This window comes from Passer domesticus, chromosome 7, assembly GCF_036417665.1.
Source record: "Passer domesticus isolate bPasDom1 chromosome 7, bPasDom1.hap1, whole genome shotgun sequence".
Lineage (NCBI taxonomy): Eukaryota > Metazoa > Chordata > Aves > Passeriformes > Passeridae > Passer > Passer domesticus.
Window position 1 is genome coordinate 37,386,899 of NC_087480.1, and position 72,089 is coordinate 37,458,987.

Sequence of the window (72,089 nt, forward strand, 5' to 3'; positions counted from 1 at the left end):
ATGCTGTTTTACATAATTTTCAAATCCTCATATAAACCCAGATGGCATTTAAGTCTAGATGGATATGTTTGTTATGTAGCTTTCAAAATAACAGGATTGCCTTCAAAATAAAATATTAAAAGGACACATTATGCACTTTTACTTGCAAATCCCAACTGGATCCTAGTTATATGTTCTCTTTTCCTTAAAAAACACTATTTCAATATTCTAAAAGAAATACCACCCTCATTTAGGGTTTTTTTTGCTACCTTAAAAAGTCTCTACTTGCGAGTCTCAATGAAGCTGCCAATTTTCCACAGATTTTTCTCAATCATTAATCTCAAGGCTATCAGAAGTTATGGTTGTACCCTAACACTGGATCAATGTCACATTCTCCTTGTAATTATATATAATTTTCCTATAAATATCCATCAGTTTTTGTTGTATGCTTGACTTTTGCAATTTTTTTTTTTTTTTTTTTTTTTTTGTAAACAAGCTTATTATTCTGAGCCTTTAAATTGATCTGGGTTTAAGTAATTGCTGTGCTACATTCCACCTTTAACCTCTTCGCTGCACAAAACCACTCATGAAATGTTTGTGAAAATAAAATTTTCAATGATTGACTATAAACAGTTAAATAATGTCATGCATAAGAAATATCTCAAAACTCTTTATGAGTACTTTTCTTTATTCTCAGCCAAAAGTGTGAGGTGATATTACCTGTTCATTACTTCAGTCCCAGAAGCTAAAAATCTTTTGTCACCTAAAATGTTGCCCCTTGCACTTTGTCTCAAGCCTTTTTTACAGCATTATAATTTTTAATTAGATGGAACATTTACACTGAGTCAAGAAGAGAAGAAAAAAGATGAAGTTGTGATAAATAGAGCAATAATCAGAACAAAAAACCTGACGCTGACTGAACAAATTAATACCAGAAAATACAAAGTTTGTAGCTTTGAAATAGTTTCTCAACAATTTAATTTATTCATGGTACTGTATGTTGTGATTATGTGCATGCTGAACAATTTTTATAATAAACCAGTGATACTGATACAAATATTAAATAGCAGCAGCAAACAATTACTGAAGTATGATATTTGTAAAAAAAATATATTTGAGATATTAGAATATAAAATATATTGTGTATATATAATATTATATATAATATATAGTTATAGTATATATAATTATTATATGATGTATAATATATATTATTTCTATATTAAGTATATCTATATTTTATTATTTTGCAGTGAACTGGCTATTATTTTGTAGTGAACTTTTCAAGATATATCTCTCACTACATTGTGGTAACTAAAAATGAGCTATATGATTACAAAGAGACAACTTGAAGGCTGTTTTTAAAAAAAGAGGCGACCAAGAATATGAGCAAAATGTGTTGGGAGAAGCCTTTAAAGTCCACAGACAGGGATATGCTTAATCCTCATGGGCTTGAACAAAAATCAGAATTTTCCAATCCTTGCAGTCACATAAATGTTACGGCTGGGTAGGAGCAGCTTCAGGGCACAGGGTGACAGGGTGTGTTTGCAGCCTCCTGGAGATGCCAAGATCAATAGCACAGGCAGCAAGAACACAAGAATTACTGTCTGATGGTTAAATTGAAATACACCTTCACTCACTGCACTTGATCTGCTCTAGTCAGATTTTTATTGTGCTCTGGAGGGTTGGCTCTGATCTGAATGCAGCATCTGTGGGAGCATCAAAATATTGAATCCATTTAATCAAGAGGGCTTTTGGAGCCTTACAGAAATCCAAAATAAATATCATCTCTGTGTTCAGTGTCGGTTCTCTGTGCTTCCTGCACTAAAACAGGCTTGGTTCTTGCCAAAAACATATTTCACATGGTGGTGGAGATTTAAACTTGCTGGGGAAATGTTCACAGAAAGAAAAGTATTGTGGCAGAAGGACCTAGAGAGTTCCCAGGCCTTCAGAAAATTTCTGTCACAGGTTTTAATGCTGGAAAGGAACATTAGGATCATCCATCACATTATGTGCCCCCATGGATTCTTGCAGCAAATCTCAAACCTCTCAAACAGACAATCATTCTCAATCACTGAGACTACTACAACCCTAAGTCCGTTTTTCAAATTTAAAGTTGTCGCTGTTTATTCACCTTTAGAAATTTTTGTCCAATTCCTCCAGCTAAGCTGAGCAATTCTAGTTTCTGGGCATTACATTTCATATAATTTCCCATCAAAAATCCCCTCTCTGAGCCAATAATTCCTAATAATACCTTTGATGCAGAAAATAAGTCTATATGGTCTGTTCCTTTTTCAGGTTCCAATTTTTAATTTTCTTAGGAGAATGGAAAAAATACTGGCCCCGTAACAGAGTGAATAATTAGGTTAATAATTAATAGACCAGTTAAAAGTTAGTAGAATAATACTTCACCAAATAGAATTTCCTAGATCATAGGTATTATTAAGAACAATTAGCAGAGGGTTTGCAATATTATTTAAACGGGATAGACCAACATAATTCCTAAGATGACTGCTCTCATCATGTGTACCCATGTATTGAACTCCAGGGCTAAATAACATTGGTGTTAGACTCCACTCTAAATATTAAGATTGTCTGATATTTGTCTTTCTCTGCGCTGTGCTCAGTGGAGAGAAGATTCAAATTGATCTCACCCATTTTCCATTTGTTTGTAACTTAGAGAATCTTGTTACTACAGGCAAAAGAATACCAATCTTTTCTTTGTAGGCTTTCATTTCTCTCCTCAGACCCACAGAAATACATTTGATTTGAAAGTCACTGAGAATACAGACACACTGTTCTCATGGCAATGAAATACTCATTTGCAGAAATAAAACTAATTCCTAGATGCTCCTTCATTCTTCAGTGCTCTCCTCTCTTATATTCTCATGCTGTTCACGGCTGAAGTGAATTGTCACACATACTACAGAGATTTAAATTGTAATTGAATTGTAATTTGTCAAAAAAACTTTTATTAGAAAGAAAAAAAAAATAAGATTAATTCTTTTTTTTTATAAACTATATGAATTTTTAGTGGTGTGCAATGACTGTAAACAAACTGTTAGTGGGGTCTACTGATTTACAGAAGGATTGACACAGAATTTTATCTGAACAGCATCTAAACAGTTAATACTGAGTGGATACTGAGGGCTCAGATTATAACCATGGCATGACCTCAGAATTTCTCTCACTTCCACATCAATTGGCATTATCTGCCAGTTAATGGAATTAATATACAAACAACCAAGGCGGGTGTAAATTTGGATTCAAAACTTTTGTTCTGTCTTTATTCTGCTTATAAAGAAGAAAAACCTTCATGGTTATCTTAAACAACTGCTTCCCCAAAAGTGGATCCCCATAGAATACAGGTCCTGAGTGATGGAACTGGTTTCATCCAGTGGGCTTAGGAGATTTCTGCTTTTCCTAAATGGTAGATTCTGCTTTGCTGAACTGGAGATCAATGCCAAGGCTTGAAGACAACATGCTCTGAGTGAGTGGTCATCACAGTTCCAACCCTTCTACAATAGGGATATCTTGTCCCTGGTGCTTGAAACTACAGCAGATCAGGGGAGCAGGACAGTAAAATCTCTGATCAGTGATGCTAAAGTACTTTTCTAAATTTTAGGTATTTGACCAAAACCACTGCAACTTGGCCATATGCCAGCTGGCTTTCAATCTTTTGTGTGTGTGGGTTCTTAGCCCTCTGAGTGAGGCCACACAGAAATCTCCTCTCCAGAAATTTAACAGAAGATAAAACCAGCACAGAAGACAAAAACTGCAAGACCACCCCAAATCTGGTTGAAAAATGGTGCCAGTGGAAATCCTACAGAATAAATTTCCCAAGTCCTCCAGAAACTGAGTTTTGAGATCGCAAGGCTGTTGTCTTCCTGTCCTTCAGAGTGCTATCAAAATGACAGCTGTGTGAATGGCATAACCATAGTTTTAACACTTTCAGAATGACCCTCCCTGTGTGCTGCTCTTATCACAAAGGTCTGGGCGTTAAGACAGGATTATTCTAAACACAGATCCGCTAAAAGAAAACTAAATTTGGTACTCTTTGGTCTCTTAACTTAAAGCAAGCTGTGCCTGGATCAAAACATGTTCCAGAACGCAAATAGAAGTGGAGAAGCTCAGTTATTCCAGGAAAGTGTCCCTGCCCATGGCAGGAGGTAGAAACCAGATGATCTTTAAGGTCTCTTCCAACTGAAACCACTCTGTGATTCCATAAAATACTGATGGAAAAGAAAGCTTACCTCCCACTGTGAAGACATGAAAGGACCGGAATTAGTGTGGAAGTAGGACCACTTAAAGGATTCTTCCTGTGGGATGGATCTTCTGGTTCAGGAGGCAGCTGAGGTCTCAGGTGTGTGAGGAGGAACTGCCACGGAATCCACGCTCAGAAGTGTGGATGTGCAGCGATAACTGTGCTGAGCTCTTTCTACTTCAACCTTTAGCCTCGAGCAAAGAAAGAGTCAAGAGGAGTCAGAGGTGCCTCCCCAATATCTGCAAAGATAAGTGAGGCCTTTGTGCCTCTTTCAAGGGCCCAAGGACACAGTGGCTCTTCCTCTTCAAGGAGGGCATTTCACAGATCTAACGGCGCTGCCGCAAAGCTCGGAGCCGAACCGAGGCTTTCTTTCTACCCCTGGCAACGATTAACCTTTTCCCTCAGATCTCCCAAGGTGAGATGAAAGATCCCTAAAGATCAGAACTCCAGCAAGAGAGTGTGACCCGCTCTATTAAGGGCTTTAAACATTAAGACCAAGACCCTGATCCCCATCAAAACACCAACAAGCAGCTTGTGCACACTAGAACAGCGGGAAGGATCAAAAAGGCCCTGCCCAAACTTTGTAGGAATTGCCCTGCTTTGTCCTGCATGAGCTGGAGGTAATTGCAGGGTATTTTAGCAGCACAGAACATGTTTGAAGTAGTTTGGTGTTGATCTGACAAAGACATGTAATAAATTTATGTCAAAGGAGCAGGAGTGCTGCAGGCCAGAGATGCTGTAAAGCTGGAAAGGAGACCAGGCTGAGTGGGGGCTTCCTCTGGATCCTTCTGTAGCCCAACAGCACCCCACACCTTCTGCTGGCAAACACAGGAGAGCTGCCTGTCTCCTCTGGGAATGGTTGCTAAATTCCCACATTAATTTGGCTGTGGTTGGTTACAACCATACTTTAGGTCCTTCACAGCTCCAATGTGATGAAAAGAATCACTGAGAATAAGTTATAGAGGAAGGAAACCACTGTTATCCTAAATAATCATTTATGGGGTGACAGTCTGAAGATGATGAGGGACAGGACCTGAGGGAATGGCTGAAGCTGTGCCAGAGAAAGTTTAGGTTGGCTGTTTGGGAAAGGTTCTTCCCCAGAGGGTGCTGGGCACTGCCCAGGCTCCCCAGGGAATGGGCACAGCCCCAAGGCTGCCAGAGCTCCAGGAGAGTTTGGACAACGCTCCCAGGGATGCACAGGGTGGGATTGTTGGCGTGTCAGGAGCTGGACTGAACGATCCTGGACAGGATATCCCATGATTCTATCTGTAAGCAAGTCAATGGATATTAAAGATCCAATCACAGGGAAACAATCCTGCAATGATAACTAAACTATTAAGAACAACAAAGATACCATGAAATAATGAATTATAACCTGTTCATTATAACTACTACATACTCAAGGTGATATAAACATTAAGTGAGTCCAACGGATTAAGAGCACCTCTAAAGTATGATGGTGTGAATCCCAGTGTGGTCCAAGTAAATTACTTATGGAAAAATATCCAGGTAACTGTCAAGCTGTGAACTTTTCCTCCTGGAGGTGTGCTGTGCTGTGACCACACCTGGGCAAGAAAAGTCTCCTTGGAGGATGTAGAATTGAGTTTCCATTGTTTAACATGTTGTCCCAGGGGAAATGCGTGCTGGAGCTGAGGTGTTTCTGTGTGACAAATACGATTCAGCTGAACATTATTCACAGCTTTGTCAACACTTCTCCCAAGTGTTTGAAGAAGTTATTTAAGAACTCCGGGAGTTGGAAAAAAAATGTTTATTTGAAACATAATGGATGTGTGGAGAAGAAAATCAAAAGTAGTGTAGATGACGGATTTTTTTTTATAGCTATGGAATGAATAATGTTTTAATCCCTTGCACAGGAGAACAGGTGAGGGAACAAAATAAATCTCTTAAAGGTCACAGGTGGTGCTTTGTCTTCATAATAAAAAAGTTGAGCTTCACAGTTTATAAAGAGACTTTTTTTCTGCTTTTTTCTGCTGCCTGTAATAAGACCTACAGGCTTATTACTCTCCTCATAGTATTATTTAAACAGGCCAGGAAACCATTTTCTTAGTCAGCTTTAAACATATTGAACTGTTTTGTGGCTGTTTTGTGGCTCCTGGCTTTGGAATAATGAATTTTTCAGCAGCAGTAATATCAATACCTTTGCAATAGTTTCTTTTGTTTGTCTGGAACAAAAGAAACCAACAAAAAAACAGAGAAAAACAAGAAAAAGTTTGTCTGTTGCTTAAAATATAAGTATTAAAGTCATCAGCTATAGGTGTTCAAATCAGTGAAATAAGGAAAAAATGATGAAGAAATGGCAGTGTCCAGGACACCAGGTGTTTAAAATGCTTGACAACATTGCAGTGGTTCATGACCAAAGGGAAAACAAAAGCCTAGAGAGAAAATACAGAATTGATGCCCCAAAACTACCACTGGAAAATGTGTACAGTAAGTCAGAGTTTCTAAGTGAGGCCATAAATTTCCTTGATTTTTCTGGTAGAGGAAAACACTGAAACAGTATTTAGAAAGTAAATATTACTTTTTTTTTGTTAAGTTAGAGTGAACAAATAAACAGATCCATCAAACAGGTGAGAATTGGCTTTTTCCCTAACTTACTGGTAACATTTCAAAATTTCAAACATTTGAATTTATATAACCTGCAATTCTAAACTGGGATGAATTATATCCCAAGATGTAATTTCAACTTGCTGGAAATTATTTGCAGGTGGGTGTAGTTTTGGAGTCTTCTTCAATGTTCTGTGCACTTTGACAGCATTAAAGTTTTAATTTTGACCCTCTAATTCAGGCTTTGAAGAGCTGCCTTTGAGTTAATAAATGGTATTTCCCATAAAGCCTCTCTCCACTTAGAAATATTATTTAATATGTTCTGTTGATTAGGCTGCAACAACTCATGTTTGATGCTTTTGAGGATTCAAGAATGAGTGGCTTGGTTGAGAGAGCATATCTGGGAAAGTTGCATTTACTAAAACCTCTATCAAGTCTCTGAATGCAAAAGAACATTTTAAATAAATAAATAAATAAATAAATAAATAAATAAATAAATAAAGATATATATATATATATAAAGAGGAAAGATGTAAATATTTAATTCTATTCTGTTGAGTATTGTCTGCTTATGGCAAAGTTCTTCTCCAACACTCTTGACAATAATAAGTCATTAAAAATTACCAGATTTCTGTTTTAACTTGGGGCAAGGAACATGGCAACTTGGGATATTCAGCAAAGGACTAAGTGGGCATTAATGGGATATAAGATTGAGCAATAAGTTTATTTACAGAGGTATCTAAAGCCCTGTTTTAAGCCCTGAGGCACTCCAGAGCTGGAAGAACCTTCCAGGCCTGCAGAGCACAACCAACTGTCTCTTCCAGGCCCATAAAAGCAGGGATTTTTCTTTCTTTTTTCGTTTTTCCTCCTGTCTTTTATAACCTAAGTGCTTTACTGTGTTACAAAGCCAGGTTCATTTGTAGTAAAACACCCACTTGACATTTGTAAGACTCTTGCCACTGATTTCCTGGGAACAAGGTTGATTTCCAAGCACTTTTATCATGAGAACATAGGCTGTAAAGCCCCAATAATTTTAGAAAGCTCCTTAAGTAACTAGTTTAAATTGCTACTAAATTCTTTAGATAAGAGTTTGTTTTGCAGGGAAAATTGGAATGCACTACTGAATTCAAGGGAACCGACCTCAGCTAGATTTTCCAAATAAAAGATATATATATACATTCTGTTCCAAGAATTTTGAGAACTCAGCTTTCAGTTTGCTTCCACATCTGTATTTCTAAGGATTTTCAAAATTGCTTTTTAAAAAGAAGGGCTTTGCCAACACTGGATTTAAGAGAAGATTTTTTTCAGTAATAAATTTTCTTCCTTAGATATTCATCACTGCATAGAATACCTCACCTGGAAGGACCTGTACTCCTGACTGAAGTTTATTATGGTGCCAAGGGGCAAAGAAAGAACAAACAAGTGAAAAAACAAGCAGTGAATTCCATTATTCCATCCTTCCTTAATATTTTTAAATATTTTTTTTTTCCATTTAAATTATTGCAGATCTCTACTGGCTTCCATTTACTATCTTGAAAAACTTTTTCAACTGGTCCCTGTTGACTAAAACTTGAATTTCACAATAAAACTCCATGAAATATGAAGATCCTGAGCAGCCCTTTTTTTTTTTTTTTTTTTTTTTTTCCCCAGAAGTAATGAATACAAGACACTGGGAATACAGGGAAACTGTATTACTCTTGATGCAGCCTTTTAACATTAATCCAGACCTGCTCAGACATTAGAAACAGACAATTGTGAGTGAAATGTTGGCTTGTTAAAGATGCATTTGAAAGTACATTTGAATGTACTGATTTAAGAGATATTGTCCTATTCCCATAGAACCATAGAACAACACAGGATGGAAAAGACCTCCAAGATCATCCAGTCCCAGATTTGGACACCATGGTGCCCACTAAACCCATCAAACCAGAAAACAGAATAGCCAAAATGAGACTTTACACACTGGACAAATGCTCCCAAGCAGTTTTAATGTTCTACTGCTTGCCTGGCTGTCACTGAACAAGTTCAACCTCAAAAAGAAAATTGCAAGAAGAAAATCAAAAACAGTAATAAAAGCCCTCCTTTCTTATTCAGAAGAACATCAATAAACAGCCAAAGAAGCTCTGTTGCTTTTAAGAACACAGAAAAGGAAGTTTCAGCTGAGTAAATGCATTGGAAATTAGGAGAGTGCATGAAGTTCCCTGTTTGAAAAACCAAAACATCCCAGCTAAAATGCTGCTGACAGATTCAAAGTCCTGGGAGTGATGAGCCCTTCACCAGTCTCCCTGTCAGGGGAGCACTGGCACACCAGTCAAACAACCAAAAGAGCAAACAGCTTCTGGGAACACATCCTTTCACTCTACTAAAACAAACTCATGGAAAACAAACAAAATCCAAAGTCCTTATGCATCTCCAAAGGTACATCCTGCTGGGAAAACATCAGCAGCAAAGGAAAAGCAAAGTGAGCACCAATGCAGCCTGCAGAAATCCTGACTCACACATTTCCACAGCATCACAGAGAGAGACAAGTTTCACTTTTGAAATGTTAAGAGGGTTGGTTTTTATTTTTAACCAGAGTTAAAAGAGGCTGAAACACTGAGCCAGCAGTGGTCCCACATGGAAGTGTTGTCACTGAGTGTGCCTTCAAGGGAGTGTCCAAAGCAGCCAATTTAAAGTCTGCTTTAAAATCCATCATCACTATCTGTCTTCGTTTTTGGGGGTGTTTTGAAATCTAACCCTGAACAAGTGATGGATCAGCTTCACTTCTTTCAGGGGACTGAGCTGTTCCCAGGTGGCTCAGAGCAGTGGAGCAGTGCTGAAGCAGGGACCTGTTTCCTGCAAAAAAGCAACAGCAGCCTAAGAAAAAGGCAGTGAATATTTGCCTTCCTTGCACCAAGGCATGAGCACACTGAAATAGTGCAGCTGGCAGCGATACAAAATGCCTTTAGCAACACTTTTTGTGAGAGGAAGGCACTCTGAACATAACTCTATATGTTTATATTAATATCTGCAGGCACAAAGGGGTCAGCAGAGATCTGTGGTACAGTTGCACAGAAAGAGCAGGGGAAAACACTTGGAAACAGTAGAATCAGCAAGATAAAAATAGGGAATTGAGAAACAGGAGCACTGTGTGCTGGGACCAGGTAATTCTACAGAATAAGCAAGAAAGGAGCCTGGTGAAACCAGAAAAAGTTCAGGTCTCGAAAAAAATTTAAACTCTGTCAAGGACAGATGAGATTATCCCCTTTTCTTTTGGGAGAAGGGTATAAAACACCAGCAATGGGAAAGGAAATCTGGGGAGGAAACAGGACTTTGATTCCAGCTCCTGCTCTGCAGCTGACTCTGCCACATTCAGGCATTCTGGCAATATCTTCTGCTGGGACAGAGCTCTCAAAACTGATGTCAAAATCTGCTGCTTTCCTGTCATTTGCCTTGTTCGTGGGTCTGTGTTTCATGTGTTTTATTGGCTGGTGTTGCTCAAGGCCAGGTTGGACATAGCTTGGAGCAACCTGGGAAGGTAGAAGGTCACCCTGCTCATGGAAAGGGGTGGGACTGGATGGGCTTTGGGGACCCTTCTAACCCAAATCAGTGTGAGATTGAAGTCACTGGTGCAGTCAATACCCAAAACATACCTGAAACAGCTGCAAGAGACTCATTCCACAGGGAGTTTATCCTTCTGCCAGCACTGTAACCACACCACAGCCCCAGGGGAGATGGTGCCACATTCCCCACCATGAGTGAGGCGTTCCCACAGACCCTCCTGCTCCCCGTGGCAGAGGAGGAACAACTGCAAAGGCATTTGCTTTTGGCTTCTTCTTCAGAGAGGGTGTGCAGCCCAGATTGCTCTTTTGGAAAACCCAGCAAGCATGGGATATGGCAAGATGCTCCAACAATTTATTAAACCCCAGAAAGACACCTCTTGTCAGACTATGCCCTTTTCTGACTCAGAGATGGGGCAACTGAGAGGAGCTTTAAAAACTTTTATTCCATTTTCAGTCTCATGAGCAGGGTGAGACAATACAGATGTTATAATTCACACCATCACAATCAGAAGCCAACTATTTCCTAATTGCAATACATTATAAATGTTTCTTAACCTATCAACTTTAACCACACCATACTATAAATACCTTAAAACCAATAATCTAAACTTACTTCTCAGAAATCTTACTACGATACATCTTTCATAGTTCTATTTCTCCAAAATATCTACTCTTTTTTACAAAACCATCCTTTACAACTTGTTTCTAATTCAATTTCTTGCTCAACAATATCTATCCTATTCCATCATATTTCTAAGTCAACATTTTTTATCTCAAAGTTTACATACAAATACACACTATGTAAACCTTCTATCAAACTTAAAAAATTTTCTATAAATCCATTTCCCACAGTCTCTCTCTCAAGCAAGTAGAGTGATACCTGCATTCAAGGAAAGCACTTGAAGATAAATTTTCACTTAATTTCTCCCAAGTGCCCAAGCCAGAAAAGACAGAAAGTGAACTGGCCTCAGGCAACCACGAGTCCCTTGGTTTACCTCTGCAGTCATCACATGGAAATCAGTCTTGTATTCTAGAAATGTAAAAATATTGCATTTGGATTAAATAAATAGTCCTGACAGTATAAGACAAATCATGCTTGTTTGGCCATGTAATTAGGACAGTGAGAAATGATCTATTTACACTGATAATCTCAGGCTGTTATCAGTAAGATTAATTTGTCTGCAGAGACATTCCCAGGTGACCCCAAGATCCTGTGCTGTACTGATGCTACACTTTGGAGATTTATGAATTGAGAGTTATGAAGAATATTGCAAACACTTTTAGATTCATTGGAACAAAAGAAGAGAACAGAAACTAAACTTCAGGATTTTGTTGTAAATGTGTTCCCTACAGTCCAATGTTAACTCTGGGAATTTGGCTCAGATCTGTGAATTGAAGTAGCATTCCCTGGATCTTACTGCAAATTTCCATTCAGCAGCTCCCCCTGAAATGCTGTTATTTAGTATTCCCAGAAAAGCCTCCAGAGCAGAACCAGGCCCAAGACTGCATTTAGCAGCAGATGCAATAATAGCAAATTTATTGCCCTGAGGAGGCAGCTCTAGTAGATTATATATATTTTTTTTGGACACTGACTTCTGAATTATTTGGTAATCACTTTATTTGTTGGTCTTACGAGACACAGAGAACGACTGGAACTGTTTACTGACTGTTTGCCTCCACTTTTCTTGCTGGCATTTCAAGACTTGGAGCATTTGCTCTGGGCTAATTGGCTAATGCTTGTCCAAACTGACTCTTGCTTTCAGTCCCTCCCAAAGAAGGAACTCAGGGCAGCTGTTAGAGAAATGATGCTGTTGGTTTTTTCTTCTACAGGATCCTCACAAGATTTCTTTGTCCTCCTTGCCCCCTTTCCTTCTCTTTGTGCACCTCAGAACACCCATCTTTAGTGGATGATGTCAGCATGTGTCCAGATGGAGAATTAAACTATTTAGTGAATCCTGCAAAGCTGCACAATATTTCATTCCAGTCTCACTGGAATGGGAGAAAATATTGTTGAGATTTGAGTATTATTAATGCAATGTTCTCACAGGAGCTACTGGTTTTCTCAGGACATTATGGAACACAATTGTGGCTGTAGAATGCCGAGTGACAAAATCTGACAATACTCTTTACAATAATGTTTTCTAGCTCTCCACAGGAGGTGTTCTTCAGGCAGGTGTCCCTCATTAGTTTTTCTCCTATTTCTCAATGACAGCAAATTTATAAGATCAGTTAAAAACAAACAAACAAACAAACAAACAAAAAAAACCAACCCTGTTTTCTGTTGTCCACAGAATCCCACAATGATTTGTGTTGGGAAGGACCTTAAAGTCCATCTAGTGCCACCCCTGCCATGGGCAGGGACACCTTCCACTGGCCCAGGCTGCTCCAAGTCTTGTCCAGCCTGGCCTTGGGCACTTCCAGGGATCCAGGGGCAGCCACAGCTTCTCTGGGCACCCTGTGCCAGGGCCTGCCCACCCTCACAGGGAACAATTCCTCCCCAATATTCCATCTATCTCTGCCCTCTGGCAGTGGGAAGTCATTCCCTCTGTCCTGGCTCTACATGCATAGGTGTTATTTTGAGAGAGAGGTTCTTTGCTTGCTCTTGGTGTCGATTTTCTTCTTAGTAGTCATTTCCCATCCAAAATTATGGTGTGAATATTCACATATGTAAAAAGTAATCAAAAATAAAACTTCCCCCACTAGATCTCATGCAAGGCTGGGGTCTGCACTGGAAATTCTACTATTGGTAGATTCAGGTGGTAAAATATAGCAAAGAGTTTCCCCAGAAGGTCCAGTTCCTACAAATATTTGGTGTCATCAGCGTGGCCTTTTATCTAACACCACGTTTCAGCCTGATAAGATGTACTTCAGCCAACATGGGAAGAGGAAGAAGATATTCAGAATTTTAGGGTGTTTGCCAAAAAGACCCCTACTTTAGCATTAATGAGCCCTTTAAAGCTTACCCCAAGTCTCCAACTGGCAATATACACTAAGGAAATAACATTTAAAACCCTTCTAACAGAATGAAAACACACTGTTAGAACAAATACTACAAATACACCTTCCTGTGTGAGGAGGTGATTTCTGCTTTGTAGGAGCTTTAATTTATCTGCTCTAGGTGACAATTATCAAGCAGAAATCAAAGCTATTATTCTTTTAATCTAATCAGCTATGGTCTAGTTTACTTCCAGATGTATCCTATTGACTAAAAAAGAAAACTCTAATAATTCACAGTTTCTCTGGGATCAGTTTGTCATAATTTGATTAATTCCCTCCTCATCTTCTTCTTGCTTTCTAATGTTATAAATCAGCCTAATCAAATTATTGTCACTTTCTCCATATAGGCAGAAAAAAGACAGATTGTCTTTGCTGTCAGCAGTTGGCAGAAGTTTGAAATAGGAAGTTTGTTAAAACTTAGGAACAAGCAAAAAGTACAGATTCAAAAAACTGTAGATTCCTTCCAGTGCTCCATAGACAGGGTATACATTAATCATTCATACAATTCCATCTCCTTCTTATGCTCTGTCTTACTTAAATGCAGGAGTTTTGAATCAAATTTATCATTGTAAATAACCAGAGCGGGGAGAAAAGGAGATTTCTGCAAAAGCAGTGATTCATGAGGGAAAATTTGATTTTGCTTGATATGTCTTGTCTGAATCTCTTTTAAATTGCTCAGCCTGGAGGCCATATTTCATTTTTTGTTTGTCATCCAGTGCTCATCTGGAACAGCCCATAGTGCTGCAGTGGAGGAAACATGGAATGCCAGTGTTCTTCCCCAAATCAAAGCCCTATTTCCTTGGGAAATTATTCTCCTTGGAATTGCCTTTGGCCCCCATAATATTCCATGTGCAGTTTTTGCTAAGAATCACATCTTCACTCATTTTAAAACCCCAAGCTACTCTAGTGATTAATCTGGTTAATTTAAGTGTGGAGAACATGCTTAGGTCGAACTTTTGATTTTACTGACTTTTCTAAAAACTTTTCTACAGAGCAAGTGCAACTAATTAAGAATCTTCTTGCTGCCAATATTACATAATGAAACTAAATCACAAAATTATATAGTAACTGGGAATAATCTGATTCTGAGAATGTCATTATTTATTTCCCCCAAAATGAGAGGAATACTAGGGAATCAGGGACAGAAACCTCACCTGGAGTAGTTTTCTAACTAAAGACTCATTTTGAAAATGACAAAGTAAGATTGGAACAGGTTGTACAAATGAGAAGGAAAATAATTTAGTCTTATGTAAGTGCCATTATGTTTGGCTTAAAGCTCACAAAAAGCAGGAATAAGAGGAATTGCAGTGAAGTCTATAATATCATTAAATGAAAATACACACTGATGAAAGCTCAGGATTGATGAGTGGTGGGAAACTGTTGCACAGAATGAGAAGAAAGTTTGTGTACATAGCAATAAAATATACAAACTCATAAAAAATGTGTTGATTCATGTACAGAACATCTTTGTTCTGTACAGTTGTGTTTCTTGCACTGGAATGTTGCAGCTCTGGGCAGGCATTAAGAACACTGCCACACTTCCCCATCCATTGGAGTGTAAAACTTTTATTCTCCCATTATAGCAGTGGGAGATGAGCCTGGACCAGACTATCCAATACAACTGCTCCAGAAAGGGAAAAATCCAGGTAAATGGAGCTGATCCAACACAACTGCAGCATTAGGGACTCCTCTGTTCTGCTTAGTGACAAAGGGACAGGAAAGTGGATTTAATCTCTTCTGGTTTTGGTGCTGTCAGGTAAATTCACACTGGCAGTGCAGCCCTGGGAAGCAAAAGGCTTTCCAAATGATCAACACTGGTATTTTATCAGCAGCTCCCTGGCCCCTTGTCCCCACCTGACACATCCTCTGCTGTGACTGCTGCAGAATTCCCAACCAATGGACGAATTCACAGGTACTAGGAGTCTCCCTCTTTTCTTCTCCATGGAGAGAGAACAGAAATTGACAACTTTCCTTGTCAATTTTTCTGCCAAATCACTCCAGAGCTGTACCTATCTGTATTTCTTCATTGTGAAAGCTCAAATCCTAAATTTCACCAAAAAATAAATTGTGTGAGGGATTGCAAAGGCTTGTTCATGGTAACACCATATTAATTTTTGAATTGAGCTATTCACAGATGTAAAAGTTTCACACAAATATTCTGAAAAAAATCCCCAATAACGATAGAAAACACTGGAAAGTGAGCTGGGAATATCAGGTGAAACTTAACACTGGCAGCTGAATTCTGTTCCCTGTGGTAAATATTTCCTCCATCACATTCTCCATAAATATATATATTTTACACGCTTCTTTGGAAAAAAAAAATGTAGAATGAACAACATATAACCAGCTTTCTTGAGCCCTGACACTTAGAAAGTCAAACCCATCTAATCTAAGCCAGAGGAAAGGTGATATAGACACAAAATGAGACTCAGGGTGCCTAATTAATGCTCCACAAAATCAAGGGAAGAAGGTCAAAGAACCCCAATCTATTATTACTAAAATAATGAAACTTCTGTGGGTGAAATGAGAAAGTTGCTTCACACCAGCCCACAGAAAATAAAGGAGTATTGGGCCTTGTACTCCTTGGATGAGCTCAGACAGGAGATAATTTCCAGCACATCTATGAGAAACAGTGGGAAACAGCTGTCTCATTTGCAGGCCTCTCAGATGTCAAGCAGCCTCATGACTTCAATCAGAGATTTCCTCTCCTAATAGTCTTACTGCTTCACAAGGGGGAGGTGCTGCTCCTGGACTTGGATCACCAGGGAAATTAGAGATGTCTGTGATGGAAGGATATAAGAGAATGTCTGATCAGGCCAATTTCCAGCTCCAAACTTCACTGGATTCATTCACTCAGAAGACACTTCCTGCTAACTGTTAAATGTTAATTAAGATCAGGACTACAAGTGCAAAATCAGTAGCTTTCAACCTCCAGTAATTCTAACCCAGCTCTCACTACACAGTGTTTTGGAGGTAATGCTGAATTGCTGTGACATGAGAGGGAAATAAAACCCAAGAAAAGCAAGTGATGAAAAAGAAAACAACTGCTCACCTCCAAAGAGCCCCTGAGTGATGGCAGCACCCAGCACCCTCCACCTACCTAATTTTATTTATGAGCAGGATGTCCGGGTTGGGTGGGATCAGCTGTCCTGGCTGTGTCCCCTCCCAAATCCTGGTGCACCCCCAGCACCTCACTGGGAGGGTGAGGAGGAGTAAATGCTGTGTGAGCAGAGATCAGCAGCCACTAATTTATTTTATTTTTATTTTTTATTCCTTTCTGTTTATCTCTTTTCAGGTGTTCAGGAGGATTCAATCTGCTTGCAATCACTTGTGCTCATGTTTTCCTTACTAAAATGAGCACACCCCAGCCTATCCCAAGTTGTTTGTGAAGATCCCTGTCTCTGGGATGGGGCTTAGTCACAGAAAGACATCTGGCCATGTCCCCATTAAAATCTATTTAGTTTATGTGTGGCCAGAGTTTTAAATCCTTTCTTTTTTTCTCTCTTTTCTCTCTCAAAATGTATTTTTTTTTCCTGAGAAACACTCCCAAAACAAAAGACAAAAATGAATGACAACCCTAATAAGTTATTGGATGTATTATGTGGTGACAGACATGAAATCTGTTCTTCAGCTTTCCTCCCTTGCTACACTGTATTATTTCCCTGTTATAATTAAATATATAACCTATTTTTATCTTGGCCTGAATGGCCTAGAGATTTAGCAGCACCTACAGCTCTCTGTGACCCAGAACACCAATAAAAAAACAACCAAATTAGGCTTATTAAAAAATTATGAAGGAATTTGCCTAAGAATTCAGAGGGTGATGACAATAATATGTGTTTCTCTAACATGAATAAACCTTAATTTACTCTCTTATAGCTGAAGATGAACAAACAAAACTATCAGACTGAAATTAAACCATTTCCCTCTACTGTGTCAAGGGAGATAACTGGGATATGAGGTAGGGAAGGATTTTTAATATACTCAAATATCAAACCCTAAATAATAAAAGAAGAAGAAACCTCTACCTGTTATTATTTTCCAGATTTTTCTCTCATTTACCCTTTTTGTCTCATTTAAGCTCGTTTAGTACACACTGCATTAAAACAAAGACTCCCTGCTCCCCATCTGCTCGGTTCTCCTGATTTGTCCCCTTTTTCACCCCCAGGAATTTAATTCCCACCAGGAGCTCACAAAGCACATCCTCACAAACTTATTTTCAGCAAATGGAAAACTAAGCAAACAAATTCATGAGGGCCACAATTCCTTGAATCCATGGATAAGTAAGAGATCTTTATAAAGTCATAAAATGTTTCCTGGGTAGCTTTTTAAAACAACAACTTTCTGAGAGAACAAATGAAATTGTGTGATTGTCTCATCCCCACATGTTTAGCAGGACCAGAAAGATATTTAGCTGATGGTTTGAAACGGGAATGTTTAAATTAGGTGCAGGTTTGAGTCTGGCAGGGAACAAATATAAAATACGTGGGTTTGAAGTACATGGAAATACACAAATTGTTGCAGAGAGGAGAGCGGCTGCAGGGATGCTCAATGTATAATATAAAATCAGGGACTGGTTTGGGCTGGAAGGGACCTTAAAGATGATCTTTTTTCAGCCCCTACCATGGACAGGGACACCTCCCCCTAGCCCAGGCTGCTCCAAGCCCCATCCAGCCTGGCCTTGGACACTGCCAGGGATCCAGGGGCAGCCACAGCTTCTCTGGGTACCCTGTGGCAGGGCCTGCCCACCCTCAGAGGAAAGAGTTCCAGCACTGCACACATATTTGCTCCACTTTTCTTAAAGCCCTCTGTAAGAACTGCTTCAAGCTTTTGCTCCAGTAGGTAATATTTTCACTTCAACCAACAGAGATCTGGGAAATGAAATAAAGCATCAATGTAGCTCGTTCCTGAAATAGTCACAAAATTGTCATATTTCTAACTTGACAGAAACTGCACTTTCTAGTCTATAGACTGTTTCAATCTTCAAAAAGTTCCTTCAATTTAGAAGAAACATTTGTGGCAAAGGAGTTCTCAGGAGCTGCACATTTGAAGTAGTGATGAGTAATCTTCGACATTTGGACTCGGAGTTCTAAAAACTCCCTTTTGCTGAAGGGAGCCAGGAGTGGGGAAAGGACGGCTCAATGAAAATGTCAGAGGCTGTGTTCTCCTGGAGGCCTGTCTGAATGCTGACAAAGTCCTTTTCCAATTTCCTTTAAAATGGATTTGGGAAACGTTTATTAGTTCTTCCTGAAGTGCCTGTAATTACTTTGTCTGTGCTGCTCAGCCTGGGCCTGCAGGCTGCTTTGCACAGACATCTCTTGTCCTCCTGTGCCTTGTGCTCTGACAGGAGATATTAACTCTCCCATAAAGGAAAAAAGTTCAGGTGTAATTTGGAATCCTAATCCATGCAAAGTTTCTGCAGCTGACATTGGGAACTCTTTCAGAGCAGAGTTTACAAGAGTAGTAATGGATGTTCAGTGTTAATACAGCTTTACTCATAATTTTGTTTATATCACAGAATCATTTAGGTTTGAGATCATCACGTCCAAGCTGTGCCCAATCCCCACTGTGTCCCCAGCCCAGAGCACTGAGTGACACATCCAGGCCTTCCTGGGACACCTCCAGGGATGGGGACTCCAACACCTCCCTGGGCAGCCCCTGGCCATGTTTAACAACCCTTTCCATGGAGAAATTCCTCCTGGTATCCAAGCAGAACCTCCCCTGGCGCAGCTTGGGGCTGTTTCCTCTCATCTCATCACTTATTCCCTGGGAGCAGAGCCCAACACAGCTCCACAGTCCTTGAGGCCCTGGTATAAAAATTTCCTGATATAAAAATGAATATTTTTTCTGAGTTCTGGTAACCTTATAAATCCTGGGGTGGAAGAGCTCTTAAAGCAAACATCACTCTTCAGTAGTGTGGGTTTTATGGAGTAAGGGTACACTGGCTTTTGAAGCAGCTTTTTACCATCCCCACTCAGCCATTCAGTCCATTTTCTTTAAGTCTGGAAACACACAAGAATTCAGTTCCTTTTTAGAAAAATTCCTCACCAGAAGATGCTCTCCAGAGGGATTTTTAGGCAATAACTGGAATTCAACACACAGGATCAGATTATAGCCAGTCTAACCCCAAATCCTCCAAATTCTGGGTGTCTCTCCCTGTTCTGCTGCTCAGATCTGTTCCTGATGCAGTGTTTGGTAAGACAGACACAGCTGTACGTCCAAACTGGGCATTCATGTGGAGCAGAAGTATTTCTGCACCAGCCTGAAATAAAACTACACCCCAAGATTCATGGGGGAGAAGCCCCACCTGGCCTTGAGAAATTTTATCAGCATTTTTCCAGTCTCCATGTTAAAGTTACAGACACAGACCAATTTGAGGAATAATCTCTGCAATGGGATTGAATTGCCTGATGATTTTGGGGTATTCCATTTCTTTCCTTGCCTATAGGAGCTATCCAGAAAATGTTCTTTCCAAGAAAACACTTCATTTCTTGTTATTAACCTGCTTCAATCTAAATGTTCATATGTTTTAGAAGTCTTCAGGCTTCCGATTTGCATCATTAATATTAGAAAGATCTCCATAAAATGTTACATTATAAGTTCTCTTAGACACAAAAGATATTAAAAGAAGTTTTCAACTTCAAGTCCTGGACTCTGTTAATTTTCTGTCAGCAACTAAAACCATTTTCCAGTGGTAAATTTAATCAATATCCTATAACACTCTTTTGAGCTGTCATTTAAATGTTTGTCCCAAATTATCTCTGTGAAATGGCCCAGGAGATTGCAGAGCAGGTATTTTTACTGCTGGTATCTACAGACGAATATCCGGAGAGAATAACCCAGAACAGCATCAAGTTTTAGGCAGAGGCTGATTTACTCTGTGAATTTATTTTGTGAATTCACTTTGTGTTTCCTTTTAGTGTTATTCCTGATATAAAAATGGATATTCCTTCTGGACACTGAGCAATAATTTATTTAAAAATATAATGAATATCAGGATTTTTTTTTCCCCCGTGATTTTATTAAGTAATTCCAGCTTTCAGTTGAAAAATCCAACTTGTACTGATTAAAAGAAATAGGAGTTTTCTAGAGTCAACACTTCTTGAAAATTACTCTTTCACTGTTCTGGATCAGTTTAATTGAGATAAATAAGATAATGCATAGTTAAAAAACCCAGCTTCAATTCTTCTTGACCACCTTAAGAAAAAAATAAATGCTGAAAGCATATAAAACTATGCAATATTTTCATTTTCTATTCCACAATAACCCTGAGTTATCTTCTGTAATGAAACTTGAAAGCACAGTGCTGATAATGTTTCCAAAATGAGACTTTCCCAGAATTATTAAATTGGAAACAAAAGCAAAAAGTAATTCAGCAGAGATCAGCTTTTCCATGGTTTTTGAACATCTTCCTACCTTGAGTTAAGTTCACGAGCAGGAATGCAATGAAACAGTACCATTTTTATATTTTTTTCTTAATCTCCTGGAAGTCTACAAACCAGGTAAGAAGACCAGCTGTTTCCTGGTTTGTCATTTGGTTTGGAACTGATTTCTGCACATCTCAGACTAAGAACTTTAGAGAAGAAATTTTATTCTTTTTCATAAACCAATTCTTTAAGAGGGCAATTTCCCACAGCCATAAAACTTACCTAAAATCATCCATATAAACTTTAGAAGACCTCAGTGATTGAAATTTATCAGTTTACTTTGCTGCTGTGGCTTAAAAATCATTAATCCATTACCTATCCCCCAAAGAAAGATATTGCAATAGAGCAGAATTTGGGGCTATTTATTTTAAACATCAAATATTTTAAATATTTTTGAGAATTCAAAATGCACTGGCTCAAGGATCAGCATCTCCTGTCATGTCACTTCAGAATAATTAAAGAAAATATTCTCTGGGAAGGAAAGGTCAGATGGACAGGTTATTGCTGCATACCCCTGAGCTGATTTTTGAAAGTTTAGGAAACTGAGGAAGATTTTTTTTGTGCATAAAGATCAGTTCTGTGTATGAGGAAACATTAAAAGGAAATGTTTTAGATCATCTAATTTTCAATGTGCATCTGGATTCTCCTTAAATTTTTTTAATAAGGTTCTCTTGCATTAAGATTTTCCAGACTGATTGTTATTCCTTTTCAATTAAACATAAGAGACCAATTATAAACAGGCTTGTGTGTCATAATCACCACATCTTTCCAGTGGAGTGGTAGGAAATTACATGGATTTAGAGTCTCCCAGAGGAACACATTGCTGTCAAGCAACAATTGACTGCCAGAGCAATAACCTAATTCCATTATTGGCAGAAGGGATAATGGGGATTTTTACTTCATCCAATTCCACATTTACGATATCCAGTCTGGAGAACCACCCTGGTTCAGGTCAGGCATAGATTTAGATCAATCTTGTGCCAATCAGAATCAGATCAGGACTTCTGACTCTGCAGGATTTAGGAACATTTATTGTTGTCAAAAATTTCCTGAATTATGGAAGCAGCAAATTTAGCAGAAGGAGAAGGAGGTAACAGATACCTTTGTTATCCATTTTTCATTGCAAACAGGTCAGGAAAAACACATTCAACTATTACTGAAACAAAAAAAACACCACTTGTACTGAAAAAAAATTTGAGAATTAGAGTTGTTGAGGAACTCAGACTGAGAGATACCAGTTTAAAAAATCTGAGCAATTAAAAGGAGTAATTTGACCTATAGTTACAGTGTTTTAATTTGAATTTCCTGTGAATTTTGATCATAGCGATTCTTAACCTCTCTTTCCTAGATTTCCAGAATATTTATGTGGAATTTTTAATGAACCAGCTGATTCTGTCACAAATATAAGGAAAAGGAGGAAAAATAAAGTCCAAGAATAATAAAGGTTGGAAAAGATTTTTAAGATGACCAAGTCCAATCATCTACCCAGCACTGTGTTCCCCTCTAAGCCATGTCCTCAAGTGCCACATCCACAGGGTTTTGAGCATTTAAATAAATAATTCAATTCCAATACTTGAAAAGATACCAGGATATTTTTTTCCAAAGGTCCCATAATACCCCATGATTATGTTGAGACTGTGCCAGACTTACAGAGATGTACAAGAACCTTCCTTTGGCAGGCATTACACAATAAAGTCTCTTAAAAAGCCAAATTCCTTGTCTCAGAACGACCAAAGGAAACTTCTTGGTGCAGGAGGCTTTAAGAACATGCTCCATGTAGGAACTGTGCATGAACTTTCCTCCTGCAGAGCAGATAATTTCCACAACAACTCCAAGCATGACATGGACAGTTTCTTAACGTTTGTCCTCTTCCCATAGTCAGATTTTCAGCTTACACGGAGAAAAAATATTTTTTTAATTAAAAAATAACATTAGGTGCAACGTGAAAGTCAAAAATCAATAGAAAGTCTTACATATAAGGAAAGGAAAATGGTACTGGGGGGAAAAACTCCTTCCTTTGATCAGAGAGGCCATTTAAAATAATATGGCCTACAGTTATTTTTAATGAAGTTTAAAAGCATAAATGAGGCTTAGCATTATAGAAAGGAAAAGATTAGCACTGGACTAAGTCACGTATTTTCTTTAAGTTTGGGCATAAAATTCTTTGAAATGTCATTAGCATTTATAATATAGGGCAGGTTTTGCACTGCTGGTAAATGAAAATCAGAGGGGTTCCCATCAGTTTTAAAATTAACAGGGCATTTCAAATTGTCACATTTCTATTTTTAAAGAAAACTGACAAATTAATTTTATTTTCAAATATTACAGGAAGCTTAAAAATTAATTACAGAGGACGAAGTAGTAAAAGAGAAAATAATCAAGTACCAAATGAACTTTTCATGCTCAGCACATCAATTATTGCCTTTGTGCAAAAACTAAAATAGAGCTTATGAAAAAAAAATCTGTCCCAGCTTCATCTCAGATGGTTTCAAAATTTATGGATTCTTTTGTCTTTGTTTTATAGAAAATAGAAAATTGTTATTTCCAAAGCATTTAAGGGACATTTTCTTTTTAATCTGGAGAAAAAAAAATCCCCAAATATGAACAGGGTATGGAAAAGCCCCAATCCTTGCTCTGGTCCCTAGAAGTCCACACAAACATTTTGTTACACAGCTGAGTGCCTACAGAGGGATTCTGGCAAAGGGTGGGCTTGATGGTCTTGGAATTCTTTTCCAGCCTTAATAACTCTGTGATTCCATGAATAAATAAAAGTAGGAGATTGAAAAATATTCTTTTCAGTATAAACTCTATTTGTGGCACTCAAATTGTTGTATTTTCCAAATTAGTCTCCATTTAGTCACACCATACTGGACAGAGGAAATGATGGACCTGTGGATTATGAAAATGAGATTGGTGAACCAAAATGTGCCATGAATCATTAAAAATGCTCACTCAATTCAGTGGCAGAAATGAAAACTCTTCAGTGGAACTGGAAAAAGTACTTGAGCTCAAGTTTCTTTCTGGCTAAACTGGAAATCCATCCAGAATCAGGGGAGGTGGCAATTTCTCTGCTGGTCATACTTCCAGTCTCATTTTTTGCAATAAATTATTTATATGAGCATTTACTGGTTAAAACCCCCCAAATAAACAAAACTAAGGGATCTTTAGATGTTTAGTATTGAGTTTTATGTTATTTTTTTCCTTTTCTTAAAAGCAAAACCCTCACTTAGCCACAAACTTCTCTACAAGCCCATTCCAGGGGTAAGGCTGTAGCACAGAGAGCTCAATGAACTTTGGGAATGGGAAAATGGGAATGAGCCTTGAATTCAACTGAAACATTCCCCTAATTCCTAATTTAACAATGTAATCTCCTGGAATTTCGAGGGAAGGTGAAAATTCCCAATAAATGCAACATGGCACGAGTGTGGGAAGCTCTTTGCCACTTGGGGGCAGTGGGACAGGAGTTTTGGGAGCAATGTAAACATCCAGAGCTTCCCTATATTTTAATCAACTTAAATCTTTTCTTGGTTACTGTCTCCGTAGCCCAGAAATGTTTCTTCAAAACATAAGGAGCCACCTTCTGATATTTGCTGGCTGCTTCCCAAAAGAAGTTCTGCTTCACTTGGCACTTTCTCTGTCTATTCTAATGATTTTAAAGCCTACCCTTATTTTAGGAAATTGATTCTAGCAGGCAAAATATGTTATTTCAATTCTTCCCAGACTCCAATAATGTTATATTTAAGCTGTTACAGCAAATGGCAAATTTTCATTTTTAAAATAAGGGAAAACACAGATTTTTATGAGTCTAACCCTATTTCACTGTTAGCTATGTATGAAAAAAAGCAGAAAAAACATTTTAGAGATCAGTGGTTTGTCTTCTTATCCCAGCGTGGCTCTTTTTGGGGTGTTTTTAAAAATACTGATATGAGCGTTAAACAACTCAAGAGCTGAAAACATAAATTAGGGTAAAATCCTCATTTAAGGATCAGCAAAGCTTCTCAATTTACTTAAAAGCAAGTGATGTGGAAATGAAAAACAAAATCTTAAAGCCAATGTGATGTGAAATGAAAGACAAAGTGAATTAAAATGTAATAAATTCCTACTTACATCACTCCAAACAAGGTTTTTTATATTTCTTCCTTAGGAATTCTGCTGCTCTGGTGACATGAGGAACATCTGTAGGGTCACAGCAAAGTTTGGATTAGACAGGACCTGGAGGAGTCACCTGAGCCAATTTGTCCTACCCCATTAGCCCTTTTCCAGACTTTTCCCCCCCGCTCAAAGATTGAATAAACTGGGATTGCTCAATACAGATTGATTAAAATAAATTAAAAAAAAAAAAAAAGAGAATTCTGGAATCTTCAGGCACATAAGTTTGTACAAAAAGGAGAGGAAGGATTTAGTGTGATTATGGGAATAATGGTGACCTAGGAGAGATTCTGGGAACTGCAGAGCTGTCTCTAAGCTGAAGTTGGACCAATAGTCACTATGTAAAAATAATCACTTTGTCCATTCCCTTCTAGCCCAAGATCTGCTTCCCAAGTTTCATTTCACTCATTCTTCTCACACAGAAGTTTCACTAAAAGTGGCATCCTGAAATGCCTTTAGCATGACACACCCACAGCAGGCAGGGAGCTGCACTTGTTTACAGATTATTGCAGCTCTGATGCTTGGATTGGAGGGGAAATTCCTGTATTAGGAATTGTTCTGAATAAAAGTCCAGTGATAGATTATCTAGAGGTAGAGTTTCTTTAAATAAAGTCTCCATTCAGAAGCATCCTTTCTTCATGTCACTTCATATTAAGCCAGATGAGCAACTTGAATTGAAGAGGTTTTCTACCTTTCAGCTCAGAGAGCTGAATTCTTTCTCAGTGCTGAGAAGTCAGACATCCAGGATAAAACAATGGAATTATCTGCATTGCCTCTGGCAGTGCCCAGGTTGTAAATACAGGTGTAATACAGAAGAGCAGTTGCCCTCTGAACTCGTTCCAACTGGTGAAACCTGGCCATGACTGAATTTATGCAGAGCTCTGGGATATTATTTTTAAAATGAGCAGGAGAATGCTTTTTAAATTATTGTTTTCCTTCTGCAAGTAATTTCTTTTCCATATTACACCCTTTCCTCAGCTGGAATAGGAGTTAAAGAGTCCAATTACTAATGTGACAGCTTTTGTCTGATGATGTTACAGTCATAATAAAGCACTCTCAATGTACACACTGAATGTTCTCTGATTTAATTCATTTTTCACAAAAAGCACTGATTTAATAATCTGTTTTCTCTCAGTGTTTTAGAGCTCAGTGTCCAGAGAGGCTGCAGGCTCTTCCCTACCTTCAGCATATTGCTCCTCTGGGGACAGGGAACTACTGGTGGCTGTCCCTGGGGAATCCGGGTTTTAAACAAAATCACGTTACAACATTAAATTACAAATTGTAACCCTAAATTACTAATTTTAACACTAAATTGCTAATTGTCAAATGTTTAAAGCATGATGAGGTTCATCACCCCTTAATTTTCAAAGTCAAATGTATTCCTTCCCCAGATATTACTTCTACTTTGACCTAAATTACTTGCTTTAGTTGGCTAAGCAAAATTCAGAATTAAGATGACCAAGTCTAACCATCAACCCAGCATCGTGTTCCCCTCTAAGCCATGTCCTCAAGTGCCACATCTACAGGGTTTTTGAGCACTTAAGTAAATAATTAATTTCCAATTCTTGAAAAGACACCAGAATATTTTTTTCCAAAGCTGCTTTTGAATTTCACTGTGGACCAGCTTTCTAAACAGAGCAAAAACTTGTTTTTTCCAGAGTTTGGCATCAGTGTCCTGAAAATGGATTCTGCCTTGTAATGTAAAGATCCTGGAATGAAGGAAGGCTCAGGGAAAGATTTCAGAACAGCTTGGAGGCTTTTCCACAGTGGGACACAGAGGGAAGCCACCAGATGTTGGGGTGTTCTTGCAGCAGGCCATAAAACAAGCAGGTGTTAAGAGCAGGCTGAAAAGCCAGGAACTCAAAATTAATTCTGCACCATTTTATTCCCAGAGACACCTGCAATTAAACAAAATGTGGAACCACCATCAATCCCAGAAAAAGCAGAGCAGCAACCCACTCAGTTTATTTGTAATACTTGTGCAAACAAAAAGCTTGGGGGGAACATTCAAGAGCAGAACCCTTGCTGAGGAATGTTCAGCTTTGGGAGCCTGGTTACAAATCTGCCAGAATTTGAGGTGATTTTCCATCAGTCTGTTTTTCAAAGGTTCTACAAATCCCTTTCAGAGAACTTCTCCCTAAGGCTTTGTTTTCTAATAATCAGTATTTAACATATGGAATCGTTCTGTCTCGAGAAGTGTGTTCTAAACAACATCCTCTCAGGGTAAATACAACCATCAACAGAAATTCTACTCTCATATTATCCAGCCAAAAAGCTTTTCATTTTAAATGCCAAAGATTGCAAGGAAAACTTGAGCATTTTCTAAAATAATTAATCTATTGGGTCATATTTTATTCCTCAGGATCAGATAAATCTCCTGCCAAATACAGAAAATCACCTCCCCAGTGTGTCTCTGCTTTTATTCCAAGATCAGAGTTGTTTCTACATAGAATAATTATTCCTGCCTGTTAATTAGGAATAGGTTCTGCACCACACAACTGTATAAAGCTAAACTAAAGCTAGAGCTGCTTTGAGCCCTAGATGTGTTTGAAGCAAAAGAAATCAGGAAGATGGAAGATTAAAGAGAAGATTTTCAGCCTAAAATCATAAATAAGAGCAGTGGTCCTGTACATGGCACGGGGACAAGACAAACTAAGATTAAGCTGACAGAGTTTTAAGGAGATGGGACAACATTCCAGCTGCCTTCCAAGGAATATCCACTGCCAGGTAATCCAGGTGGGGCTGGGCTGGGCTGAACTACTGACAAGATCCCTGGGAAATAATTATCATTAAGCAAATGTAAGGAAAGAAATTCTTCTAAATACTTTTTTTTTAATGGATTCACATAGGAACATAAGTGTGTATTGTTGAGGGTGAAACTGCTGCTCATCCAGCACTTCAGGGTAAAGGGTAATGATCAATTTAAATGGAAGTGTGACTGTGAAAACACCAGTATTTAATGGTGATTATGGCTCTGGCAAAGGTGGAGAGAAGTCAATCTGAAAAATTTTTCTGCTTAGAAAGCTTTCAGGTGGGTCTGTGATGTTCTTTTCCTTGGATGACAAATAAATATATCCTGGGAAAGGTCCAGGCTAGGTTGGACAGGGCTTGGTGTAACCTGGGGCAGTGGAAGGTATCCCTGCCCATGGCAGGGGTGGCTCTGGATGGGCTTTAAGATCCCTTCCAGCCCAAATCATTCCATGATTCTATAATCCTGTAAAATCTACCAAATTTTTTTATTTTTTTTTTTACAATATGATCTTGAAAAATAACTGATCAATAAGAAAAATTTATTAAAATTAAATCTTAAAATCAAAAGATAAACCATATGGCACCTTTTGTGGCTGCCCCTGCTTCCTTGATGAGACCTTCTGGTTTGAGCAGCACAGTCCTGGAGCATGAAACAATTCCCTGGATTCAGTCACAGGAAATTCAACAGCATTGAGCCCAGTAATTGCTCCCTGCAGTCAAAAAGGTGATGGAGTCTCATTAAACACAGGGAATTTCTCTGTCCATCTTCAAGTTCTGCATGGCACCAGAAGCACAGATTCTGCCAAAGTATTTCAGTATCTGCTCACTCAGCCCAGCACACCACTGCATATTCCAGAGTCCCTTAGCACAAAGCAGGACAAGAAGTCCCAAGGAAAAAAAAAAATCAGCAAGGATATAAACCTTCAATTTAGGAGAGCCAAAGTAATACCTTAGAAATAACCTGCCAGAAATAATTAGGATATTGGTTTTAATAATGAGGAATAAGGACAACAGTAGATTTATCTTATCTGTTAAAACAGGGTCCGCTGTAAATCCATCAGGGGCTTTAATCAGACAATGAGATGCTGTGGGAAGTCTCCTGAGCTCTGCTCTGCCTTGTATAAGCACATTTCAGTAATTGTTTCCAGTGCCCTTTGTACTGCCTAAATGAATGATGAATAGTTATTAAAAGCACGGCTCAGAAGGGTTATTTATGTGACATATTTCACAAAAATGCATGTTTAATTAAAAATCAGCAGTGCAATTATGAGCATCATAAAGGAAATAACAAAAGCAATATTAAACTGTTAATTAGGAGTTTTTTCTCTTGGAAATGAAGTCAAGGCACTCCATGTGCATACATAAAATCCCTCATTGAAGGTATTTTACTTACTTCTGTTGGTATTAGTAAAAATATTAATCAAAATGTGGAAGAAAAGTAGCTTTTCATTGAATGGTCCTTTTGGGATTAAAGACTTTTAGTAAAAAAATCAACCAATTTTTCTTTAATTTGATTCCATGTCTTACACCTGCTCTTTCCAGGTAGCAGGTACTCTTAGAGTCATGGAATCACTGGATGGTTTGGGTTGGAAAGAACCTTAAACCCCATCCAGTGCCACCCCTGCCATGGGCAGGAACACCTTCCACTACCCCAGGGTGTTCCAAACCCCATCCAGCCTGGCCTTGGACACTTCCAGGGATCCAGAGGCAGCCACAGATTCTCTGGGCACCCTCTTGACTTCCCATTTTTATTTCTCTATGGTGAAATCATTCATCATCTCTCCTCATGAACTAGAAGAATCATTCTGCAATAGCTTTCCATATAATCAATACTTCTCAGCTTTGTTGGCCTTCAAAACAATCAAGTACTAAAAGTTGATTTCAAAATGGGAAGATTCACATAAATAGACCATAATTGATGAGGCAACAATTTGTTATCTAGTTGTGCTTTCTGGCCACAAAACAACACAGCTCATTAGCTGGTTGGAGCTCACCAACTCCACACCTTCCAGTTATGGAGAGAACTGGGAGTTTTTTGTGTCATTACATATCTTTAAATTCCACTAACATTATATGCTGTGCTTCTTCATCCATCACAATCATCCTGCAACCTAAATATTAAAAAGGAAAACAAGAAGCGCCCTTATTTTTGTAATCAGGTTAAACATTCCTGGTGAAGACACACCTGTTCAAGTATTCATTCAGAGCTGATAAGCTTCATGCATTTTTGAAGAGGCATTTTCTGCACCAGTCACCAACAATGTCACACTGCCAATGCAGCAGTGATATTCCTACACAAAGCACACATTAATCAGCAGCACAAAGAATGGATTCCTGCATGCAAACAGGATGTTTCAAAATGCAAACAAGAGTCTGTAGGAATCTGCCAGTGGGCTGCAGGCTGATGTTACCCAAGTCACAAAAAAAAAAAAAACCAAAAAACCCAAACATATTAAAGCCACTGAAAAAATACTGTTGGCTGAAGATAGGCCTGGACAGGTAATGACTCCTCATGAAAGAATTTGTGATTCCCATCAAAAGGGCTATGGATTAAAGCCACAATAACAACTGGCAGTGCTTTAAGAAGAAGTTACAATTTCCTATTAAAAAGATTCACATCAGCTACAGGCCATTGTGAAGGGAGGATTTAGATTCACCATGCCAGGTTTAAACTTTAAAAACCTGGACCAAAACTTTAGTAGTTCATTAATTAACAGCACAGTGCATGCTAACATTGAGTTCTTAATGATTATCCCCACAAACACAGAAATGTCCATTTTTAGCCCATGTGTTCTGCCTGGGTCACATGTTTACAGCACAATTCATGTTGTATAAATGGCACTGATGTCTAGGCTCTTTGCTGGGTCTTGGTTGTGGCCATGAAGGTGATCAGAGATGTTGGAAGAGAAATGGGTTGTGTTGTCTTTCACTCATCCCTCCTCATTTACTCTGATTTTCCCTCTTTCCATAGGAGGTTTTGCCTCTGGATATTTTTTACCTTGGGTTTGGTTCTCTAAGCTATTGCTGTCACCCACAAAATCTTGCTCTGTCACCCCACTTCTACTCAATATCTTTTTATCATTTAGATGAAGCTGGCCCTTACTTTTGTTCACACTGAAGGGTTTTTATCTGGGATATTCCTCTGGGTTTATGGAAAGGCTTTTTAAGGGATTAAGGTTCAGATTACAATTTTGAAGAAAGCAAGAGGAAGCCCAGAGCTCCAGTTAGACTTACCCAGATTTATTGTCACAGAGGTTGAATTGGGAAGAATCATCCCTGCAGGATTTCTCTTTCTCTGTTCAATGATTTGGGGTCTAATCTGAGCAATAAAGTTAAGTTTGTGAACAGGAAATAAATGTCCAGACCCAGCAGAGCTGGTTTTTAAAGGTGTTGCAAAAGGAGGGCCAGGCTGTGAATTCTCCCAAGCACTTTTATATCTGGACAACAGCTGAGGAATCTCATCCTTAGTGTGGTAAAAGTTTTAAAGCTTAGGAAAGGGGCTGCTTGAGAGCAAGATAAATGCAGAGCTCAGGTCACACCAGGACTGTTCAGGGCTGCCAGAGGCAGATAGAAACAGAAACAAAACCTCCCCTGAGGAGTATTTCATCCAGGCTGGGACTGAGATCTCTGGCAAAGGCTTAGGCAAGAGCTAGTGTGAGGCTTAAGGATGGGCTTATGGATCAGCTTGAGGGGAAAAAGCCCTTAAGCTTCAGATGAAGCAGGATTGGAAGAGGAATATCAGGGAACTTGTAAACTGCAAAAAGGATATTCCCTGAGAAGTTATTCCTTTGGGCAATGACTTGTTTAAAGCTCAGCTCTGTATCAGGGTCAAGAGGAAAGAAAATCCTTGAGCTCCAGCCCTAGTGTCTCTGTGGGAGGGAACCTGGCAAGATCCCTCCAGTTTCTCCTTCCAAAGTGGGCAATAACAACAAAATTGTGAATGCCAAGCTCACTTTTCTCAAAGCAAAGGATTCTCTGCTCTGGCTGAGATTGCCAGTCCTGACAAGCTAAAGGAAGGGAGGGTCTCTCAGAAATGAGCTCTGTGTCCCTTTGCCACATATAATGACAGAGCACATTTAAAATCTGATTAAGAAGTAGGAATCCAAGGAGGAATCCATGCTCCTGTACCCATGGGATAAAAGAGTAACGTGCTTGTGAGATGGACAGCAGCAGTTCTGCACTCTCACTGCATTCCTCCAAAGGTGCTCGGCTGCACAACAATATTTGGAAGAGACAAATTCAACTAATCATTTAAAAAAAATTACAGAAAGCTTCATCAGGACTTCAGGCTATGAAATATGCATATTACATACCAAAAAAAACCCCAAAAAACCACGCACCTAAGTGCCTCTGATCATCTTCCATGAAGCTTGCCTCTGTTTTGTACCCAAGGGGAACAGATACCTGTGCTACTCTGGCTGGAAAATGAGGGGAAACTTATTCCCTCTGGAAAGAAAAGGTTTGGCAATGGCTGCAATTTTGCTGGTTGAATTAGTCACAGTCTGTCTATGTCTGCACTAGTTTCTTTCCTAACAAGAAACTTTCTGCCTTTCCAATAAATGATACATTTGAGAGATTCCTCTGTTAATAACTGCATCTTTCACATTTGGGAGAAAATGGCACAATTATTTGGTGACTGAAGGTAATTTACTTTGTAATTTAGTTATTTTCCCTTGTGATTCAAACTGTATAATAGTTCCTAAAATGAATCAGATTCATAAATACTGCACAAATATATCTGCAATGAGTCTTACTCTTTATGTGTAAATAAGAGAGGTAGAAAAACAGAGAGATTACATGAAAATAGTAAAGGCTGTGGTGGGAAAGTAAGTGATGAATCCCAAGTCAGGCTGATTCATTAGGCTACATTGTTACTTGCCAAAAAATTTAATTTTTTTTGCCACCAAAGACAGATCAACAACAAGCTTTCAGTGACGGACACAGAAAACATTTACAAGTGGACAACAATTGGAGAGTCCAGATGATTTTTTATTCCACTGTGTTTAATTAAGAAGCAAGAGAACTGTTGTTAGACAGCTTAGGAAAAAAATAATCTTTTGATCAAGCAATCAAAAGAGTCCTTGAAGACATCCAAGCAATCCTTACAAATCTTTAAATATTTTTCCCTACTGTGAATCTGAGACATGAGAAATATCCAAATTTCAACTCATGTATTAGAGACTGTTTTGTCATGAGTCTGATGCAACTTGCAGTAAATATTTCTATATTTATTTCTCAGTATTTTGGAGCAAATATTTTGGGTTGAAATTCCACCCTACATATCTCTGTCCTGGATGTCCATTGAAAGGCAAAGCTTGTCAGAAGAAGCTGTTTATCAAAGTGCTGCAAACTGGGAGCTGTTAGAGAACAATGTTCTAACTTTTTCCATTATATCATTCCTGACATATTAAGAAATGAACTCATTGAGGAAGAATACGATCAGCTTGAGTAGAAAATGCTGTTTCTTTGTTGCATTAACCATTGTTATCTTAATTAAACCAGGATTTAAATTAAAGTTCATATCTGAATACCCATTTGAACCCACTGACTAACATTTTGTGTTTCATACAAACCCAGCCTCTCTCCCCCAGCATTTTGCCCATGTGCTGCTCACTCACCTGTAAACATAACTCCTGAAATGCTTCTTCCAAGCTTAATAACCACTTCTGGACCATGGTACGCATACAGGAAAATCATGGGAGTTAGTGGTTTTTAAGCAGTGTCTTCAGGCTATTTTAATTTGAATTTGCAGCTTCAAGAATGACAATATTTTTAATATGTTTTATGTCTTGGACATGTCATGTTTTATGTCTTATTTTATGATGTTATTATGTCTTTGGCAAGGAAGAAATTACAAAAGACTGGTAGAAGTAAGGATTTCCTTTCACTTTGTGTAACTATGAGGGAAGATTTTACTAATGCAACTCAAAACAAGGCTCTACTTTGGTCTCTAACATTTGCTGAACACCAGATATTTGTGGCTAATGTAACAACTGGTACTACTTTGGAGAGGCATAATGAAAACCTATTTTCCTTCTCTTTTTGAGAGAAAAAATAATCTTTTTTTTTTTTAAAGAAATTTAAGTTCAGAGCCCTTCAGAATCACAGAATGATTAATCATTAACGTTGGTAAAGACCTCTAAGATCATCAAGTGCAGCCAGCACCATGTCCCCGATTAAATGATGTTCCCAGGTGCCACATCCACAGGTTTTTTGAGCACATTCCAGGGCTGGTGACTTCCCTGGGCATCCCCTCCCAAGGAATGGCAGAAGAAAGCCTTTGTGATGCAGTTCCTGCCTTGTGCAGGACACCGCGGGCTGTGAAACCCTCAAGAGGGACTCGGGTAGAGATCAACAGCTGGGACCTGCAAAGTTCTCCCATGTGAAATGGACTCCTGGGTCCTGCAGGCCAGTGTTAGTTGTCATGGGATCTCCAGCACAGGAAGGAGCTGGAGCTGCTGGAGAGAGCCCAGGGGAGGCACCAGCATGGTCAGAGGGATGGAGCAGCTCTGCTGGGAGGAAAGGATGGGAGAGCTGGGATTGTTCACCTGGAGAAGCTTTGGGGTGACCTCACCGGGGCCTTGCAGTGCCTGAAGGAGCTACAGGAAACATGGAGAGAGACAATTTCCAAGGGGTGGAGTGACAGGACAAGGGGGAATGGCTTCCCACTGCCAGAGGGCAGGGTTAGATGGGATATTGGGAAAGAATTGTTCCCGGTGAGGGTGGGCAGACCCTGGCACAGGGTGCCCAGAGAAGCTGTGGCTGCCCCTGGATCCCTGGAAGTGCCCAAGGCCAGGCTGGATGGGGCTTGGAGCACCCTGGGCTAGTGGAAGTTGTCCCTACCCATGGCAGGAGTGGCACTGGATGGGCTTTAAGGTCCCTCCAAACCCAGGCCATTCCAAGATTCTCTGTCTGGAAGGATGAGGATGTGCCAGCTCTCCCTCATGCTGCACTGCTACTCCCAGTTCCAAGTCTGACACCTGATCCAGGACTTTCTTATTGAGTTATTTGGCTGTAATAGAGTCAAAAGTTGGAGACCAGAAAGAACAAAACTCCCTGGAAGATGAATGGCAAGAAGAAGCTGAAGCAGATTAGGGAAGATATGCTGGCTAATAACATGGTTTAATAGCCTATTACTGCACCTGAAACTCCACATTTTGGCAGCTGATTACTTGCTGGTGACTTATTTCCAGGTGAGTTCACCATTTGCAGAATTAGGGTGTGCAAGTGACCCTTGCAGGGCCCTGCACTGTTGACCCAAACACTGATTCAAGAATATTTCAGTAAAACAAGCTCTGCTGTAGCTGTGCTGCACAGCAATAACTGTGCTCTCAGTGTGTCCTAAGTCAAACAAACTGCTCTGGAGGCGTCACAGAGGGGACAATATTTTGAGAGATAAGCTATAGGGAAAGAAGAATTTCAATAGTATTCAGTTTTTGTTCCCTACCTGGATCTCCTGCCATCTTATAATTTCCCATCTAATAAAGATAAAATAAGTTTATAAGGGTTTGAGCAGGAAACTGTTGTGTAATTTTATGGCAATGGCATTAAGGAAGAAATTAGAAGTGAAAATCTAGCATTTAACCAGGTGTTTTAAAGGGGTAAGTGGTCCATTTTCCTTTCTAATTTAACCTTTCCTTTCTAATTTAATTCTAATTTGAAAATTTGTAGACAGACTGGTCCTAAGCTTGAAGTATGTGTAGTCTTGAGAATAACTGTTAGCACAGATTAAAAAAGAAGCATATAAATTACAAAAAAAAAAGAGATGGAATTATATTTTCATGTTTAAAATGTTAATTTACACTATGTGATTAATATCTACATAAATATATAAAGCCACAGACTATTTTGTGTTGGAAGAGACCTTGGAACTCATCTTGTCCCACCCCCTGCCATGAGCAGGGACACCTTTCACTGTCCCAGGTTGCTCCAAGCCCATCCAGTTGGAATATGGTGATATAAAATAAAATACACAGATCTTTAGCTCACCTGAGCATTCAGACACCAATTCAATGAGATCCTGGAGGATGTGTTTTTCTCCATTTCCTTCATATTACAACAAAAGTTATTCACCTGCAAAATTCCCCCTAGAATGAAGATGTTGATGCTACATGAAATCCATTTTCTATTCTGCAGGAGGCTGTTTATAATTATTTTCTTTATAATCAGCTAATCATATCCCAAATCTGTTACCTCACAAAGAATCTCCGAGCCCATTAGAGAAGATAATTCAGGAACAGACAGGAATAATCAATAGGATGTTCAAGTATTCCTTCTTTTGTTTGCCAGACAGCATTATTATGGAAATTATTCTGAAAACACCAGCCAGGCTGAGGAGATCTCTGTTCTAATCACAGCAATTTGTGACATCAAAAAAGGATTCTGAGTGGTGTTAGAGGGTGCTAAGTCCAGCAGTTCCAGGGAGCTACAATCCTACTGGGAGTCCCTGTTCAGCTGAGCCCCCACTCCCAGCAGGCCCCCACAGGATAATTGTGGGCATGAGCAGGCACACAGGTCCCTCCAGGCACAAAGTGGTGCCTTTACCAGCCACAGTCACCCCCCAGCTTTGAGCCACCTACCCCAGCGCTTTATTCACCCAAACACCTCGCAAAAGCTTGTCCAGGGTTCTGTGCTCTGGGTGGATCCACAGCACTGACTGTCTACGGTCCCACTCCAGCTGCTGGCTCTCAGACTTGCTAGCTGATTCAGCTTGAGGTTTTCCAGCTCAGTCCCTACAGCAGGCAGAGAGAGGGACAAGTGAGGACAGAGGTTAGGATATAGAGCTTAGTAAGAGAAGCATATTCTCCTGCAACCCCCTCACCCTCAGATCATCCCTTGGAGCCCCTCATCCCTCTCTTTCCCCACCTTTGGTCCTGCCAAACCTCCTTGATCCCTCCCTTTCCACACCCCCGGTTCATTTGGTGAGAATCCCAGACTGGTTTGTATCAGATGGGGCCCCAAACCCCATCCAGTGCCACCCCTGCCATGGGCAGGGACACCTTCCACTGCCCCAGGTTGCTCCAAGCCTTGTCCAGCCTAGCCTTGGACACTTCCAGGGATCCAGGGGCATCCATACATCCCATATAAAGTCCCAGCCACCTCCAAACCTCAGAGTTTTACACATTGCCCAAACATTCTTCCCTTGCACCTCACACATGGCATGGGAAGCCCCAGGACCCAGAGCTGACACCTCACTTCAGATCTCAGATCTCCTGCCTCTTCTAGGAGGAATGCTCCTTGGATGGGCTAATCCAGCCCTTTTCTGGCAAGGGATAGATGGTTTTTACTGGGCCCCAGCATTCCCCCAGTTGTCCTTTTTCCTCTGATACTCCTGGTCTCCAATCTCATCCCATCCCACCCCAAGTGCCCCTTGACCTAAGACAGGCTGGTGTTTCTCTTTAATCCTGAGAGGTTTTTAAAGCAACTTCTGCCATGGCCACCTAGCAAAGAAAAGTTGTCACCTTCTAACAGAGCTTGGCTTCTCTTAGTCCTGGACAGAGACACAGTCCGGGGCAGCAGAGAGTTCCAGCAGTCCAAATCTGAGAATCAAATTCTCAGATTTTTGTCATCAAGCCAGCATGGAAGATGACACATTGGGAACAGAGTTAAATTGGCTTTGTACATTATGGGAGCAATCCCTGTCATAGTAAAGAAATACAGAATCTTTTCTATAGACCCAAATTAATAGAGAATATTTGGGTGTCTCAAATGTGAACAAAAGTTACAGTGTTTTGTTACAAAACTTACAATGGTGAAAGATGCAACAACCCTCCTCACAAAAATAACTTTCAAAAAATAATGTACAACACATGATAATTTTCTTTATTTAATAGTCAGATTTCTAACACACTAATTGTTTTTTGTTATGAATAATAGAAATAGTTAACCTAGACAAGAACATTTATAAAACTCCAAAGAGCTATTTTTGTCTCAAGTTAGAACTCTATTAGCCTTCCCTGAAAAATTAGCACAGGAGATTATTTTTTAAATGAATCTTTAATTAGACTTCATTAGTGGCAATGTTATCTCTTGCAAAATCCTTTCTTTCATTAAGGAGATGTTTCCTACTTTTCATACAAAATATTCAAACCAATTATTTTAAGGTGAACACAACTTTAAAATATACAGCCTGAAGATGGATGCTATTTTCAAAGACAGAGGAAGAACTGGGGTTGTACTTCAATTAACAAATGACCTGGCTGATTGTTCAGGCTTTAGCAAGAGTCTCCTTATCTCACTTAATGTCCAGGTGTCCCTTCATTCTGTGGCTTTAATAAGGAGAGAGATTGTGGGTGGTGAGGGCTTGACAGAGTCTCCCTCTTTGAAATCTCCTGTAACTAATGGCAAGAAAAAAGCTTAACTATGTTTCTTACTTATTTCTTTATTTAGAAAAAGAGATGGAGTGAGAAGGATAAGAAGAAAGAGAGGTATTGCTGTTCTTTGTCTCCTAGTAATAATTCTCATGGAGATTAGAGCAGATATAATAGATACTTTCTTTAAAAAGCACATTTCTTCCATTTGTTTTTCAGTCTGCAAATGCAACAAGATTTTGTGTAATCTATGAAAATGATCTGAGCAAAATGCTGTTATTATGCGAAGGAATAAAGGTAGAGAGACAAAGGATTCTCTGCTGAATACACAGTGCACATGAATGCAAAAGCACAGAATATGTTTTATTTTAGCTAACTCTGAATATCCTTGTTTGAACAGGAGTCTGTTCCTTTCCTTCTGACATAAAAGAATGTGCTGGTCAACTGCTAATTCTGGCACAAATGATTCTTTAAAGAAGATGCTATAGATAAATGAGTAAAAATAACTTTTTAGTTTAGCCTCAGCCAGTCCTAGGTTTTGAGACATTATTATTTTTGGGTTGTCCTGTTGAATTTGTTTCCTGACTAATTCTATCTTTTCATAACTAAATTAAATTCTTTTTTCCATTTCTGCAAAGACCTCTGTTTTATGTTGCTTTATCCAAAACTGAACCTAAGTCAGCTGGTGCTCAGTACCAGAAGATTAGGGCAAAAAGTATTAATATTAAAACAAGATAAAAATTCAGGATCAACTAGGATTCCAAACAGGACTAGGTTACTCATCTGTCAAAGAAGATACTTCTTTCTCTCAAAGAACTAATTTTGGAAGTCTGAATTCTTTTGTTCTCTCCAATCCCAATTGATGGTGAGTCATGGGAAATGGTGATGGAAATATGAAAACAAAGAGAGGAAGGGAGACTAAAACACCTGGAAAAGTATTAGTCTTTAGCCAGACCCCTACCTAGAAGTAAGTTATCCTTCAGAGCTCCACCCACCTCAGGAATCCTTTTCAGATCATCAGTTTTCCTTTATTTCTCCTATCACCAGTTAATAATTCTAGTTTTCTTCAAAGTGTTTGCCAAAGAATTGATTCAATTTATTTATAGGCAATTCTGGTGCCTCTCAGTTTGGGAAGAAAAGCCTATTTTTCAGTAAAATTCTCAGTTCTGGCCATTATTTATCTCTAAGGGTAAGTATTTCTAGAACCTACACATGTGAAGTTTTTTGAGCTAGAATTACATGGAATCATATATAAATGGCAACCAGGTGTGTTAAATTCTAGAACTTCTTTTGTGAAATAACATTTATTACTTGGTAAAAGTCTACTTATTTTTAGTCTGGAATTGGCACCTTCCTCATTGGCTGAAACAGTGTTGACTAGTGGAGGGATTTTATTAAAATCAGAATTATCACCTGGTAACAATTGTTGGTTTTGGGTGAGCTTCTCTCTTTTTTAGTTGATCATAGGCTCGGATACAAAGCATTTAATTCTCTATTGCAGGATTAATTCAGATGGAAGAAATAACAAAATGAGATGAGGGCATGGAAGAAAAATGTTCTCTGGAAAGCAAATATTGTCCTATTGGCATCAGACAGAGAATTGGACAGGACCTTTCTTGAACAGATTTTAAAGAAGAGACAGGAAACATTTTGCATTTTTGAATGTGAAAAGAATTGCAGATCTGAAATAAACTGGAAACATCAGCACCAAATTGAGTCTGTGGGTTTTGTTCTCCTGCTGTCTGACCAAGAATTGACCATTTTTTTTCAGTTGCTGTAAGTTGGTTGTTGAAGTGGCCACACTGCATCAAAACCAAAGCTTTTCTCCTCTTGGATCTCGTGTTCCATGTGACCAAACTGATGTCTGAGGAAGCTACAGGATAAATGTAAGCCCCAAGGGATTCCTGAGCCAAAAGAAGACTGTGTAAAGGTCCATGGAAAGGGAGTTTCTCCTCCTTTAAGGGCATCAGGCCAAAGACCTTTTTCAGTATAAAAAGGGACTATAGGAAAAGGGAGAAGCCATCAACAAGTCAGGGACAGACTCAGTTATGTGACAATTTCCACACTGTGCATACTCCTTATTCCAAAATTTTGCCAACTGTAGACTCACCTGTCAGTCCCATTTTTGGAATTTGTCTGGGATTTTTACCAAGGAAGAAAAACACACACAAGCAGTCCCTTGACAGAGAGTATTTTGTTTTCTCCTGTTGTAATTCTTCATCCTTACAGACACATGACACAAACAGGGAGGCAGAACAAGCTTGGTCAAAGGCACTGACTGAGGATGGGAAGCTGCTTGTTCCAGTGAGTTTATCTGATCAGAGCCATTGCCACTTGGCAAACAGGAGCAGAAGGATAAACCTGACAGAACAAGCTTGGAGACAAGCCCCAGATTCCCTGAGGGGGATTGAGGTGTCACAGTCAGTGCCCCTTTTTGGGGTGTGCTCCTGTCTGTGGGGTCAGACCTGGCAGTCTGTGGAGCTGTGTCCCTCAGCCTGTCCCCACCACTCCTCTTCTTTTTCAGTCTCTTTGTGGGTGTGCTGAAATGCTGAAACCCACAGTGCCAGTAGCCATCACCCTGAAGTGCAAGCCCTGACCTGCTGTTTGATTCTCTTTGTAATGGGCCTTATCTTCTTATCCATCTCCTTGATGACTGACACTGCCAGGGATTCCAAACCCTTTAATGAAACCTTGGAAGGCCAGGGAGGCTGTTTCACTTCAGTGTCCTTCACCCAGAGCTTTTTGTTTTATTCATTAAGCTCAGCCAACCATTTCAGTTCCACAGACTCACTGAAATCCTTCTCTTTCTGTGAAGAGTCAAAAAACTATGAAAAAGTTTGGCTGTTGTTACAAGAAAATAATCACAGGACCATAAAATCCTTGCCTTTCTGTTTATTCTGTGTGAAACTCCAGAGCTGCCTGGTTTTGAATAAATTTTGTTGATAGATTCAGTTATTTTCTCACTTCATTTTTTCTGAACTAAAAGTGACCTTATTTAAAAAAACCCCAACATTATAATACCACCTAATAGGATCTCCTTATCTCTTTAGGGATATCCCTTATCTCTTTAGGGATAGGTGTCCAAGTTCAGAATTTTCTGTCACATGACTGAGCTTCTCTAAGCTACTTTTGTACTGATGGATTTGAAATTTCATCTTTAAATGAGATATTTTTTAGCATATTTACATTTTGGCACATTTTTGGTAAATGACACAAGTTCTGAAATGATGCCTCCTTTGAAGACCCATCTCCAGCAAACTCTTTAAAAATAAAAATGTTAAATATGTAAAAAACTGTTGTAACTTAAGCAAAACAGTATATTTTGTTCTTCAATGTTTGATTGATATTTTTATTTCATAAATTTTTGACAGACAAGTTCTACTAGAAAAATCATGGAGCATAGAACAAAAATATATTGTTTAGTTTATAACATAAGATTTTATTTTGGAAGCTGGAGTTTTGAAATTCTCTGCTCTATGCTATTTCATTTGACTTGGAGTATCATTCATAGTTAACAGTTAATATATCTACATCTAATATCAAAATTGAGGCAGTGAAAATTAGTACCTTTGGAAATTTTGTTTGCAATATGAAATTGCTTTAGATTTGTGTTTTATACAAGAACCCTGTATTTTATGCCAAACTAATGAGGACTATAAGGATATTTAATTATTGATACTTCTTAAAAATGTTGTGCAGGTGCTGTAAAATTGCAGGAGCTCATACAAATTTTCTCCATTTTCAAATCCATTAATATAACTTTAAATTGGAAATGTAATTGACAACTTCATTTTTGGAGAGAAGAATTTCATGTATTAGTTCTTCCCTATTTACCATGCAGCCAGATGTTAGATAAAAATGTTCAGTACTCTGAAACTCTCAGAGGAAAACACATTCAACGTACTCCCATTTAATTTCCAGATGGAAAAGGAATTCTGTGTGCCTCCTGGTACTGTTCCTACAATTGAAATGTGGACCCACATAAAGTTTCACATTGTGCCCAGTAAAGTTCTGTGTAAATCTGACTCCCCTCATAAGGAAGACTGGAAGTTTTCATTCATTAACCTATGAAATCTGAAGGACTCCTATTCCTTCTAGAAGAGAATTATGTCTGGGCTGTGTTCTGACCCTCATACTTCTGCTCTTGACAACCCTCAGCTCCCTGCATCATTGGATGAAGCTCTCCCCACAGGTGAGATCCTGCCACTTTTCCCAACAGAATCTATGGAATTGTTTGGGGGACACCACAGATCCAAACAAGCCAGCAGAGCTGGCCCCAAGAAAATGAAATGTTAGACAACAAATTCAGGAACACGCTTGAAGAACAGTGAGTGTTTTCAAACATGCCCTGAGTCAACAACCCCTTTCCTGAGTAGCTGCAAAGTGACTCTGGAAGTCAGAACTCTCAGACCTTCTCCACACCCTAGGAGCTTGGAGCTCCACAATAAGGATAAAGCACTCTCCATGACACTATCCAATTGTTTGCTGAAGCAGCATTTGGCCAAACAGAGCCACAACTTCTCCCCAGTCCCTAGCTCATGGCTGTCATCTTGTCACAAATCTTCCATACCTTCTCAGATATCACTCACTGAGTCCGTGCAGCTCCTCACAACACCAACTTCTTCTTCTCCACAGCACAACCAGCAGACCCCAACACTCCTTTTGCCCAGCTAACCCACTCTTTTATAGCTCCCATCCTTATTGGACACAGCTGTGCCTTGTTAAGGACAGGCTTGTTCCTAATCCTTAGTAATTAGTGCAGCTGCATGGGTGGTAATTAGTGCTCCTCAGGGGTGGGATTGCCTTCTGCACTGTCTCTCCTCTCTTACATTCCATCCCCCCACATCTCCTGCACCTCCAGCCTAATTCCCTGCTGGAATTTTGTTCCCTCTGTAGATCCTCCTGCCAATGAGCTGTGCTGGTTTCCCTTCACTGGGGAAGGTGCTGGGGGGGCTTTGTGGTGATGCCAGGAGTGGCTGTTCTGGAGGAAGCCAAAATCATACAGTAAAAAAAAGTGTTTAATTCACTGTGGCAGGTTCTTACACCTGGACAGGCAACACTCACTGGGGTCAGAATCCCAGAAGCAAAGGCTGGGAAAGCCCTCCCAGCCCAACAAGTCCAAGCTGTCTCTGATCCCCACTGTGTCCCCAGCCCAGAGCTCTCAGTGCCACATCCAGGCCTTCCTGGGACACCTCCAGGGATGGGGACTCCAAACTTCCCTGAAAATCCCCTTCCAATCCCTGCCCACCTTTTCCATGGAGAAATTCCTCCTGGTGTCCAACCTGAGCCTCCCCTTGCACAGCCTGGGGCCATTCCCTCTCATCCTGTCCCTGTCCCTGGGAGAAATTAGTTCAAATGAAAGATTTTAAAATTATTTCTCCCCAATTAAAAAAAAAAAGTTTCTGTTTGCCTGAAGTAACTGAACAAAGGAAGCAGATATTGGCTTCTTTAATTATTATCTCTGCCAGGTTAATTTCCATAGGGCAGGCTAATTATGGGAGCTTAAATCCTCATTGCTATTGACTTTTCCTTCTGTGTCAGGCTTGTTTATGGCTTCTTATATTTGAGAATATACTGAAAATCTGCAAACGTAGAGAAATTTAGGGCAGATTAAATATAATTTGAAGTGGTTTATCTTTTTTTTTTTTTCCCATCACGTGTGACATGTGAAGATCAAAAGAAAAAAACAAAATCTTTCTGTGGGGGAACATGAGTAGAATTGGTTCACCTGTGTTGTAAACTGCACCCTGCATTTGTTTATAGCCATGGTAGTGGGTTTAATGTGTTAAAATTTGTGTTTTCTGATTTTTAATGAGAGTGAACTGTATGAAAGGAGGTAGCTGCAAAGGTTGGGAGAAAATGGCTACATGGAAAAGAAGTAACTTCTGAAAATAGTCCTAAAATTTTCAGAGATTCAGATCCTAATAATCAAAAATGGATAATACCATTTTTGTTCTCCTGCATTGATAATCTTCAGTTAAAAAAAAAAGAAAAGAAGATCCTAGTTTTGTTTCTTCTCCAGAAGAACAAAGAAACACAGGGCAAGATTAGAAATATTGCATTCTTTAATGCTGGGGTAGAGTTTTCAGAAATGATAAGGCATAAAAATGTTAGCACACTATAAAATATCAAAGGGACTCATTCTTTTCTGACCAGGTTTATTATGCTAATAAACAGAAACAATTTCAAAGAATAATTTTATGTAGGTAAACCAATAATAATAACCACCCTTTTATTCATAGCATGTAACCCACTAGAAAGTTAAAGTCAGGAATTCTCAGACTTCTGAGTAAGCAATCCTGTAGTTCTTGTGATAAATCTTCATTACAAAACCCAGCTATTGTTCCAGTATTCTTCTGTGATTTTTAGAAATTCCATAGTTGTTGAATGAGAAAGCAAACAAATAAATAAATTACAAGGAAACCCCAAGCCAACCAACCAAAAAAAACCACAAAAAAACAACCCAATATGGTTATTTTTGGTTATTTGCTGCACTGCTTTTAAAGTTCATCACAGCCTGAGCCCTCTCAAGGTTAATTAGAAAGGGATTTACCTCTAATTTGTTTCACAGACTCAATTATGTGACCATTTCCACACTGTGTATACTCCTTATTCCAGAATTTTGCCACCTGCACACTCATATGTCAGGTCCATGTTTGGAATTTGTCTGGGATTTTTACCAAGGCAGGAAAACACACACAAGCAATCCCTTGATAGAGAACATTTTGATTTCTTCTGTTGTAATTCTTCATCCTACAAATACATGTTGAGCCAGCAAGTTAATTCATTAATATTTAAATAACTGTTATTTAGGGCAGCTATAAATAAGGGTAAATTGTGGTTGCTGAGAAAATAACTACAAGAGACAGATTCCTAAATACATGGAAATACTGACTGCCATACTCAGGCTTCAGTTCTGCTGCTCAACTTCCTTGAGGAAATATGTGGGGAATGGGGATCTCTCCTGGAGAAGTAGCTGCTTTCTAACATAAAAACTGAAAATTTGTCTGTTCAAGAAATAAATGACTGCAGAGTTAAGATGGCTCCAAGTAAACCTGACCATTCACAAACTGATATCTTGGCTAAAAGCTGAAGTTACAGTCGCAGGGGAAAAGATGTTTTATATGTGTGAATTTCTTGCAAGAACAACAATAAATAAATCTAAATAATTTTAAAGTAGTTTTTAAAAAGGAAAATTTCAGTGACGAGGAAAAGAAAGGGAAAAGAATAAATGGGAGGGAATTTATTAAAGTTGGTGTAGGTGAATGTGTCTTCATCACAGGGAGACTTTAGGGATTTTCCCATTAAAGAAAAGAAATATGTCAAATTGATCAGTAATTGAATTTGGAAAATAATATGTGAAATGCTGATTTTACATTTTAAGAATACTTGCAAACTATGTAAAATATTTATTAATATAAAAGGTTAACTTTTATCCCTTAGAATGAAAAGGGGAAAAACTCACCTTTCCTTATGCATTAAAAGAGAAAAGAAGTTGCAGAAATTCAAAGTGCACTTGTTAACATGAAGCTGTCCCTCTTTTCCATCAGATATTCTTGATCCCTGGCAGATGCCTCATACAATTCAATGTCAGCACTAAGCCAGTGGAGAATAAAAGGCTCGAGCAAAGTAGGACAGGTAAAAAAATGAGCCCTGGTGTCATTTGCAGCCCAGAATTGCTGTCATCCTCTCAGCATACCCCATGGCTGCAGGGGATTTGCTGAAGTCTTGCTTCTCTGAGCAGCAGTTTTTGATACCCTTCTTTCCATCCATCCCTGTAGTTTGTGTACAAGCAGCTTCAGCAGAGGGGAGATCTGTGGTTTCCACCCACAATTATGTTGTTCCTGCAGAAAACTGACCCTTGTGATTCCATGTCTTTACTATATCTGGGACTGCAACTAAGCTCAGAAGGAAGAAGATCTCCAGAGTGATTCCAGTTCTGCAAGGTCAGCTCTGACCTCACCACAGCTCCCTGCAGTCAGCCTTCCCATCTGGATTGTCCAAAGCCAGATTGGACAGGGCTTGGAGCAACCTGGGACAGTGGAAGGTGTCCCTACCCATGGCAGGGGTGGCACTGGATGAGTTCAGGGTCCCTTCAATCCCAAATTACTCTGGGATTCCATGGCCATGCTGTCCTCTGCACTGTGTCTCCTACTGAAGGATCAGCGTGTGGATGTTTGTACTTTTGGACAAGAGGCATGGTGAAAAATAAATGTCTCCTTTCTGAAAGACAGATGCCAGGGAACTCAGGAGAGAAAGCTCCGGGGTTTAATAGAACCACAGGGTCACAGGATGGTTTGAGTGGGAAGAGACCATAAAGATCACCCAGCTCCACCCCCTGCCATGGGCAGGGACACCTTCCACTAGCCCAGGTTGCTCCAAGCCCCATCCAACCTGGCCTTGGACACTGCCAGGGATCCAGGGGCAGCCACAGCTTCTCTGGGCACCCTGTGCTCCTGAGGGGCTGATACAGGAAATTTACAGCAGTGACCACATGGCAGGACAAATAAATGAATATTAAAAAACTGCTACTACACTCAATGACAATTTGAGGAGAAAAACTTCCCAGATGGTGAAGCTCAGCAATAAAATGTTCTGTCAGTACTTTGATATTAAGAAGCAGTTGCTTTGTGTGATATCACAGGGTAACAACCTGTTTACCAGAATCCAGAGCTATTAGTGAAGGAAAAAAAGAGGTAATTTTGATATTTTACTATTTATTGTATTGCATGCAATATGCTTGGAGTGGGAGATGCAGCCCTGTATCTGCTTTGAATCCTTTCTCATCTCACTGGAAGAAAAAATTATATTACCTATTTTTTTTGTCTTCATAACCACGTGAAAAATACAGTTGGTTGTGTGGGATCAAATGGAATTCTGAGTTCCCATTACTCATCTGTGGAATTCCAAAATATGTATTTAAACTAGCCCTTGATATTTTTGCACAAAAGTTTATTATGGAGTTGGAACTACTGTGTTATCCCTTTAAAGAAAATGAACTGTTATAAATCAAATTGCAAAAGTTAGGAAAGCAAAATTCATAATTTCCAAGCTTTCATCTCCTGTGACTTATGATGGCCCACTTTGTCACTGAGCAACTGTTGCCAAAAAATCTGCATCTTAATCCACAATTCCAAGAAAGATGACACCCACTTTCTGTAAATGATCAAGGTTATAATGTATATTTCAAATATTTTTGCTTCCTTTGGCTGAAATATAGTCCAAATAAATTTTTAGGGTCTTTTGTATATTTAATTTTTTCATTACAAATTACTGACAGCACCTAGAAATTGGGTGTTTAAGGATGCTGTCTGCAAGCTGCTGATGTTTCTGTGTGAAAGTGAAAAAACAGGCAGCATTTAAAACAAGGTAAAGTGTCAACAATTCATACTCACTTTCTTATACTTTGCAAAGTTTTCCAGAACTTCTCTGGATTACTCCCAACAAAATGGAAGTGTACTGTGTGTATTTTCAGGAACTTTTTTATTTACTTTTTTTGCTTCCCTGATCCCAGGGAAAATAAACAGCACATAAAATTTGGGTTGACTCATGTTAAGAACTTCCTTTGGGGTTTTCACCAAAATTAAGAAGAGCTTGTAGCATTCCATCATGTTACAGCCACACAGCACCTGCTGTAACCTGCACATTTATGGGATTTATGGAGTTCTGTCCTTGCTGTTCTCTTTAGTCCTTAGGTACAATTTGGAGAAACAACAGAGGAAATGTTTGAGCTGCTGGATGGTTGAATTGACCCAATCCATGAGACTTTTGCACTTCCCACTCACCCACTGCTGCTGTGGGGTGGCAGATCCAATGGAAAACCTTTGGAAAATCAGTGCCCTCCTAAAGTGAGGAATAGCAGGAAGCTGGGACGCCTGAAGACACTCCAAGGAGAACTTGAGCTCCTTCTGAGAATGGTGTGGTTACACATACATGAAATTAATTACATGTCAGGCATTGCTGGATTGAGGACTCGAGATAAAAAGCCATCTGGTAGATTTTCATTACTTATCATAACATCCTTGCTGAAAAAAAGCGTAAAAACTCATTATGGAGTACAAGCTGTAATATTAAAATCTAAATTGCAGAAAACACAAGAAATTAAAAAGTGTAATGAATATAGCACATTGTGCAGTTTAAGATTAAATTAAATTCAAATCATTTGTTAAAATGACTAAGTAATAGACCACATTGTTGCATTTAATTTTGGGGATAAAAGTTGCTGTAGAAATCATTGTATTAACCATATAATTATTTATAGATTGGACAGGTAGTGGAAATAATCAAAGTTTAATATTCTGTACTGCAGATGTACACAGTAGAATAACAAAACTCTTCCACAATGATGTACAAAAATAGCCTAGTGAGATTACTTGCAACTTTTTATAGTCACTTTTAAGAACTTTCCATTAGATCCCCAATCATTTATCAAACAACCACCTGTTACTTGAGAAATCAGACTAAAAAAACATTTCTGGAAGTCATGGACTAATTTTTCATCATTTCTGTCCTCTGTGCACAAAACCCCAAATAAACAAACAATAAAAAATTGCCAGGTTAATTAATTCTATGAGAAGATCAGTGACAAAGACATCAGTGATTTTTAGTCTGTGCATCATTTATTAAAATTGAAGGAGTCGTTCATATAAATTATTTGAATTTGGACAGAGGTTATTGCTAATTCTATAAGCCTAGAATGGTCCCACTGTCTTTACAAGGTGAACCTTCTTATTTTCTCATCAGTGTTTGTGTATAATAATAGTTAATATGGGAGAATACATTTTATCTTGTAAAATGTTACTGAGACTTCAGCCTTATCCATGCTTAGATATTCCCTGTTTTCATTTTCCATTTCCCTGATAATATTCCATTGGATACTATCAGCAGCACTATGCTAGTTTTGGAAAACACATTATCTCATTCTACAGGTTTAAGTTAAAAACCCCTGAATGAAGAAAAAGAAAATGTAATCTTGCAGTATATAATTATTAGTGATATTTTCAGAGTATTCAAATCCAGCCTCAGAGGTTAATCAGGCAATTGAGAGTTGCAGATTTTTCTTTTTATTACAAGAAAAGCTCTCGTATTTTGTGAAGTAGGGAGGATGAAGAATAAAAGTAAATGGTTCCTGTGAGGAAATTTTGAAGGAGCTGAAAATAATTTCTCAGGTTTTTTGCATTTTGATGGAAGATTTGAGAAGGAAGGAAAATAAAATAAGTCAACTTAAAATAGTGTACTTTCCTTATTGTTATTTCCACTTATATTTTCTAAGTGAGTAGAATAGCAATAAAACTGTGACATTCTTTTGCTAAGACCCATAAACACTAACATTTTAGGAAGCTTCCTGAACTGCAAATGTGGACATCTACATGGAATCCCAGAATCCCAGAATGGTTTGGGCTGGAAGGGACCTTAAAGCCCATCCAGTGCCACTCCAGCCATGGGCAGGGACACCTTCCACTAGCCCAGGTTGCTCCAAGCTCTGTCCAGCCTGACCTTGGACGCTTCCAGGGATCCAGGGGCAGCCACAGCTTCTCTGGGCACCCTGTGCCAGTACATGTTCCAATATACACTGATATTTTCTTTGAAAATTGTCGTACATATTTACATCCATATTGAAACACAAAAGTGTACAGCACTTTAAGCACAAATTTTGATATAAAAAATAAACAGAGTGCTGTTTATTATGTTGGGGAATTAAACTGAAATTAGCTTCCCCCTAAGACCACTGGTATCTTGGCTTGAACAATGCTAAAGAAGATCCATCTCTCCAGAAGTGCAATTCCCTGGACATGGAAAAATCCATCTTGTGTCATCAGAACAGTTACTGAACATCCCAAGCCTGATCTGCAAACAGACCAAATGTCACAGTCAGACAATCAGGCTCCCAGGAAATATTGATTTATAGCTGGAAAAGGCACAAGAAATGCAGGGATTAGCAGCATTCCAAGCTCAGCTCGGTGTCATTAAAAGTTTGATCTTCATCCTGTTGTGCCAGGGGAAGTTTGGATTGAAGCTTAGGGAAAATTTCATCACAGAAAGAGCTGTCAGTCCTGGGCACAAGTTCCCATAGCAGTAGTGGAGTTCCCATCCCTGGAAGGATTTAAAAGATGTCTGGATGTGACACTTGGAGGCATGGATTAATGGTGGCTTTGGCAGTGCCGGGGCAATGGTTGGTTTTGGAGGGTTTCCCAACCTAAAATATTCTATGATTCTGATTCTGTGATTGTGATTCTGTGTCTTTGGTTGAAGATACCATTTCTGAGGGAAGATGCTCTTGCAGCTGCCAGTCAGCCATTTGCTCAGAAAGGATTGCATGCCTGCCTTGACACTGTCCAAATAATTAATTTGGTACTAATTTGAGTGAAGTGTTGATTGAGGTTATTTCAAAATAAGCAAGAAGCTTTGGTGGTGTGGATCAGATTTATCTCCAACCTAAAATTAAATGGTCTCACCAAGTCCTATTAATTTTGAAGGCCTGGCCGTTAGAAAACCCACATGGAGCTGTGTCATATCAATGAATTTGGATCATTAATTCTGCCAATCACAGAACCACTGGAAAAGCCCTGCAAGAGCATTGAGTGACTGATCCCCACCTTGTCCCCAGCCCAGAGCACTGAGTGCCACATCCAGGCCTTCCTGGGACACCTCCAGGGATGGGGACTCCAACATCTCCCTGGGCAGCCCCTTGCAATTTCAAGGAGCACCTTCCCTGGTGTTGGGGACAAATTCAGATGCTCAGTGTGCCTGTTGTTAATAATTTGTGTAAGGCCTGCTTGGAGATCTTCTGATCTTCTAGGCATGTCCTTATATATTTGTTATCTTTTGAAATTATAGATGGTTCAAACCTAGGAACAACTCTTGAAAAGTGTTTCGTTTTGTAGCTTCTCCAGGTAGCAGATAATCCTTTACAATAATATCCACAGCTCTCTGCAGGCCACAAAAACCCTCCTGGAGGAGGCTGCAGGGAAAGATAACTTTTCCCTACTGGCTTTAAATCAAGTTTTCAGAACAGCAGCAGAACTCAAGTTATTGTATCAGGCAGCTCCCATCCATAAAGACCCCAATGTGCTCCATAAAGGAATTACCTCAGCTCCAAGTAGAATATGGAATCTTTTTATAGGTGGGTCTCAGCACCAAACTCAAAGGGAAGAAAATAAACAAACCTCATTTCAAAGGATTTAAGACATTCTAACTAAGTCAAATGCATTTACTTGAAATGGAATGTGGTTGAAATCTAAGCTTACATCACTTTCTCTTGGGAAAAAAAATGAGTCATTAGTGATGGGAGTCAAAATGGAACAGCTTCAGTGAGAGAATTTGCCTGCAGTGAAGGAATCTTTCAAAATTATTATTTCTTTCCTTTTCCCTGTTTTTAATTCTGCCAATATTTTCAGGGAATGCAGAAAACTTGGAGTGTTAACAGTGAATTGCATGTGCCATCTACTGCAGAAAAGTCGTTAATACTTAATTAACCACCACAAGGAACGTGGGGGAAATGAATCTATTAAGTGTGAATAGTTAAAAAGGGCAGTGGGTACCACTGTGCTTAAGTAGCACCAGAAAGAAAAGGTTGTTAAAATTATACTCCTCTGGAAAAGAGAAGGGAATAGCTCTTGAAGAAAATAAACTAATATAGGATAAGGAAATAAAAGGGAAAAACCATGCACTAGATGAAAAAATTGCAACAGATTTTTCAGCTGGCATATTGGAAGTGTTTGCACATTCCTGCAGCAGGTGAAAAATAACCCAGGAAGGCACCAAGGAAGAAAACACGAGGAGAAATAAGTGCAAGGTGCAGTTCATGTAGGGATCAGGAGAATGTTTTGCTATGGCATCAAGAAGCTCTCATCAAGTCCTGAGGCACAAAGAAGGAAGGCTCAGGATGCAGAACAGAAATGTGCTGAAATTCTCAACAATTTTGCAGAATATTTAAAAGGATAAAGCTGCTTCTAGACTAAATCCAAGAAAAGCATTGTACAATAAAAATGCATAAATTATTGATTCTTTAAGTAATAGATGTGCTGAAAGGACTAGTTCAAGTAATTAATTAATTCAATGGTCAGACTAAGCAGATCATTTTCTCTCTGCCTCTGTTCCTTCCACATTTTTTGCACATTTGGCTGTGGTTAAGTGGCAATGATAAATATTCTACTGAAAACAGTGAAGGCAAGGGAATGGACAGTTGGAGAAGAATTTAGGATTCTTTCTTCTGTGGCTTTAGGTTGATCAGTGTGAAAAGCTTTAGACTTAACAGGGAAAATGTGCTGAGATTATTTTTCAAGAAACTATCCTCGTGCCTGCTATAAAGTATTATTTTGAGGATGCAGCTTTTACAAAAGAAAATATTAACCACTAATAGAGAAAAACAACTCCCACTCTGCCCCTAAGAGGACAAGTCAGAGTTCATACAAGTTACTCAAATTGCATAATGTGACTTTTGTATTTTTTTTCTCACATTTTTATTAACTTTATTTCTTTCTTTTATGTGCATTGGCTCTGCCAAAAATGTAGTTTCTGGTGGATCAAATTATTTGCTAATTCATGTCCAATTCAAACAATAAAATAGTAAAGAAAACAAAAATCAGTTTGCTTGTTTTGATGTTGACATAATGTCCTAATAGAATTTCTACAAACTCACTAAACCTCAAGTGGATTTTAAGCAACAAAAGGATTTAATCTTTGTTCTGTAAGAATCATTTAAACCGTTGTTTTCTCATTGAATTGAATAATCAAATGTTTGGGCAGATCCCAAGAGGAGTTGTTGGTATCTTTTTAACCACTCTCTAGGCCCCTGATTAATTTCCATATTCCTGTGTCCTGTTGGCTTGAGATGATCCATAAAATTGTCTCATCCCCCCTGTCTTCACCCTCCATTGGAAACAGACTCAAGTTTTGCCAGGGAAGGGTCAGATTAGATAATAGGGACAATTTCCTCACAAAAAGGAAATTGGACCAGGCTTGCCCAGGGCAGTGGTGGAATCCCTGGAAGTGTCCAAGAACCACGTGTGTGTGGCACAGAGGACAGGGTTTAGTGGTGGCCATGGCTGGCTATGGTTGGACTTGGTGATCCAGGAGGGCTTTCCCAGCCTTAGGACTCTGTGATCCCGTTGCTTGGATTTTTACTGAGCACAGCTGTTGAGATTGCAGGGGTCCGCAGGACGAGGTGAGAGATGAGCCTGACTCCATGTTCTTAGAAGGCTAATTCATATATTATACTGTATTGTATTGTAATGTATTATATTATATTATATTATATTATATTATATTATATTATATTATATTATATTATATTATATTATATTATATTATATTATATTATATTATATTATATTATATTATATTATATTATATTATATTATATTATATTATATTATATTATATTATATTATATTATATTATATTATATTATATTATATTATATTGCATTACATTATATTGCATTACATTATATTATATTATATTCTGCTATACTAAGACTATACTAAAAGATAAAGGATTCAGACAGAAGGCTTAACAAGAATGATCATGAAAACTTGTGATTCTTCAGAGTCCTGACACAGCTGGACCATGATTGGTCATTAAGTAAAAAATTCACATAAAACCAATGAAACAATCACATACCACACTCCAAAGCAGCAAAACAGGAGAAGCAAATCAGGTAATTATTATTTACATTTTTCTCTGAGGTCTCTCAGCTTCCCAGGAGAAGAATCCTGGGCAAAGAGACTTTTCAGAAAATACCACAGTGACACAGAGGGAGCCCCAGAGTGGAGAGAGCCCCTGCTGTGGACAGCTTGGAACTGCTCAGGTTTTTCTCTGTGCAAGGAGTCTTGACCTGAGCTTCTTTTCCATGATCAAACCCCCTGCTCTCCAGCACTAAGGTTGGTGTTTATTCATCATCTCCATCCCCAGCTTTCTGAGCCGTGCTGGGTCATGCCAGCACACGACCCTGTAACCTCTGAAAAGCTCCTGGGAGATGACTGCCTCATCCATTTTTTATTTGGGCTGTTCTCCTGATCCTGAAGAAGTGACAAGTCTGGAGATGTCTTCATGCACAGCGTACCCCAAGGTGACAGCTCAGCTCTCACTTGGACTGTCTGTGCAACCCCATCCTGTGAGCTGTGGGATGAAGGAAAAGTGATGCTGGCTGCAGAGGAATGTGTGATTATCCTTCCCTCAGCTTCCTGGTGGGAGCATCCTGATGATTTGTGTGCTGCTGGAACACTCTAAATCTGCTTTCTCTGCTCAAACCAGCACTAAGTGAGAGCAGCTGTCAAGAGAAGCTTCAGCCAGATCTGAACCTTCTGCCCTTTCTCTCTGCACTGCGACCCCGGGAAATGAAAAGTTTTGTCTCTTCTCGACAAGTGCAAGCCTTAGAATCACTAAATTACTGAATCATGGAATCATTAAGGCTGGAAAAGAACTCTGAGATCACCAAAATTTACCATCAAATCAGCACCACCACCATACTTCCAACACAGACATCTTCCATTTTAATTAACTTTAAAATAATACTACTATGAATAATTTAAAAATAGCTGCTGTTTTTAAGGTTTCTTTAGCACCTTTGAAACCATTTTGAACTGTAATTTTGTATTTTGTCTGGAATGAATTAAAATTAAATCTGTCACTGCTAAATTATTTTTGTGGTGCATATTTCCCAGCTGAGCATCAATTTGTTGGCCTAAAGTTGTTTACATTAAAAGCAGTGAATTTACAGTGATCTATGTGCATGTTCTGATATCAATATAATTCAATTAATGTATTAGTATAATTAATTAGCTTAATGCATCAACAGATGCATTAATAACAAGCTTTTCTATTAATATATTTCATAGAATAAACAAACCCACTGGTAAATGTTCTTATATTATTGACTTTAATAAATTAGTAGAGAAAATATATTCAAAACCTTGAAAGAATTTTGAATAATTTTAAAGGAGCCTTGAAATGTTTCTAATATGTTCCTCTAAACTGCTTAATGCCATTTTTGAGAAGATGTAGAGATGGCTTTTTTCAGCTAAGTCAACTTGCCACATGTCCCAGTGATAAAATAATTTGTTCTACTTGTCACTGTGACCTGAATTCCTAGGCCAGTAAAAAAACCCCAAACAACAGAGATCTTAATTCACTGACAATTGCAAAGAAATAATGAGAAATCAGCTGTTTCTTATGAGCTATGCCTAATTTTCTTTTAAAACCAGGATTATACAGGTAGTGACTGCCCTTCAAGAAAATCTTGGTGAGTGGATGATGTGAAAGCTTCAATTTTTACAGGAGATATAAAAATCCTGTTAATAAGTAGAATAAACAGAAAATACTAAATGCTAAATATTCCTCTGTGCAGTGTGAACCTCTCCAAATCATTCCAGTTCTTATATCAAATTTCACCTGTGAATTTTAATTAAGCATTTCTACTCTTCAAGCAGTGCAAGTATCCAGATTTTAACCAATCTAATTATGGTTCTTCCTTTCAAAGGCACAGAGAGAGAATATTTTTCTTGCACATTTTCCTCCCTGGAATGTAGACAAAAATTACATGTTTCCAAACTGTGCAGCCATTTCAAAGGCAAATCAAGGCACAACAAAGGAGAGCAAAATGATAATTTGAAAACAGAATTTAAATACTGTCAACAAAATAATAAACCCAACATTAACTCCATTGATGTCTGTCAAGAGTTGTTTATGGTTCAGACAGTATTCTGAAAAATCTCCAAACCAAAACAAAGAAAAACTTTCCTATTGTGCCTTTTACTTTATTTTAGATCATTCAGGCGCCTGGTAAAAAAATATTTATTTTTTTTATACCTTCTTTCTGAATTGCATTTCAAAATATTTTGAATCAATAGGAAATATTGGAATCTTGTTCAATAATTTTTATTGCATTACCTGTGGCATCCTGAAGAGAACAGTGAGCTCTTGGTGGCAAAACAAATGTAGGAAATAAAGGAACATGGGTTTTTTTGTTGTTTTAAAGAGCTTCACAGCAAGTGCTCACTAGAAGTCTGAGGGCAGCCCATGAATGGCATGGTTACTTCTTGGTGTCCTTGTGGATTTCAAAACTCAATTGCTGTTATTGAAAAGCAAAATAGAAAATCTCTGAGAAAGGATTGATAATTGTGCTTGAACTTCAGGTCAGCTTTTCAATAAAAGCTAATTTAATCGCCTATAAATTGTCTGTTCTGCTTGTTTAAGTGAAGAGGTTTAGAGAGCTCAACACTGAAAGCAGCTTTATTATATATAATACAGACATTTACACAGAGTTACCTGCACAGAGCTCTCGTGAGACCCTGCCTGGAATGCAGTGACACCAGAACACAAGAAGGACATGGAAATGTTGGAGCAAGTCCAGAGGAGGCCATGAAGGGCTCTGGAGCACCTCCCCCATGGAGCCAGGCTGGGACAGCTAGGAATGCTCAGCCTGGAGAAGAGAATTTGTGTGGACACCTCACAGAACCTTCCAGGGTCTGCAGGGGCTCCAGGGAACTGGAGAGGGACAATTCATCAGGAACTGGAGGGACAGGACAAGGGGAATGGCTTCAAACTGACAGAAAGCAGGGTTAGACAGGATATTGGGAAGGAATTGTTCCCTGGGAGGGTGGACAGGCCCTGGCACAGGGTGCCCAGAGAAGCTGTGGCTGCTCCTGGATCCCTGGAAGTGTCCAAGGCCAGGCTGGATGGGGCTTGGAGCACCCTGGTACAGTGGAAGGTGTCCCTGCCATGGAAGGGAGTGGCACTGGATGTGCTTTAAGGTCCTTCCCACCCAAACCATTCCACGATTCTGTGATCTGGGGACAGGATTTACATGGTGGTGGTGCTGGGTTGGTGGCTGGACTTGATCTTAAAGGTCTTTTCCCCCCTTAGCTATTCTATGATTCCTTGACCACATACATTCCGAGGATCTGATGATGGGTCAGTGTAAAAACTTTGTAACTTTCTAAGACATCATCCTTCTCTTTCTTGAAGCAGTTTTATACCCTTGTGGCAGCACTGGTTTTTCCTGGGTGTAGCTGAATTTTTCCAAATCCTGGGATAAAGCAGAGATGAACATATAAAGAGATAAACACAAGATTGTGGAAAACTTTGCACTGGAGGGTTTTAATATGAGTTCAAGACAAGGAGTAGCTATCAAAATGGCTAAAATTCTATGAGTTCTCATTTTTTGCTGGGTTTCTTTTGCATTTTCTCTTATTTCTTCTTGTTTCAAATGGTACTTCATTACCTCCTCATTTTTGAAATGAACTTTTGCATACGCTCAGCATGGAAAGAAGACAGAAAGACAAAACGTGTTCACAGCAAAAATTCAGCATAGATAAGACTTCTTTCATTTATTAGTACTATACACTATAAATGCAATTTGGAGGAGGAAAGAGGAGCTGGAAAGAGAACTTCTTGTTTGTATCAGTCTTCCTCCACAGGACTTAGCAGCCTATCTGTTGCTTTGCAGAAATGTGCAGGAAAAATGCATCTCTCAGTAAATAAGATCCTCACTCATTAAAAAAAAAAAAAAAAAAAAAAAAAAAAAAAAAAAAAGATGACTGAGCTGCAGATATGAGATGTGGGGAGTGAATTTTAATTTGAGCTCTTTCTGCTGTTATGAATCCTCTGCATGAGTTACAAAGTGAAAAATATTTCCTACTGCTGAAGTAACACCTAAAGATGTGATCTCTATCTCCTAGTTACTGGGTTTTTTTCCTCATTACACGTTCCCAAGTTCTGTATCCTATTAAAAAAAATGCCACTACTTAGTGCATAATATAAAATCCCAATATTTTGCCTCATTTCCACATTACAGTCAAATTTACTGTTGTCATTTGGCAAAATGCAGCCTGTGTTGATTAGGATTAAGGAATAGGAAAAGCACAAGCCCAAGTGTGGTGCAACTGCTGTGCTATTAACATGCTATTAAACAAATTAAATCTTTAAATCATGCAGCTTCACTGGAATTCCCTTTGATCAATGTCAGCATTAGGAAGTTGCTTTTCTTATTGCTGCACATTGGAACACCTTCCTGACATAAATACCCCGAGGACTGGAAATGGGCATTAAATCTGCTCTCAGATCCGGAATTTCAGATGAACCGTGGTTAAAGGAGGCCAGGATTAAACAAGCTCCACATTTCCTTTTATTGCTTCACCCGTGCCACTTCCATTCTGTGAAAATCTTTTAATAAATTATTTCCAGTTTATCAAAAGAGAGCTGCTCAAAAGTGCAGGATTCATTTCAGGAGAAACTGAGTGGAAATATCTTTTAGTGGGTAGAGAGCAGAAATGTCTTTCTGGAGTGAACTTGATTTTTCAAAGGTAGATAAAACACCTTTTTAGCTATGGTTAAATTTGCTATTTAGAAAATAAAAACAAACAAAACCAAGAAACCTTGCAATTTTACTTCGTAACCAAAGTATTGAAGCACCTGTGCTCATATGCACTGAAATATTTATCAAACTGTCTGTCACAAGGTGCTCTTTTCTACCTGCAGTGTGCAGTCACTAAAGATAAACTATAATGTCCTATTTATTATTGCTAGGAGTTTATTTTGACATTTTCTTTTATTTCTGGTTCCTTTCCCACACTGTAAACAATGTTATTGTTGCTTGTAATCACACTGAACTATAAAAATACAGAACATTTTAAAATAAATGGATTAAAAAATAAAAGCCCACAGGCTAGATACCTCTAATTTCCTGATAATGAAAACCTGACATTCTAATTAGAAAATGTGTGTTTTCTATCAGGTACCACTGCAATATCTGACTTTCTTTTCCTCCTTGACTCAATCTGCATTTTAAGATAAAATGAGAGGGTGACAACTGCACAAGAACTTTGAGTTGCTTCCTGTTCTGATGCTTCCAGACTGACAGGGATGTGCTGCTGCATGACAGCCATGAGGAGAGATCCCAGGGATTTTCTGAAATAGAGCTTTAGTAAGTAAGACAAGGCTGTGTTTAGCTGGAATTTAAAATAAAAAAATAAATCCCTAATAACCCCCAAAGTTTTAATTTGTAATTAAATGTATAAAATCTAAAATGTATATAACTATTTAGCAGCAAAATCAGCGTCAGCTAACTACTAAGACATTGTTTTGTGAGGTCTTTTCATCCTTCCCAGTGAAATCCAGATCAGGAAGAATTCTTTCCTCTCAGAGCACAAATGCCATCTGAGAATGATGGTCCTACAAGGTAGCATTGTAAAGGTCTGTACACAGCAGGGAAAGCTGCATAAAAAGTGTTTTAAGAGGTCTTTTTACGATCTGCCTCTTCTTCCAGGAAAGAGTTGCTATTTATCCCCGTGGCTTGATAAGGAGTTCAGTTTGGGAACTGTATATTTGTATTATAGCTATGCTTTTTTTACCATCTGACAGGGAAACATTTAAAACATGAGCACTCAGGTGATTGCTCTTCCAGCTTTTTCTGCTTTAGAGTTTCCAGATTTTCAGTGCCAAATTAACTTCTTTCTGCTTGTTTGAGGGCACTGAGGAACTTTCCATCAGAGAACTCTGCTGCAATAATAAACCCTGAACTTCTTTCTGAAGTTTCCTAAATGGATTAAAGCCTTTTTTGCCAGTTTTGCATGTTCAGGCTCAGCATGACGCTGCAAAGGGCTCTGTTGTGGGAAAACCAGGCAGATCAGTGGTTTGAGTTCACAGAGGTGGACTGAGAGCTCTGGACACACTCAGTGAGCTTTCACTCACTGAAAAATGGAAAATGGACATTTTGGAAAATGGACATTGCACAGCACAGGAGCCTGAGTCCCTTCCTGTGACCAGGTCAGTTCACCTCCTCGTGCTGCAGGGCCCCTCAGATTCCTGACAGGAAGAAGCAGTGAGTTTTCCTTTCAAGGAAATGAGTGAGCTGAGACTGGGGTTTTTAAAAATACATCACTGAGATAATTCTTTCTGCTTTCCACTGCGGAGTGGGATGATCCTTTTCTTCAGGACTGCTGCCTATCATTCTCATGTGTGCTTTCTGCAGACAGCTTGTTACAGGCTTTGAAAACATCCAAAAAAACCCAGCAGCAGAGCCCATTCCTGAAATACTCTGTAAAACATTCACCAGTGCAACAGCAATCACAACAACAACAACAAAAGCTATTCCATTTCTTACACGGACTTTTTGGATTTTTGCAATAAACATCTCTTCTTGTCCAAAAATACAGTTTGGAGTCACTGCCATGAATTAAAACAATATATTTGTGTCTTTCTGTCAGGCTGCAGGAACTGCTAATGCCACCTTTGCTTTGCAGGGCTGTAATTTCAGGGTTTGGCTCTAGTGCAGCTTGAATAAGGCCCATGATTAACTCTTATTGTTTAATGTATCCACTGTGCTAAAAGCTTTGCTTGCAGAAGTTCAGCAAATATTAGATTTTCTGGAGAGACTGTACAGTAAACATCCGAGCTCTTGCATTAGTATGTACATCCATCAGATGCTTCTCTTTCCAATTAAAAGCACTTTAGAGCTTTTTTCATGAAAAAGACACTCTGTGCAGTGCAAGGGAAGGGCCAAGAATAATTGACATTCACCCTGTGGAGAGCACATCACCTGCTCCAAGGAACAGAAAGCTAAAAAAAGCATCACAGACAGGAGTGTTCCCTCCAGCTTGTGAGGAAAGAAAAGCCCTGGGGGGAGCTGACATTCAGCTCTGTGCTGGGAGCAGTGACTTTTCACAGCAGCTAGGTAGAGTGACTCCCATGAATGGCTTGAAACCGTAAAACACCAGGCAGGAGCCCTTGCAGAGTTAGCCAGGACAGAATGGGGGTGATTTGGGTTGATGGGGAGAAACTGAAGACAAAGTGGGATGCCAGTGATGGTCTAGAAGGTATTGGGAACCTTGGGAGGTATTGCTTTGCCACAGCCCATGGGTATTTATAATTATTCCAAAACTTTGCTCCTCTGTCCTGCAGAGCCTGGGCTGGTGTTTGGCATCCTTGAGCTGCACACACCCCTAGAAAGAGGTCAAATATCAACACTGGCCTCTCAGAAGCACCCCCCAGCTGGCAGGTGGCCAAAACTGCATGAACACAGCAGAAAAACCTGACTACACATCAACCTCTTTACTGTATAAATACCTGCAGCCCTCAGAGCCCATTGAGGTTCTCCTCCAAAAGCAGCTGCCCCTGAACTGGAACATCTGGAGGCCACCCCTCACAGCAGGACATGACATGGACACCTTGGTGAAATTTTGGCACGCATGTGACATTTAGGATACACACAGGAAGCTCACGTGGCAATCTTTGTATCCCATACTAACTTCAGGTGTTGAGTATTCACCACCAACCCATCTGTTGTTATTAATTAAATATTTCATATACCTACATTTACCAGTAAGAGCTCAATAATGTACCTGATGACATTTATCTGAGAGATCCCTGACTGAACCATCCTGACCTGCTCTGGCAGTGTGTTCCACCCTGGGGACACACTGCCCAGAGAGCTGCTGCCCATGGCTCATGGGTGGGTGTGTTCAGGAGCCATGGATGTGCCAGGACAGCCCTGGCAGGGACCAGGACAAGGCTCTTGTTCCTTGGGAGTCCTTGTTTGGAGCCTCCACTGTGCATGCCAGAGCAGCACTGCCTGAATTGGCCTCTGGAGGCTGAATTTGGGCTCCTCCTCCTGCTTGCAGCTCCCTGGGGCACAAAGAGGAGCTTTGTCACCTCTCAACACATCACCACACGACAGCACCTCTAAAACATGTGGGAGAAAAGAGCCCCCGTTCATGGGGCTTCAGTGGCAGGGACTCCAAACCCACAGTGAGTTATTTATTCAGAACACCACCTTTGGAAGGCTTTTATTCACTCTTTTCTCCCCTAAGCTGAGCAGTTTATGGAGTGAGGTAAGGTGAGCTGCCTACAGCCTTTTGCTTCAGCTTGCACAAGCCCAGCTGTAAATGCAGCCCTCAAACATCCTGCTGGCACCTTGAACAGCACATGGACATTGGAATGGAAATGTCATTTATCCTTGGAAAAGCTTAAATAAAAGAGGGAGTGGCTGAAGGTGAGTTAGCAAGCCAATCAGTCCAGTAGCACATCTCCAGAAGCCACAATTAACATTTCTCTGTTATCAGCTGGAACATTTCAGTTAGCTTTTTCCTGATTCTCTTGCTTATTGGGATAAAAAATTGGTTTCAGGAGGAGTGTGACACAAGCCTGTTGTTTAATGCCCTTGAGATGACCCCTGTGCAGAAATCCACAGGCAGGGACTATCACAGGAAGGGTCTGAAGGATGAGGGAAAGAATCTGCCAGGAGCCTTGATAAAACTGTTGAGCATTTCAAGTTATAAACAAACTTGGAAATCTGAAACTCTTAGCTACTTCCAATATTTTGAAGCCACCAAATTGCATAGTCCTGTTGTTGGCATATTTATATTTTGAATAAAAACACATTTACTGATTAATCTTTGCACTCCAGACTTATCTGAAGGTGCAGTGGGGGTGGAACAAGATGGTCTTTCAGCTCCCTTCCCACCCAAGTCATTCTGGGATTCTGTGATTTTATCAATAGTCACAGATGGCTCTTTCTTGAAATGTAAAGTTGTTTTTCTCCCAGTTCTAGTCAGACTGTACCGAGAATGTTGTTAGTCGTGTAGAATCATTTCAACATGTAAATATAAAAGGAAAAAAAAAATTAAAAAGCTGAAAGGAATGGAAATATTTTCCAAAATAGATAGGACACAAGAGATTCATAGGATAGTCAAAATCTCTTCCTAAAAGCAGTAGAAGGTTATGACATAATCAGAATAAAGTTAAATCACCGAGGAGAGGTCTTGAAGTTAAACAGCTGAACAAAGATATTAAAAAGAAAATCTACAATTTTTTTTTTTTTTTGTGATAAGCTAATTTCAAACAATTTCAATGTCCTTTACAAGGGATACAGCATGGGACACTGCTCACTGATTTTGGCCTCCATGCCTGCTCCCTGTTCTCTGTTGCATATGTGAATTATCCAAATAAATGTTTTGCCTTATCTGCTGTCAGCACTCTATAAGGAGGCAGCTGTGTTATCAGTGTAGCTATTAGAGACATGAATTGCGTCTCCCTGAATGAGCTGCAGACATTCTTTTCCTTGGATGTGTGAGCAGGATGCCAGAGCCCTGGCAGTTCTGCAGGGCTGGACAACTTGTCTGTGGGAAGAGGGATCAGAACCTCGTGCTAACAAGAGAGGAGATGCTGGGAGCTGATTGCTGCAAGCCAGGTGAACTCTGTGAAAAACCTCACTCATTCTGCTTTCAGTGATTTTCTGGTTGTTTGTTTTTCTTATTAAGGATTACTGGGTTTCTCTCCCTTCTGAAACTACAACAAATGGGGTTCTCTGCCCTGTTTATACTGCAGAGACACGACACCAGATGGGGCACCCAAGCCCAGAGCTGGGGGAAAGTCTGTTCCAGATGGCAAAGTGAAATATTGCTAAATATGCCTGCAAGGTATTTGAGCACGGCGTGACAGACAGCCAGAACAAACAGAGATGGGGGGAAAGCAGGATAAACAACAGCTGAGGAAAGGCTGCCTTTTTGTGGATGCTCCAGCCTGTGTCTGAGGAGACACATGGAGAGGATGCTCCGAGCAGGCAACAAGACAAAGAGGTTGTAAGGCAGCTCTGGGGATGGGCACTGCAGCTCAGCTCCAACTGGAACAGTCCCACCATCAGGCTCTTTTTTAAGGAACAGGGAAATTTGGTTATGACAGCTTTGGGGATTTTGGTTTTTACAGAAGGCAGCACGTTTCTAGAGAGATTGCCCTGGGTGTTGCTAAAAACATTATTGCATTGAATTACCTCTCTGAGTCATTTTAGCTCTGGTTGTGCAAGGAGCACAGGTTGTGAGGAAGGTCCAGAAAACACCAAGATCTGTCTCAGATGCATCCCCTTGGATGCAGATGGATCCCCTGTGCCCAGCTCTTGCAAAGCTTGTTAATTTCTGGCAAGAGCTATACCCTTGGTAATTTTTAATTCTTTGAGCTTTTCTGGTTTTCAATGCCTTGTTGCTTCAGCAAGGCTTCTGTACTGATTTTTTCCTGGTGTGTTCCCAAGAAGTGATAGAAAATCCCAGGTCTCTCACCTTTAAGAAGAGGATGAACTATGCTGCAGATATTTCAAGCATGGAAAAGACTGTCTAAGTTGTGAAATTCCTAAGCCCAGGTTAGAAATCTGCTGTTTTTACAAGTCAACAGAAAATAATCCAGAAGGTTTATTATAAAACAAAAGAAAAAAAAAAAGCCAAGCAAAAAAATAAAACCACCAAAAAAACCCACAGAGGGATGAACTCAAAGATGATTTTTCTGCTTTTCATGGAGCAATAGTGAAATACAGACTTATAGAAACATGGAATAGTTTGTGTTTGAAGGGACCTTGAAACTCATCCCATCCCACCCCCTGCCAGTATCACCTTCCACTGTCCCAGGTTGCTCCAAGCCCTGTCCAGCCTGGCCTTGGACACTTCCAGGGATCCAGGGGCAGCCACAGCTTCTCTGGGTAACCTGTGCCTGATATCTAAACATTTTTATTGCCTGTATTTTACTGGCTATGGAATCTTTTAAAGGTAATACTTTATGTCTATAGTAAAATAATTTCTCACCACACTTTTTCTAACTGCTTTTCTCTTCTAAGTCTCTTTCTCCAAACTGAGGTTTATTTTCTTGTCTTCAAGGTAAAGCCCACCACCTTCAGGGAGTGGGTTGGAGGAGGGATTGGGGAAGTGTGGTGGTGTACAATCAAGTCCTGACAGCAGAGCCAAGGGAAAGGGGGAACATATCACAGCTTTAGATATTGTCCTGGTTTTATAACAGTTTCTCTGAGGGTTTCAGAAAATGCACAAGAACATTGGCTGCTTTGGGAGATAAATTTTCTCATCTACCAGAGGGAATGAAGGCCACCATCCCCACCCTGATACCTAAAGTCATGAGCATTAAGTTTTTTGGGAGAGCAGCATTGCTGTCAGCAGCTGTGCTGTTGTGTAGTGAAAGATTAATGTGATCCACGAGAAAAAGACAAGGAATATAGCACAACCAGAGGCAAGAGTGCTTGTGATGCTGTGCTGGTCTTCACACCGATACTGTTTCTGTAGTTTTTATTAAACTTTGATTAGCTGTCAGTGCATTCTAAAGACCACATCGAGCTGCTCAGCTTTCTGGAGGGCACACTGTTTCCAAAGGTCTCTGGAAGCAGAGCTCTGGGCTCACTGGGGATGCTCAAAAACAAACTGGGAAGCAGTTGGAGTTGGTTATTGCCTAACCTTGGGCTTAGTCAGGAGACACTGCAGGACTCTGCTCCAGGCTTCAGCAAGGCAGAATTTATGAAGTAATATTGGGTGCAGAGAGCAGTGGAGAGTGTTGGGGGTGGAAAGGCAGCAATAACAGGACTTGGGGGGTGGAAAAACAAAGGCAGGTGATTTTCAGGATTGAAGGATTGTGGCTGATGCTGCTTTGGAAATTACAGCTTGGGCTGTCCAAATTCTCCACCCATACTTGGATCCAAATATTTAAAAGTGACCTTGAGGAAAAATCCAGATGGAAAACTAAAGTGGTGCAGCTCCCATGCTAAGACTAGAATTTCCATGAAGTCCTTTATGTTTAATCCAGGAATCATTATTAGTTCTTTCACAGTGACAGGAACTTTTACAATTCCACCATTTTCTCTGCTTTTGTTCACACCTGTCACCTGCTTCTTGAGGTCCTGAGGTCAGTGGGTTTATAACAACTAAATAAAATAAAATTAAAACTTTGTCTATAGTTTAGTTCCTTGCAAATATTGATCAATAATATGAGGTCAGATCAGAGCTACCTAAACTTTTTTTTTTCCCAAATTATCCAACATGACAAAACCTCTGGTGAATTACAGACAATATAGCAGAGTACTTCAGATCTTTCTTTGACTATAAATGTGTTTTTTAATGAAACCTGTTAAATTGATTGATATTAAAGACGAGAATGATTTATGCAAAGACAACAGGTAAAAGAGCACAGCTCTGCTACTCTGGGATGGCTGCCTAAGCATTATAGTGTACCTGAATTCTCTTTTGGTTCATTCCATACAGTTTGCACAGTATATTTCAAATGGGAAGAAGGCAATCCACAGTGTTCCTTCCTCTCCTGTTCCCTGCTGTTCCCCAAATTCCAGCACACTGCTGGAATTTGGAAGTGCACAGGAATTTTCTACATCCCTACACAAAGGAGAAGTCATAGGAACCTCTCACACTAAACCTTTCATAATAGGAAATAAAGATCTGATCTTGACTTTATGGAGAAATGTCTGCTGCTTTCTCCAAGTATAAAAATCTTGGAGCAACGCTCTGGATCTGATTTACAGGAAGGCTGGACATACAAAGCCACTGTTTAAAAGATGTTTTGAGGTTTTTCTTCTATTCTGAAGATGAGGAGAAATTCTTGAAAAAATCCAGAAGAATTAATGGGAGCAGACCAGAGGTTATCTCATTACCTTGGGGGCCAGGAAGGGAGGATTTGAAGCAGCAGTGCCGATGCTGATTAATGTAAGAGGTTAATAAAGGGCAGGATACACAGAATTATCTCATAATAAGGGCATTCAACTTAAGGAATTAAAAGCCTCAATAAGAAAATTATTCACAATTATTAACATTCACTGATTCTGGTGAATATGCAGCTGTGTTTCAAAGTCCCTGGAAAAACAAGAAACTCTTGTTTCAAGGCAAAATTAATCAGACTCAATAAAAGTAAAAGGCTGAAGATGCATGGTCAGCCACCTGCTACTATTTTCTTTGTTCATAGAAAAATATTTTTTTAACACTATGCTCTATTTTTATTGTTATTTTTAAATTACTATTATAATTTCCCCTTATTTGCCACCTTCCCCATACAGGTCTTCCACTTTCTGAAATGAATTGAAATCCATGAGTTAAAGAAAGCCAACAGAAAGGCTTGTTGACAAGATTGAAAAGATGTTCATAAGGAAGCAAGCTGTTAAAAATACCCATAACTACCACATTTTAATTTACTAAACCCATTCCAGCCTTGGAGGCCTTTTAATCTTCTCATTGATCCAAAGATCCAAAGATGCGGTAAGTGCTGTCTCCCATGGAGTGGCCAGAGCAGTTAATCCCATAATTTCTTCTTCCTGGAGCATTTCTCTGCTTCATCCACTTAACCAGTGATAGGAAGAGGGGGAATGGCCTCAACTTGTGCCAAAGGAGGTTGGATATTAGGAAAATTTTTTTCACTGCTGGTCAAGAACTGGAAGAGGCTGCCCAGGGCCATGGTGGAGTCACCACCCATGAAGTGCCCCAAAAACAAGAGGATGTGGCAATTTGGGATGTGGTTTAGAGACAGGGTGGGTTTTAGTCAAAGGTTTGATGGTCCAGGAGGTCTTTTCCAGCCTTGATGATTCCATGATTCCATGATTCAGAGGCCTGGCCACAAGCAGTGGTCCAGCACACACTTCTGCTGGATGTGCTTGGGTGTGGATTGTAACTTCCTGGAAAGCTGGTTCTCCAGAAGGGAAGGAACAGGAACACCTTGGAGTGCAGAAATTACCCCAATCTGGCTTTTGCCCCAAAATGTTACATCTTTATGAAAATAGAAAAATGAAAAAAAATCCCATAAATTGCAATGTCATCTGCAGACTGAGAAGAGCTGATTTCTTTCTAGATCATGTTGTTCAGATGACACTGTAAATTCTTAACTCTTGTGAAATTCAAGTTACAGTTCAGAAGTCCAACCAGTTATGTGCCCAACCTGCAGATCTGAAGACATTTAAAATTAATAATGGCATCTGTTCTTCGTTTTTAATATTCCTGGTAATCACTTGTAATGAAATCATCTATGTCATATCCATAACATTAATTTTTGAAGAAAATCCTATGGGCTACACATGGAAGTGCTCAAAATGTGTAGAAGTGGTGCTTAGAATATGGTCCTGGTTAGTATATATTATAGGTTAATAGTTGGATTAATCTTAGAGGTCTTTTCCAGTTTAAATGTTTCTGTGATTCTGTAATACCTTCAAATAAACCTCTAGAATTATTCTTTTGTAATATCCCAAGCTATGATTTATTTCTGGAGCAGCTTGTCTCATGTCACTGCATCCTTTCCCTTATCCTCATATCTTGAATTTTGAATCTGAGTATTAGAAATAGATGGGTTCTTAGAGGAGAGGAATTGTGGATGAGACAGCTCTGAAGCCAATTACACATAATTTAAAGGAGGAAAAATTCCCTTTCCAACCTGTGCTCATTGAAGGCAATCACCAGGTAGGACTGCATCCTGCTGAAGCAGCTTCTCACTGATTTCAGCGTAACCAGCTTCTCTTTAATTAGTTTTTATTTATTTCGGGATAATAAAAACTAACATATGCAACAATTTAAAAGCATTCTTCTCCGTTTAATGCATTAAAGTGGAAGCAGAGTTCCTTTGCATAATTGCATTAGTAAACAGATTAATTTACATTTTAATTTACATTAGCAGTGTAATTGGGATTCCAAAGTGCAATATACAGGAAGGAATGAAAGCAGGAACAAAGTCCCAGCAGCTACTAAAGGATGGAGATGCCAGACTCCAATTAAGACATTCTTTTGTCAAGCCTTATCTCTGAGGTTTGCAAGATTAACTTGAAACAAAATGGCTGGCTTTTATCTCCCCTGTTACTGCTTCTAATTCCACAACTTAAAAGGATTCCTTTGGAGATTTATGTGAGGAAGGCAACTCCTTCCACTGTGTCTTTCCAGTACCACTGGCCCTGTTTTGGGATAAATGGTGTAGCTAAGAGGAATATTAATTCTGCCTCAGTGCCCCTTGCTCTTGCCTGGGAGAGGTTTCATTTATAAAGCTTTATTTTTGAGTGCAGTTTGTTTACTCTGAGGCTGCACACTGAGCAGCACATCCCACAGGGCTGGTTACGTTCTGTGACAAGTAAATACATTGGTGTCCTGCAACAGCACAGCTATTTGTGCAAAAAATGAGTGGCCAGCTCCCATTTTGGGAAATTTAGAGTGACCATTTGGTCAGAACATGTGGCATTTGAGCCAGCAGCATGCCCTGGGGCCAATGGGGTCCTGGGGACAGCATTCCCAGCAGGTCAGGGAGGGATCCTGCCCCTCTGCCCAGCCCTGGGGCACACTCTGATAGAGAGCTTTCTCTTGGTTAGTGGCACTTATTTCTAAATAGAAATATTTAAGTATTCCAGCTTCATTTAGCTCACACTGAAGTGAGGGGGAGTGAGCTTTGCCATATTTTTGTCAGGGTACACTGTGGGACAGGAGCCAGGGAATCTGTGTCTGAGCAGGGTGTTTCCAGCCACAAAAAACTGGTTCTGTTCCATGTGCACAGACATGGACATCCTTGGAATTTGCATATTTTCCTTTGGCTGTGGTGTAAGGATGCATACAGATACATTTGGCAAAACACTCAGCCATACATCTGGTGTTTCCCCTGCCTTGTCTCTCATCCTGTTGTGATTTTTCAGTGACATAAGAAGACTTTTGCCTGTGAGCCATTTGACTTCAGCTGAATTTTACCAACACACACAGCCACCACACATCACATATTGCTCATGCATTAAAACCACACTAAAGAATTCCTAAAAGCCTTTGCAGCAGAATTTTTGGGTTTAATTTAGCAAGTTCAATGTGCCATAAAGTGATTGGATTGGCTGCAGGTCATGACGTGATTTAATCAGCCAGTGGACACTGGGGTTATTACATCATCATGGGCACATTCAGGCTGACAGTAATTAATGAACTAAAGATGAGCCACTGAGTGTGATACAGACAGGACCTGTTGCCAGAGTAACCCAAAGTGACATTGCTGAGATAAACTCCATGCTCAATTCACCTGGAGTAAGCATTTCTTCCCTGGGTATGCCAGCTTACTTAGAGGTTCAAGGTTTATTACAGAGCCTGGTCCACTTTTAGTGGTGCTTTATATCATGTTGTGTTTAGCTATAAATGAAATAAGTTCAGGAAAGGAGCCTCAGTTCCTCCAGCCCTCTGCATTGTTTAGTACCTGTACAAAAATCCTAATATATATTTAAAAAACAAGTCACTGAACAAATCCTACTTGACATGATTCAAAATAACAATAATTCAGCATTCAACAGATTTGCAGGATGCAATTTTTTTTTTTTTAAATACAGAATAGTTTTGCTGCAGCAGCCACAGTCTGGCTGCTCTATAGCCTCTCTTCCAGCCTGTGGACTGTCAAAAGATAAACCTTCAAATTTTTGTGTCAGTGGATGGTTTCAGTAATGCTTTTAAAGAGCTGCCAGTAGCTGGGTGTTCAGGATGCTTGCAGAAACTTCCTTTGAAAAGTCATCTGTTGACAAATGATGTCTCCTCCTTGTCCCCAAGGATGTGACCCTTTCCTTGAGCTCGCCTTGGACACAACATTATTATTTCATGTCTTGCAGCTGACTTTCCTGTGGTAAGAGAGTGGTTGTTCATGTCATACCTGAGCTGCCAGCCTGCTGCAGTGCCCTGTTGCCTGAGGGACTCAAAGGGATGATTCTCATTAACTCTTCATGAAAGTCAACACCTTCCATAGTGTATCTCCAAACCCTGTGCTGAAGAATTTCGTCTAATTTTTCTAGAAGAACAATTTCATCTAATGTCTTTCCCATGGATTTTATTCTTGGATTATTTAATGCAATTAATTTAATATAATTTAATATAATTACTACAACCAGTTCAGAGATTAGACCACAGCTGGAGTAACCTGGCATTAACAACTTGCCTACAGAATAACCTTTAAATGCTTAATATTATCTCTGTTCATACTAATTCATGCTTTGCTGTGCCTGTATGGAAAACTCCTGGTGGAGAGATATTGATGGCACTTTCCCCTTTCCCAGTGCTGCTACCTCAGCTCTGCTTTGACATTTGATCTGCTGTGAAATTCTGCTGATAAAATGTTTATTAAATCTTTTTACAATGAGGAAAAAATAACTATGAGGTTACTCAAAACAAGATGATGCTTTCCATCTTGAGTAGCCTTTGAGTGAAGTGTTGCTGTTATAGGTAATTAAAGTCTTTTAAATCTATGAACATCAAAGACCAGCTGCATTCTTGACTTCTGAAGGAAGAACCAGGAAAAGGCTCACAAAGTAGGTATTTCCTCCAAATTCTCATCCCAGAAAATCTGCTTGAGCAGTATCAAAACTATCCTTCATGGTTAGTCCCAAATGGGACAAATATTGTGAGGATTGCCCAGAGCAGCTGTGGCTGCCCCTGGATCCCTGGAAGTGTCCAAGGCCAGGTTGGATGGGGCTTGGTGGAACCTGGGATAGTGGGAGTTGTCCCTGCCCATGGCAGGGGTGGCACTGGATGGGCTTTGGGGTCCTTTCCAACCCAAATATTCCATGTTTCTATGATCCTGTGAAATCCTTGAATGTCGGCACACATAAATACTAATAATAGAAGGATTTGTTCTCTTAGAGCCAGAAAAATGATTTTTTTGGTTGTCACCCTGTACTGTCTCTGCTCTTTGTAACCAGAATTCAGTTTTCACTGAATGCAACATAAAATGCAAATATGATGTAGAACTCCCAACAAACTCCCCAAACAACTCTCATTTAAAATAAGCTTATTATTATTTGGAAAAGTTTGGTAAGTTTTAAATGCCTTATTAAACATCCAGAAAACTTATGAACTAAATATCAGATCTCATCAACAAACAGGGCTTCACTAAGGGCAAGCCTTGCCTGACCATCCTGGTGATCTTGGATAGGGAAACACCCTTAAAAATTATATTTTATATTGGAGGGAAGGGTTTGAGGGTAGTGCCAGGATTTCAATAAGCAGCCATGGTCACCTACAGTTATTGCAAACCCAGAGTTGCTCTTGTGCACATGGAATAACTCTGGTGGCACAGAGTGCTCCAGGAGTTTGACATTGTGACTCTAATTGCATTTAACAGTCCATTTAATAGTTTCAACTTAATGCATTCCACAAAGTGGCCATACTGATTTCATATATATATTATTTTTAATGTTACATTTTCTTTAATATATTAAAATATTGGCCAGGAAACCTTTCTGTGTGCTTCTGAGAAAATTAGAAGTTACAAAACTTGCAGCCAGACCAGTTCAGTGGAAGGTTCACAGGTTCACATTTTTACCACCTGTGCAAACTCTTAATTCAAACAGAAACAC

General features: G+C 39.4%; 3 long non-coding RNA genes across 3 annotated transcripts; all 3 read right to left on the reverse strand.

The window, feature by feature from the left end:
* Positions 1-28,393: 28,393 nt before the first annotated feature.
* Positions 28,394-37,267, reverse strand: LOC135304875 (uncharacterized). Its single transcript, XR_010366110.1, has 4 exons — positions 37,136-37,267; positions 36,254-36,406; positions 35,664-35,761; positions 28,394-28,837 (listed from the first exon to the last, which is right to left on the reverse strand). It is a non-coding gene; the product is annotated as an uncharacterized LOC135304875 (long non-coding RNA).
* Positions 37,268-39,029: 1,762 nt separating this feature from the next.
* LOC135304874 (uncharacterized) lies at positions 39,030-42,639 on the reverse strand. The gene is made up of 2 exons (XR_010366109.1): positions 42,555-42,639; positions 39,030-40,809 (listed from the first exon to the last, which is right to left on the reverse strand). It is a non-coding gene; the product is annotated as an uncharacterized LOC135304874 (long non-coding RNA).
* A 5,262-nt stretch (positions 42,640-47,901) lies between these two features.
* On the reverse strand, positions 47,902-56,364 carry LOC135304125 (uncharacterized). Its single transcript, XR_010365567.1, has 3 exons — positions 56,255-56,364; positions 55,877-56,057; positions 47,902-48,009 (listed from the first exon to the last, which is right to left on the reverse strand). It is a non-coding gene; the product is annotated as an uncharacterized LOC135304125 (long non-coding RNA).
* Between the last annotated feature and the right edge of the window lie 15,725 nt (positions 56,365-72,089).